This window comes from Euprymna scolopes, chromosome 40 (assembly GCF_053919585.1).
Source record: "Euprymna scolopes isolate OS-2025 chromosome 40, ASM5391958v1, whole genome shotgun sequence".
Taxonomy (NCBI): domain Eukaryota; kingdom Metazoa; phylum Mollusca; class Cephalopoda; order Sepiida; family Sepiolidae; genus Euprymna; species Euprymna scolopes.
Window position 1 is genome coordinate 8,572,970 of NC_136521.1, and position 72,089 is coordinate 8,645,058.

The 72,089-nt window shown below is 34.6% G+C and overlaps 1 protein-coding gene across 1 annotated transcript; it reads left to right on the plus strand.

Annotated features, from left to right (window-relative positions):
- Positions 1-9,354: 9,354 nt before the first annotated feature.
- LOC145265359 (uncharacterized) lies at positions 9,355-22,697 on the plus strand. Its single transcript, XM_080121143.1, has 2 exons — positions 9,355-9,679; positions 20,351-22,697. Exon 2 carries the CDS (start codon positions 20,365-20,367, stop codon positions 21,142-21,144), a length of 780 nt encoding a protein of 259 aa, XP_079977269.1. The 5' UTR covers positions 9,355-9,679; positions 20,351-20,364; the 3' UTR covers positions 21,145-22,697.
- Positions 22,698-72,089: the final 49,392 nt, after the last annotated feature.

Here is a 72,089-nt window from a genome sequence, read left to right on the forward strand (position 1 = left end):
TTTCTCCTGGAATTGCCGGGCTGAAAAAAATCATATCCATAGTTCCTCTGCCAGACCTAAAGCCACTTTGTGACTCTGGAATATCATTAGGACAAACATCCTCCAGTAACCTGTTCAATAGAAGTAGTGCAAGAACTTTTCCAGCAGCTTCCAAAAGCATAATCCCACGGTAGTGGTCACAAATATTCTTCTGTCCCTTTCCTTTAAATCCTGTGGAACAGGAGCACCTTTCCAGATTTCTCAACAAAACCAAGGAGATTCGGCACCACATATCGACCAATTGGATGCTTTTGAAGCAGACATTATGGATCTTATTAGAGGCCTGTCTTTCCATAGGAAAAAGAATCATTTTCAAAAACAGTTGGATTTTACCATTAAGAAAATCAACACCTCGGATTACCTTTACGTTAAAGCAGATAAGACGCAAAATTTCTACAAACTAACTACACATGAATATAACAAGCTTATTAAAGAAAATATTACAAAAAATTACAAAAAATCAAATATAGATATTTGCAAAAAAATTGACAAGGATAGTAAAGAAATAACTGACAGACTTAAAATTAGTAATAGAGTGGGAATTTTACAAAAAAAACAGTCATATATTTTGCTTAAAGACCATAAGATAAATTTTGAAAATAAACCTACAACTAGGTTAATTAATCCTACGAAACCCGAAATTGGTAAATTAAGTAAAAATATACTAGAAAGAGTTAACTATCAAATTAAATCAACATATAAGCTAAATCTATGGATTAACACAGCGGATACCATTAAATGGTTTTCCAATATACATAATAAAAAGAATTGTACTTTCTTACAATTCGATATTGTGAATTACTATCCCTCCATATCTAAGGAACTATTCGAAGAGGTGATGGAGTTTGCTAAACTCCTGTCTGATATAAAAGACACTGAAATTGAAATTATACGGACATGTAGAAATACTACATTAATTAGTGGAAATGATCAGTGGTTGAAAAAAGATCAAAATGACCTGTTTGACATTTCCATGGGGTCTTTGGATTCGGCTAAAATGACAGACTTAGTAGGTCTATTCATACTATACAACTTAACCAAAGACATCAATGTCATGGATATAGGCTTGTATCGTGATGATGGACTGATGATCATCAAGGAATCCAACGGCCCTAAATGTGAAAGAACCAAAAAGATTATCTTAAATGAATTCCGTAGAATTAAATTAAAAGTGGGTATTATATCAGATGTTAAAACTGTTAATTTTTTGGATGTGAACTTTGATTTAAGGAAAGGCATCTACCAACCATATAGGAAGGAAAACTCAAACCCAATTTATGTACACCCCCTATCAAATCACCCAAAATCTATCATTAGGCATATCCCCAAATCGATTAGTAAAAGAATCAGTGACAATTCTTCCAATCTTGAAACATTTAATAAACATAAATATTTCTATAACAGGGCCCTTAAGGATAGTGGATACAAAAACACCCAAATTGAGTTCATAGAACCAACACACCCAAACACAAATACAAATAGAAACCGTAAGAGAAAAATCCTGTGGTACAATCCCCATTTTAATCTGAAACTTAAAACAAATCTAGGAATGAAATTCTTAAACTTAATTAAAAAGCACTTCCCTATTAATAACATACTACATAAAATTTTCAATAAAAATACAATAAAACTTAGTTATAGCTGTAATGAAAACCTTGAAAAAATAATTAAAAAACATAATAACAAAATATTAAACAAAAATAGCACACCCATTGCTACCGAAAGTTGTAACTGTAGAATTAAATCAAAATGCCCTCTTAAAGGAAATTGTCAAATTACTTCTGTAGTGTACCAAGCAACTATTTCTACTAAGGAAAATCCGAATGAAAAAAAATATTACATAGGAATGACAAATAACAATTTTAAAGAAAGATTTACCGGTCACAAGTGCTCTTTTGAAAATAATGAGTACAAAAATAGAACTTCCTTGTCTAAATATTACAATGAACTAGTAGAGCAAGGTTACTCCCCAATAGTAAATTGGAAAATTTTAAAGAAAGCGAAAACCTGTTCATCTTTAAACTCGCCTTGCTACCTATGTCTTTATGAGAAATTAAAAATTGTCACTGATTTCTATAATTTATTAATATTCTATTAATATACTTTCTCCTCTCCTGATTTCATTCTTTACTTCTCCTATCTTATATACCTGTGTGTTTATGTGTATATGTATGTGTCTATGTATTTATTTTATGACCGTGTGTACTTAGATCTATATATTTCTATATTATTTGGTATACCCTCCCATGTTTATTCAATCCATTTGTATGTTTCTATGTGTGTATGCATCTATCTGTACCCTTGCCAAATTATTTGTATTCTTATGTATTTCTATATATATAATTTATGTAAATTATACATATTTATGTGTGAGTATATATATGTGTGTGTGCGTTGTTGTTTATTAGTATATGATTGTGTGCATATATTTGTGTATTTTTTGTATGTATGTGTATACATAAGATTATATATACATATATATATATATATATATATATGTATATATATATATATGTATATATATATATGTATATATATGCTTATTAGTATGTCGGTTGGTTCTCTGTGAGTATATACATATGTATCTTATTATTTTTAATTTGGGTACTATCTACCTGTGCGTCGCTATTTTTGAGTATTTCGTTGATTTAATTACTTCTTTTGCATGGATATATTTATAGGTAAGTGTACTTGTATCTGCGTTATTAGTAATCTGGTATTGAATGTATTATTTTGTGATTTAATATGACTTTATATCTATACTTAAATAGCTTAAACTTCCAACTTAATAGTATAGTTACACCTTTACTTATGTGCATGTATATGTGTATATATATATATATGTATATATATATATGTATGTGTGTGTATGTGTGTGTATATTTGGGTATATATATGTGTGTGTGTGTATATATATATATATATTTGTATTGTATTCTTTTTATATACATAAATATTAGTAGTTTTTTATTTATAATTATTGGACCTATTTAATTTATTTAATCCCCTCTTATGGCTAAATATGTTATATTAAAAAGATAATAAATATTAATTTTATTCTGTTTTTATTATTATTATTATTATTATTATTATTATTATTATTATTATTATTATTATTATTATTATTATTATTATTATGTTTATTGTTATTAATAATAATTTTAATATTGTTTTATCATTATTTTCTTCTTTTATTCATATATTTATCTAATAAAAACGCGAAAACTTTAAACTTATATCATTTAGCATAAAGGGCCTAATTAATGGTAGACGTATGTTTGAATTGCGTTGATTTTACTCGTGGACGTATGTAAGAGGATAAATATGCTAGCTGAATACATTCACTGCCTTTTTTGACACGTTCATTTCTGACGCTTGGATTGTATCTTCTGTTTGTATTTGTAATAATATGTTTCATTACTGAATTGTATAATTGTTCATAAATTGGTTGACACGCAGATCTTTTTCTTTTTCTTTTCTTTTTCTATATACTGTCAAATTCTTACTTTCTCTCTTTCTCTATTTAACTAGATCTCATTATTCTTTCCTTTTCCTTCTAGTTCTTATTCTCTTTATTATAACCATTTATTTCTTTTTTCTTTTCTTCTCCATATCATATATATATATATATATATATATATATATATATATATATATATATATATATATATGTATGTATGTGTATATATATATATATATATATTTTCTCTCTTCTTTTTCTCTCTATTTTGTTTTCTCTATATTTTCTTTCTCTATTTCTGTCTCTATTCCTTTTTTCTCTTCTCAATCACTCTCTCCCCATTGTAATCTTTTAACTTTATTTAAATTGCCTCTCCCTTTTTACTTTTTTATTTAATTAAAGTCCTGTGTTTTAAGTTTTTTAACTCCAACTTCTAAAGAGTTCCTACCTAAAATAAAAATCCATTATTCATTGAACTTTTGAATAGTCAAGTCGCTGCCTGATGATATCTGTTGTTTGATTGAAACAAGTGGCTATTTGTAGTAGCGGGATGTGAGCATGTTTATATAACAATAAACAAGTATATATATATATATATATATATATATATATATATATATATATATATATATATATATATATATATATATATATATATATATATGAACAAATGATTAATAAAACATGTTAAAAGACATCTTGAAAAAGAGTTAAAAACATATTTAATTTTAAAAAAGGAAACACAAGATAAGTGGATAGTCCAACTCTTTAATATTTATAATATATTTTTAGTTTACCATTTTGATTACCTTGGTAAACTTATTGTAATTTTTATTTTATATATATATATATATATATATATATATATATATATATATATATATATATATATATATATATATATAAAGGAGATTAGAACAATAGTCTAAAGAGCAGAGTGTATTTTAATGTAATAGTAAAATTACTAGTTTAATTAAAATACAGGGAAAGAAAAAGTGCTCGTTGTAATTTAGATATATAATAAGCTCGATAGGTAAATATCCTAGAGCTAATTTAATATTTAGTAATGTGATTGATAATTTAAAATTAAATTATAATTAAATAAAAATCCGTTTCATAAGAAGGAACAACAACAAAATTAATAATCATAAATAATAAATTATTGATTTTGTTGTTGTTCCTTCTTATGAAACGGATTTTTAATTTAATTATAATTTGATTTTTAAATTATCAATCACATTACTAAATATATATATACATATATATATATATATATATATATGTGTGTGTGTGTGTGTGTGTGTGTTTTATTTTTTTTATTACCGTTTTATCTGTTTGGTTACATATGTTTTGGATGTTGGACCGTGTTTACGATCTAACAGCATTGTCACACTTTACATCGTAAACACGGTCCAACATCCGAAACATATGTAACCAAACAGATAAAACGGTAATAAAAAAATAAAACACATATTTGCTCTGCAATAGTATTGAGCACTCTCTTCAGGTTTTTACTAATTACCAGTTTTACCAACTGTATATATATATATATATATATATTAAATAAAAAATAAAAATATGTTTCTATTTTATATATATACTAGCATGGGTGCCCGGCGTTGCCCGGGTGTTTGGAGGTGTATGCTGAGCAAAAAAAAGGGGTAATTTTTTAAACTTTGACCCCTATTATGACCCCTGAAAATTTATTTTTTTGGCCTCAAATCAAGTTATTAAGTTAGATCCATGTCCACGGAACCTATATCTAAAATTTCAAGGGTGTAGACCCAAAATTGTCGGAGAAGTTTGCTAGAGTTCTCAAAGCTCAAATCGTTGAACTTTGACCCCTTAATCGCCAAATTTCTGGCTAAAAACCGATCACATAGATTTTTCCAAATCTCAGTACCCTGTATAATTTCGAGTCTGTAGACTAAAAATTGACAGAGTTATTTCGTAGGGAAATGTACACACACACACACACACACACACACACACACACACACACACACACACACACACACTTTCACTTTTATAGATATGTAGATTTAAAATTTGAGTCTGACAGAATGACAAAGTGATATTGCAAACCGATATATTAAACAAACGAACTTCAAAGAGACAAATGAACACATAAGTAAAAAAAAAAAAATGTATTAGAAAACATTTCTTGATTATTCCACGTTTTTTTTACAGACCTGACGACTGAGGTTCGCTCTTAATAAAAATTGTTTTTTATAGTCTTAATTTTGACTTCCTTTTTCATAAAAAACTAAAAGAAATCAAGAAGGAAAAGAAATTTAATTTTATTCTTTTTTCATTAATTTCTTTCTGTGCAAAGCAATTCTTTCAAACTTAATCTGTTTCCAAAATGTTTTTATTTCATTCCCCTCCCCCTTCATTCATTTTCCTCCGCATCCTGGCAAGTATTAAAATAAACCATTTATAATATTTATTTATGGATTTATTTACTTATCATTTCTTTTGTATCGGTAAATGAATTCTATGCACCCACCATGTTTAAGTTTGGGAGTAAAAAATGTACGATGAACAGAAGGATAGGGAAAATAATGTATATAAATACGCAATCATAGGTCATTATAAACATCATATACATTTACAAAACTTCCAAATTGGATTGAAATAAAGAACACGATGATTTATACTGAAACTCATCTAATATTAATAATAAAAAAATAATAAAAAAAACACAAGTTGTTTGTTTAAGTATTATAAGCAATTAAATATTTCGTTGTATTATAGATTTTAAAGATTAGAATGCGTTCTTTAATTACTTATAAATTACATTTTAAAAAGTGAAGGAACACGATTTGATTTGTAGTAAAATTGAAGTTTATTTAATAAAATTAAATGAAAATTATGCATGTAAGAATATGAATATTTGAAGCAGAACACAAGCAAAACATTTGATATGAGTTAAGACAATAAACAAATATTAAAATTAAACAATTTTTTTAATCAAAATGATTTTTTTTAATCAAAATGAACCACAATATTTTTAAATACAAATGAACCACAATATTTTTTCAAAATCAAAAACAATATTTTTAATGGGTTTGTATTACTGTACACATAGATTCGAAAAAGTTGCCAAAAACAAATATATAACAAATAAATGTTATCAAAGGCAAGATAAGTTACTTTTCTACCAAACTGGATATATTTTTCGTATTTTTATTCAATGTAACATGTTTATTCAGCTCGAAAACCATACAGTGTTTACCGATGTATTGGAAAATTCAAGATGGCGTCTTAGTCCCTCTTGAACACGGTAAGTTTGGGAAAAGGTGTTATAAATAAAAAACTGAATAAAATACTGTTAAAAACTCGCTCAATATGTTACCGTGACATAGGTTGACATATATTCGGCGGGTTTTTAATAGTATTTTTTCTAGTTTTTTATTTATAACACCTTTTCCCAAACTTACCGTGTTAAAGAGGGAGTGAGGCGCCATCTTGAATTTTCCAATACATCGGTAAACACCGTATGGTTTTCGAGCTGAATAAACATGTTACATTGAATAAAAACACGAAAAATATATCCAGTTTGGTAGAAAAGTAACTTATCTTGCCTTTGATAACATGTATTTGTTATATATTTGGTTTTTGACAACTTTTTCGAATTTATGTGTACAGTAATACAAACCCGTTTTTCGAGCTGAATAAATATGCTACATTGAATAAAAACACGAAAAATATATCCAGTTTGGTGGAAAAGTAACTTATCTTGCCTTTGATAACATTTATTTGGGTAATCTCCAAAAATACCGTTAGGGCTTACAACATGGCCGCCAGAAGAGTCAACAAAAAACTGCGAATAAAATATATAAAACTCGTAATTTCTGTTTTTAAAGTGGGTTGTCAATTTTCTTTATGAAATATACTTCCAAAATAAACTATTACAGTCGTTTAAAACATAATAGAAGTATTATTTTTATTTTTTAAAAACAATGTTTACAAAATGTCTACGAACGTGCGTAGACATTTTGTAAACATTGTTTGGTTGCCATAACAACGTGACTGTAGTGAACGTGTGTGTGTGCGTGTGTGCGCGTGTGCTTGCTAGTACTACTATTAAGTTTGTCGGAGCGTTTGATTTCGTGTAGTTTAGTTTCGTATTTTTTTAATTTGTGAATAACAAGTTATTAAAAAATTAAACCCTTCCAAGATGGACAATAAATAAAGCCATAATATTTTATGGTAAAGGTAAGAGCGTAGAAACCATTGTTTTTTAGGAGATGTGATTATTGGATTAACCAATCAGAAATCGTCTGTGGCACACACATCTCTGTTTTTATAGATATATATAGAAGAAAGATATATATATATGAACGAATGATTAATAAAACATGTTAAAAGACATCTTGAAAAAAGAGTTAAAAACATATTTAATTTTAAAAAAGGAAGCATAAGATAAGTGGATAGTCCTTAATCCGCAGAGTTTCGAAGAAATACTCTCCTTCTCATCAAAGGGCAGGAATTAGCAAAATGCGGGATCGGATTTTGCATATAAAAGTATTTAATGAAACTACAAGTAAGTCACAGATCTTACTTGGTTAAAAAAAAGGGTGAGGTAAGGGGAATAGGAGGTAAAAGAAAAATGATAAAAAGATTTCACATTTTTATATATATATATATATATATATATATATATATATATATATATATATATATATATATATATATATTAAATAGAAACATACTTTTTATTTTTTATTTTCGAGATAATTTTAAGGGAAAAACTTTTTTGTAAGTTTTTTTTTTTCAAGAAAAGTTGTAAGAATTTTTAGGAAAGCTGTTGACATTTTGGTATTTTTTTAGATTAGGTCCACCTCCACAATTTTCTTTTAAATGACGACTTTTATAAGTTTTCTACTATGCTGAATACAGAAATCGCATTGAAATTTTGCAGAAATAAGTAGTTATCGAGATATGAAAAGTTGTATTATGTATTGTAATCTTTGGCGGCCATCGTTTTTACGCGCGTGCGCGTGCCATAAACAAATCTACGCGCGTAACAAAGATGGCCGCCAAAGAATATAATGCATAATACAACTTTTTATATCTCGATAACTAATTATTTCTGCAAAATTTCCAGGCGATTTTCGTATTCAGCGTGGCCGAAAACCTTTAAAAGTCGCCATTTAAAAGAAAATTGTGGAGGTGGACCTAATCTGAATATTTACCGACATTTTTCTTAAGGTTAGGGTTGGAATGAATAAGTCTTAGCTTGTTTAAAAACTATTTTGTTAATTCCAATTTATTAAAAGTCGCCTGCTTCCGATTTTGATTCGCTGGGCGTGTTTGTTATCGCTTTTTCATTGGCTGAACAACTTGATCAGCGCTCAGCTCAGCCAGCATATTCCGGCAGCTTACGTCAGCTGCCGTCAATCCCGAGCCAACAATTACTGAAATCCCATATGCAAAGTGCGAAATTGTTAATTGTTAGATTTAAATTACACGGTTAATTTTTATGACGTGCCCCAGCGTATTATTAAATACTCCAACCTCCCCATGTTAAGAGCGGATTTCAGAATAAACATCCCCCAAGCTCGAAAGCCGTTCTTAACATGGAGAGGTTGGGGGGTATTCCGAAAGCCGTTCTTAACATGGGTAGTTAGAAGTGTTTATAATACGCTGCTGGGGCACGTCATAAAAATTAACCAATTACACAATAGTTACAAAACGCCGTCCCCTCTGCATGTTAAGAATTAGTTTCTAAATAATAGCCTCATCAGCTCAGCAGTACGGTCCGTATTCTTCATCTGTATCGATTTTGTAAGTCCCCCTTAAAAAAGCAGGTATTTTTTTACAAACGGGACTGATTCTGGCTTAACACCGTCATTGTTTCTGTCACCGTTTCCGGTGTAAATGTTGTGGTCGTTTTTAGATCGTCGTACACATTATTTTATTTCTATTTTATTGTCTTCATAGAATTTTAATCTTAAGAGAAACAATTACTCCCCCCCCCAATGTTTCTAAAAACACATTTTTTAATGAAATTTATAGTTTAAACAAAAAAAAAAAAAATAAATAAGGAAGAAAGAATGGAAATATTTATTGTTCAGAAAAAACGTGTATAATTTTTTCCTTTTAAATCTTGCTTTTTTTTGTTTTTTTTTTAAATTTGTTGAGTTAATTTTGAAAAGAAAAATATTTGTAAAGGTAAGCTGTTAATATTTTATTGGCGGATCTAAACGACCCCCCCCCCCCGCCCTCACTCCACTTATAACTTTTCTACCTAACTGGATAATTTTTTAGTGTTTTTATTTAATGTAACATGCTTATTCAGCTCTAAAAACATACAGTGTTTACCGATGTATTGGAAAATTTAAAATGGCGACCGACTATCTCTTTGACACGGTAAGTTTGGGAAATGGGGGTATAAATAAAAAAACTAGAAAAAATACGGTTAAAAACTCGCTCAATATACCGTGACATAGACTGACATATATTCGGTGGGATTAGGCACCGCCAAAACTAGGGGGGCAGGTCAGTACTTTTTGACGGACCGTCTTTTTAAAAATCTACCAAAAATCAGGTAATTATCCGATCAATACGAAATTTTCAGCGATTATTAGAAGAATGAACTGTATAACAGTTACTTATTTTTCATAAACGATATTTATATATATATATATATATTGCTTACAACCCCCCCCCTTGTTTTGAAGTGGGAACAAATATGCTTAAAATAATCATCTGAAACTGAAAAAAACATATTGTGTTGTTGTAAGGGACAGAATTATAGATTAAAAAAAAAACTTGTTTGCATACCTTATTTTGACGTCTAAATATCAGAACTTCGATTGTGTTTAATTATCCCGCTTTTGAGTTTTGAAGTGTGAAATTCGGTGAATATGTTAAGTAAAATAATTAATTTAAGTTAAGCAAAACAAAAAAAAAATTTTTTTTAATATTTATACGAAAAAAGCCATTTTAAAATTTTTGATAAATAAATTAACAATTTTTTTTAGCGAGCCGAATAATGCATGACCATTATTAAACAGGGCATGCTTTGAATAATCGATACAAAAAAAAAAAAAAATTCGATAAATATTGTGACCTTTGTGTTAAAAATAGCATAATTTTTTTCGATCCTGTTTGAAAACGTTTGCCGCCTTTCGACTACGGTGGACCAAACTCGCTGAAATAATTTTTTTTTATTCTGCTTTAAATTGCCCCTCCCCCATTTTCGGGAGCCTGGCCCCCACACACATACACATTAAAAACCAAACTCATACAAATGGTCACCCATCTGGTACTGGCCAGCCTCAGCTTAATAATACATTGAAATTTTCGTCACTGAAAAATAAGTTTTTTTGGCCTGTTTGGTCTTCCATAGTTTTCTTCTTATCAAACGCAAAACGTAAACAGAGTCGATATAAACTCTAGATCGACGCTAGATATCTGGTTACCTATATGAATAAGTGGAATTATTTGAAATTCAGGTACTTATATTATAATATTTTTGCATATTCTCTTAGAAAATCATCCTAAATCTTAGTTAGACAATAAATAAATAAATTAATTATTTCAAAAACTTTTTTTTTTAAATATTTAGCACGTTTTTTGTGCAAGACAAAAAAATGTCAATTGTTAACTTTTTGGGAAAATTTAACATTTAAAATTTAATTAAAAATAGTAGAAAAAGTTTTACATTATTCTGTTTTCTATATGATAAAATTCAGGGTTTTATCTTTCTGGAAAAAAAAAAGTTACTCAGAAATAATGGATTTTAATAAATGTAATTTAGTTTTAAAAAACAACAACAACTTGATTTTGCGGCCATTTTTGGCAGTGCCTAATTTTAACAGTATTTTGTATATTTGTTAAAGACTTTTTTTTTTTTTTTTTTGCATTTTCTTTACTTTTAATTGACACCATAAGTGCCAATCTAAACAGGCACCGAAAATTACCCTTTTTGGCGGACCTATACGAGAGTGCACCCCCGAGTAGAACGTTATAACGAGAAAGTGAACCTCTTTCTTCAAAGTCATTAAATTTGTTTTTTCAGCCCATGTCATGGTAACATATATTGAGTTTCTAAAGTATTTTGTATAATGTTTTGGTTTGAACTCATTTCCCCAAACCTAATTTATTCAACAGCGAGCGCACCGCCATTTGTCTTTTTCAGATATACTGACAAAACACTGGATGTTTTTCAAGCTGGATAAACATTTTACATTAAATAAAAACACTAAAAACTTATCTTGCCTTTGGTAACATTTATTTGTTATATATTTGGGGTTTTTTTGACAACTTTTTCGGATCTATGTGTATGGCAAAACAAAACCACCTTATTATTTTAGCACAGTAACATAAGCAACACTTTGATCCCCATCTGGCATCAACTGAAATGAATGGCTCTCGTCTTCAGGAGACCTCAAGCTTCTGGGCTTGACAATTACTCCTGATCTTAAATGGAACACGTTCATAAAATCTGTTGGCAGGGCCGCTGGAAAAATGGTGGGATCTTTCTATCGATCCAGTAGATATCTCACTGCTGATGCAATTCTCTATCTATATAAGAGCCAGGTAGGTCCAAGGATGGAATACTGTTGCCACATCTGGGCAGGAGCAGCTAGAAAGAACTTGTCCTGCCTTGAGTTCAAAATAGACTTTGTAGCCTCGTAGGGGATGTCCTTTTCTCTTCCCTGCAACCTCTATCTCACAGAAGAGATGTTGCGAGCCTGTCTCAGCTGTATCGTTATTTTCATGGAAAGTGTTCGACTGAGCTTCAATCTATGGTCCCCCCCTCGCCAAACTTTCACAAGAAACACTCGTCTAGCTGTAAACACTATCAATAATTCCCCCTGCTCTTTATCTGTGCCTAAACCTAAACGTAGATTCCATGAACAAGGCTTCTTTCTTAGAACCGCACGCCTGTGGAATTGTCTTCCGTTTTCCTGCTTTCCAGCTGACTACAATATGGTTGTCTTCAAGTCTAACGTAAACAAGTTCTTGATGAGCCGTTCCATATAAGTTAACAAATTTACCGAATTTTTCATTACTAATGATTACTGTTTTCCAATTTCTACTGTACACTCTTTAATCCTTATCCTTGAGTGGTCTCTTCGCCTTGATAATGTGGTGATACATGTGTAAAAAAACTAAAAAAAATAAAAAAGTGCATAAGTACCTCAATTTTTTGGTATTATTTTAGAAAAAGTTTGAACTCAAACTAGTAGATCAAAATATATTACGTGAACAAATACAACGATGTGTTGTGGAAACTAATAAAATGCTAATTTAAAAAAAAAATAAATGTGATTTATCTTCGGTCTGTGCACATGCATAATCAACTGACTTACACCATTTACGCTGATTTTATAAAGAAAATAATCCATTGGAAAAATATTAATATCTCCGAAGCTATTAATTTGCGACTGATACGGTTTTCAGATTCTTTTTTAGCACACCAATGGAAGGATGGAATACTGCTGCCATATCTGGGCAGGAGCTGCTAAAAACAGCCTTGACAGAGTACGAAATAGACTTCGTGGCTTAGTGGGAGATGCCCTTTTCTCTACCCAGCAACCTCTCTCTCACAGAAGAGACGTTGCAAGCCTATCCTTGTTTTATCGTTATTTCCATGGCAGGTGCTCGTCTGAACTCCAATCTCTGGTCCCCCCTAGCCAATCTTTCACGAAAAACACCCGTCTAGCTGAATCCACTGTGAAAAATTTTCCCCACTCTTTATCTGTGCCTAAATCAAAATGTAGATTCCATGAACAAAGCTTCTTTCTTAGAACTGCACGCCTGTGGAACTCTGTTCCGTCTGCCTGCTTCCCACCTGACTACAACCTGGATGTCTTCAAGTCCAACGTTAACAAATTCCTAATGAACTGCCCCCTTAAGTAAACACTTCATTAAATCTCCACACTAACATACTATACTTGCAATAACCCATATCCCTGAGTGTCTTGATAAGTGGTGACCACCGTGTAAAAATTAAAAATAAACACAGAAATCTGCAAGAAAAATATATTTTTTTCTAATTCGAGTTCACGCTTTTTCTAAAATTTTACCAATTTTTTTTAGGCATTTATTAGTATAGTCATCATAAGTTACTCTTCTACCTAACTTATTTTTATGTGTGTACCCCAAATTCTGAAGAATTTCTGTTTTGTTGTTTTAAGTTAACAATGGACATTAACTACCTGATGTTGGTTTGGTTGTCCTCCCACTGCTACGCAGCTTTCAAGCCCCGGCTTTCCTTCCTTTAGCAGATCCAGCCACCTGCATGATACTCTGGTGAGGCGATCGGCGCATTTCTGACAAGACTGTACGAACATCACATCGATAGTCAATTCGCACACGAATGATTGCAGGGTCCTCAAGCGTCATCTGGATATCATCTTGTCAGCAGCCCTTGTATTCACCCGTGCCTTCCCAATCAGGGTGTCAGAAATCCACCGGTGCACGCACGCTGAATCAGTGACCAAGTGTAATGTCATGGCCTCCCACTGAAGGGCCAAGTTGACTCCCTCCTCCCCTCAACTAAGTGCTACTAAATTTATATGCCTGGCATCGTTGGTCAGTCAACACGCATCTCTAATAACATTTCTGCTTGCCTCTTGTAGCTACGGAACTCACATCTACTATGCAACTGAAAGAGTGGTCTTTGATCTTATGATTGCATCCCTTTTTTTTTTACATGGAGATCATCACTTATCAAGGCCCGAAGGCCACTCGGGGATAAGGGTTATTGTGTGTACAGTAATCAATGGGATAGTATCGTAGTAATAGTTAGTATTGGAGATTTGATAAAGTGTCTTACTTAAGGGGGCGATTAATCAGGAATTTGTTTATGTTGGACTTGAAGACATCCAAGTTGTACTCAGGTGGGAAACAGGCAAGCGGAAGAGAATTCCACAGGCGTGCCCTTCCCTTGGTTAATGCAATCGCTAGGTGCTTGACAAACCCTGAGCCATCCACACACGGGGAAAATGACAGACAAATTTCCCACACGGGAAACGCGCGCCAACAGGTCAGCACATCGGGGATTTCAAGAATATGATTTCCTCATTTTCATTGGAGGGTGCAGCTTTCTTCACAGACCTGCAAGCTATCTCTTAGTCGTACCGGATCCTTGCAGACCAAACTGAAATCTGAAAAATGCGTGACCTAATTTTTCCCAAACTGAAAATGAAGCTCAAATTTCAGACCCCATTGCACTATTTGTGCATTTCTTTCTTTTTGCAATAACCAACAAAACCAAACAAAAAAGAGATGAAAAAAAAAAAAGGGTTTTTTAAAAGTCCTGGGCACATTTTGACATTAAATATCTCGAAAACTATTAAAGATATAAAAACGCATCTGGTATATTTAAAAAGCTTGTAATCGCAATTTTTTAATGGAAAGTTCAAAGATGTTCAATGTGAGTATTATTAGTCACACGACACACATCAAGATGGTTGTCCAATTTTTGTCAAACGCGTCCTAGCATTGCCAATGTCAATAGCTGCAGCACATTCTGTTATTTGGGCCTTCAGCTCATCCACGTCTCTTGGAATGGGAGGCACATATACCAAATTCACACAAAAAAATTATTTTTGGGAAGATAATGAAGGCGGGGAGGTATTTATTTTTTTTTTTTTAGGTGGTTCTCATCAGCTGCCGGTCAAGTTGAGCCAACGTCATGGAAATCCAGATCAAAAGAAAGGCGTGCAGTTCTAAGAAAGAAGCTTTGTTCATGGAATCTACGTTTAGGTTTAGGCACAGATAAAGAGTGGGGGGAATTATTGATAGTGTTTACAGCTAGACGGGTGTTTCTTGTGAAAGTTTGGCGAGGGGGGACCATAGATTGAAGCTCAGTCGAACACTTTCCATGAAAATAACGATACATCGGAGACAAACTCGCAACATCTCTTCTGTGAGATAGAGGTTGCAAGGAAGAGAAAAGGACATCTCCTACGGGCTACAAAGTCTACTTTGAACTCTATCAAGGCAGGACAAGTCCTTTCTAGCAGCTCCTGCCCAGATGTGGCAACAGTATTCCATTCTTGGACGTACCTGGCTCTTATATAGATAGAGAATAGCATCAGCAGTGAGATATCTACCGGATCGATAGAAATATCCCACCATTTTTCCAGCGGCCTTGGCAACAGATTTGATGTACGTGTTCCATTTAAGATCAGGAGTAATGGTCAAGCCCAGAAGCTTGTCAAAACTTGAGGCCTCCTGAAGACGAGAGCCATTCATTTCAATTGATGCCAGATGTGGATCAGAATGTTGATGATGTAAAGAGAGAAGCTTGGTTTTAGATGCATTAAAAGTAACCAGCCACTCCTTACCCCATTGTACTACGTGCTCAAGATCAGAGGAGAGAGAATTGGAGAGAACTTGGTCATTTACTGTCTTAGATGTGCTACCATAGATGGTAGTGTCGTCAATATAAATGTCTACAAATGATGTAAGGATGTGATTTGGAAGATCATTAATGTAGATCAGGAAAAGATCTATGCCTCTTTGACGGTAAATATGTCTTAAGAAAGTCATTCGTCTTTTCATGATAATTTCCATCAGCGATCCTTTAGCGCTTCCACATCTAGTGCATATTTCCTCGTTAGAAATGTGATCTTTTCAAATGACCCCTAACATTTGTCTCAGAAACAAAATTACTGCAATATTAACACATTTCGTAATCTGGGGGCAAATAGTCCAACTTTTGCAAGCATATAACCCGACAGACCAAACACGTTCTAAGAATGCGTTGTCTTGAACGTGATAGTATTGGAGCATAAAACTGAGTTAAGTTTAATAAATGCTTGTTTACTGTATAGTCGAAAACTCTGTTTACCCTGAGCAATACGCGATCTTATATCACACCACGATCGTCCTGTAGATGCAATCCATGATCCAAAGTAACTGAATTTATCTGCCTGAGTAACTGACGTGACTCCATTTGTTAAATGACACATAGGTATGACTTGTTGTAAGGGGCATATCCCGAATGATACGTTTCTTTCTCTCTCTTCCACGCACCTCCGGCCCTGTCGGTGGGGCATTAGAATACGCCGACTGCCCCCCTGCAGAGGGTAAAAGTCCCTCAATGGGGGTCTTGGATATGACCTTAAACTATATCCGATGGTGAGGCCCCAGCTTGCGGGCTCTGGGGAATGTGGAGCCACCCTTTAATTGCCATTGCTCCCAGGTCCACTCTGACCCGGAATAGTAGTACCTGTTAGGGTCCCAACTATGGGTTAAATAGAAACTGACTTGCAAAAAACAAATATATTCTATTAAAAAAAATTTCTTCAAAATCACCGGATTCGGCATTAAATAACCTGAAAAGGGTTGATATGCCGTAAAACAAAAACAACCAACCAACCAATCCACGCACGTCAACGTGCCAATGTGTTTCAAAATGTTTGCCACAAAGCAACGCACGGCTACAACGTAAAGCAATGTGTCAAACCAAATTTTTCCCCAACTCCTCCAATCACACCACGATCGTCCTGTAGATGCAATCCATGATCCAAAGTAACTGAATTTATCCGCCTGAGTAACTGACGTGACTCCATTTGTTAAATGACACATAAGTATGACTTGTTGTAAGGGGCATATCCCGAATGATACGTTTCTTTCTCTCTCTTGCTACTATCGGGGACCTAAGTTGTAGGGGTACTATGTAGGGAGTTTAGCAGCAAGATGTCTGTTCACATTACACTTGAAGTTCTGCATGTCAGTACAGTTGGGGAAGCAGGAAACCGGAAGAGAATTCCAAAGTCCTGCAGTTCTCGGGAAGAAGCTATTAGAGTAAAATGCTTTCTTACATCTAGGGATCTATATTGTGTAGGGGTGGGACTTCGCTCCTTGTTGGGTTTGTCGGGGGTATTTTCATCAAATGGATATACAAGGGCTTGTAGTTCGTCAGAGCATCCACCATTAGTTGAGAAACATCCTGGGTTGAGAAACATCCTGGAAACAGCACCCAGTACCCCAGGGGAATAAACAATATCATGATAGACACAATATACAATAGAAACATTAACGGGTCGCTACGGTGTCGGCTATAACTGGCCGACCTGGGTCTCTTCTTGAGTCTTCTTTGCGTTGTTACGAGCGGTATTCCCATCGTCGGTAGTAATGGCCGTGACCGCTTTCCTGAAATGAATGCTGTTGCTGCAGATTAGAACGCTTGCATAAATAGTAAGTATTTAATAGTATTTAAGCATACTTTACGCCAGAGCAAAGCCCCCCCCATCGCTAGTATATAGTAAATATTAAATTAAATTAATAAACAAAATAGCTTTTGACTATTAAAATAATTTCAAACACTATTGGTACTGTTTAGATTAGTGTTGGGATGATTATTCGGGAATCGAAAGATCGGAACTTTTGAGGGTATTGGAATCGGAAATACGTGTGCCTATTTTCCGATGCCCAAAACTATTCTTTTTGTTTTGTTTTTTATTTAAAACTTAATTTTCCACGATGAAATGATGATGAAATAAAATTCTTTTCTTTAACACTGGAGGAGCATATAGAACTTAGGTGATTGTCGACCCACCTCTGGCGGCACTTGCAACCAGACCAAACTGCTATGGATCTGCTTTTAACAGAGTCTAATGCCTCGACTGTTTGAAAATAATACAATTATAATTAAATTCTCGTCTTCTTTCTTAATTGGAAGAGAGTGAAAGAAAGAGAGACATATATAACGTTTAATGTCTAGTTTTTCTTGGCTTCGATGACAAGTTTTTTTTTGTTTTTTTTTTACATCGGCATCACCACTTATCAAGGCCAAGAGGCCACTCGTCGAGGATAAGGGTTAAAGAGTGTACAGTAGAAATTGTACAATAAAGTAATCGTTAGTAATGAGACAAACTCGCAACATCTCTTCTGTGAGAAAGAGGTTGCAGGGAAGAGAAAAGGATATCTCCTACGAGGCTACAAAGTCTATTTTGAACTCAAGTCCTTTCTAGCAGCTCCTGCCCATATGTGGCAACAGTATTCCATCCTTGGACGTATCTGGCTCTTATATAAATAGAGAATTGCATCAGCAGTGAGATATCTACTGGATCGATTGAAGGATCTGACCATTTTTCCAGCGGCTTTGGCAACAGATTCGATGTACCTGTTCCATTTAAGATCAGGGGTAACGGTCAAGCCCAGAAGCTTGTCAAAACTTGAGGCCTCCTCAAGACGAGAGCCATTCATTTCAACTGATGCCAGACGGGGATCAGAACGTTGATGATGTAAAGAGAGAAGCTTGGTTTTAGATGCATTAAAAGTAACCAGCCACTTCTTTCCCCATTGTACCACATGCTCAAGACCAGAGGAGAGAGAATCAGAGAGAACTTGGTCGTTTACTGTCTTAGATGTGTTACCATAGATGGTAGTGTCATCAGCATAAATGTCTACGAATGATGTAAGGAGTTCTTTTGTGTTTGACCTTTTGAATATGGTATCTCAGCTTGTTCTGACTTGGTGTAATATTATAAACTAGCGGGGGTACCCGGCGTTGCCCGAGTGTTTGTTTCCTGGACGGGGGAGGGAGTTTTAAAAAATGTTATAGTAGGTAAATAGGAAGGATCAAACCCGGAGTCATGAGTAAAAGTAGGAAAATAAAGTGTGAAAAAAAACAAAAAAAAAAACACCTGCAACGTTAACAGTTCGGCCACCAAGAAAAGTCCATTCCAGTTGTTTAGGAAAAAAAAAAAAAACGACTACGGCAGGTCGGCGCGAACGTGAAAATATAATGTGAATTGTCCAGCACGCTAACCACTACGCCACAGAGCACTGCAGCTTAGTTTAGTGATTTTAAATAACTTCACATGAAAGAACTACGAAGCCAAACCGGTGTTCTCTTCTCAACTGTTCCTTGTGAACGATCCCCAAACGGTGTTAAGTGGTGGCAGGGGGAGGAGGAATTTATTAGAGAGAAAATATTTTACCACTTCCATTGATCTTAACCGATTTTGGCCGTGACTTCTCAGCAGAAAAAGTATAGAAATCTAAGATTATCGAGGAATTTGAGAAATAATAAGCCTATAACACACTTCAGATATGGTTCTGCCGTTTGTGCATATTATATTTGCATGAAATATCTTGATTTTTAATCCTATTAATGTCAAAATCAGACGGGAAAAAATGAGTTCATTTTATTTATATAGACAACTGTTACTCTTGGCTCAGGTCATACCTGATTGACAATAGTTACTGAAGCCCTCGTGTTTTTTTTTTTTCAATAATAACTCCTTTCTTTCTTGCCTCCCCATGAGCACAGTCAAGCACAAGTTAGATATAAGGTTTATTAATGCAAAAGCCTCAGCTCCCCCAAAAGGGAGCTTCTTCATTGTGCCACAGTCCCACCTCCACCCCATCATTGCTATGTTGCAATCTTGTCCGTTTTATAAATATTTTTATGGAATGCGCTCTGAACTCGTTGCACTTGTGCCTCCTTGACTTATATATTCCCGACTAACCTGTTTAGCAACAAAATCACACCCCTTCACTGTAGAGGTACCCTGATTGATGCCAGAAAGCTTTCTATTCTAATAGTTTCTTCTCTCTAACTTCTCGTTCCCTCCCTATTATCTGCTTTTCTGGTTGTACTGACTTGGTGAAATTTAAATGTAATGTAAACCAACATCTCGCTTCTTTCCCCTAAACATGGTCCCAAATAGCATTGTTTCGGGCTTCAGTCAATTTAACCTCTGACCTTTTTCAGGTGTAACTTAATTCATTTCAATCCTCTCATAATATTCTTCTTCATTCAACCAACGGCTTATGTCTTTGATAAGTTGAGAATTATTACTAAAAAATTTTTTTTTTTTTTTTTTTTTTTTTTAATACGTTTTCTATTTTGTCCTTTTTTTTCCCCAGTTCGGTCATTCACAATGAAAAGCACAACGGAAGTGAAAAGAACGTTTGATTGCAGAGTCTGTGGAATTGATTTTGCATGCAACTCTATACTCGAACGCCATATCCGATCGCACACGGGTGAGAGACCATTCCATTGCGATCTTTGCAACGCCGGATTTTCACAACGGTCCAACCTCAAGCAACATATGCTCATTCACAGCGGCGAAAAACGGTTCAGTTGCGAGCAATGCGGTCGAAGATTTACCCACAGCTCGAGCCTGAAAGAACACTTAAAAATGCACTCTGGCCAGAAACCGTTCACATGCGAAGTCTGTGCGCGGAACTTTTCCACAACCTCGAATCTTAAACAACACATGCGCTCCCATACGAAACCTTTCAGTTGTGATGTTTGCGGGCTAGGGTTCTCAAAGAAAAGCTATCTCAAACAGCATACATTAATCCACAACAGAAAAGAACCCTTCCTATGTTCGTTATGCGGTGTGAAGTTTGTCCAAAGCTCTGGTCTGAAGCAACACATGTTGGTTCACAAAGAAGAAGAATCTTCGAAGTGCGTAATATGTGGTGCCAGGTTCTCCAAGAGTACGATTCTCAAGCAACATATGTTGATACACAATGATAAGGCGTTCAGCTGTAGCGTTTGTGGGTCAAAATTTACACGTAATTCGTCCTTAATAGAACATATGAGAACACATACGGGAGAGAAACGATACGAATGCCAGATCTGTGGCGCGAAATATGCGTGGAGACTATGTCTTAAGCAACACATGCTTCGACATGCCAAAAAGGACGAGTAATCATGCAAAACCTGTGACTCATAATTCAAAACATACGGAGTTTTCCTGCACACTGTGTCGCTAACAATACAGGTGACCACGCAATAAGAGATTAGGAAGTACGTCATCTCAAAGGATCCCAAAAAATAAAGTAATAACCCGACAATGAAAGACCAGATAAGAACACAACACGAGTACGGAACTGACAAATTAAATCCAACCTTGATTGCGTTTTGAGGCCCGTGGCACAGTGGATAGAGGCGCTGAGTCGCTATGATTCCAGGTGAGCATTGTCTGAAGATATCGGTTTCAATCGTGGCTTAGTGGGGGATGCCCTTTTCTCTACCCTGCAACCTCTCTCCCACAGAAGAGACATTGCGAGCCTATCCTTGTTTTATCATTATTTCCATGGCAGGTGCTCGTCTGAACTCCAATCTCTGGTCCACCCTCGCCAATCTTTCACGAAAAACACCCGTCTAGCTGAATCCACTGTGAAAAATTTTCCCCACTCTTTATCTGTGCCTAAATCAAAATGTGGATTCCATGAACAAAGCTTCTTTCTTAGAACAGCACGCCTGTGGAACTCTGTTCCGTCTGCCTGCTTCCCACCTGACTACAACCTGGATGTCTTCAAGTCCAATGTTAACAAATTCCTAATGAACCGCCCCCTTAAGTAAACACTTCCTTAAATCTCCACACTAACGTACTGTACTTGCAATAACCCTTATCCCTGAGTGGCTTCCGGGCCTTGATAAGTGGTGACCACCGTGTAAAAAAAAAAAAAAAAAAAGAGTATATATCTGACACAGTTAATCAATCGAGAACCACATCACTCTATCTAAAAACATATAAGGTATTAACTGATATATACTCGAGAGTCAAAATAATGAAAAGAATATTCTCTTGTCATAGCCCTAATAATGACGGATAACAGGAACCAGGAGGGTGTGAGCCAGTGGGTAAAACGCCACAAGTGATTGTTTATTTTTTTCTTCCTCTTTTTATTGATCTCATTTTTTTTTTTTTTTGACACAAGAAAAAAAAAATGGCAGTTGTTAAAAAATTCTGACAGAAATGAAATGTGCTACATTTGCGGGCACCAAAAATTTGAAAATTGGGTACTCCTGCAGTATTTTACCCACCGATTTCACGATCTTAGCCGAGCGTTGATCGACATCCGTCGGAAAACGCCGGAACATGGCCAGCGGTATGATACTCTATTAGCCAATCAGGGCGCTTCAAACAAACACGCAGCAGGCGAATAATTTTCATTGAAATTACACACATAGCGTTTCATTTCAGTTATTTTATTGTTCAAAGTAAAATACACAGCCTTTCATTTCAGCTACAGTCAGTAGAAAATCTTCCAGTCGGGACTAAAGATAAACAGTAATTGTTGCCCTCCCCCACAAACATTACTGAAAAAAAACAAAAAAAAAACATTGTTGTTACTGTTTAATAACGTTTTGTTAAAAACAAACAAAAAAAAAACATTGAAGTGTTTATTACTGTTGCTTACCCCCCCCCCCCCAAAAAAAAAGCTATCGGAAAACAAAATGAACCAAAAAAAAAAATATTCAACAAAATAAATTTATTTTACTTTAAAAAAACTTACGGTAAGTGTTTGTGATTTATTTTATCCAAATTTTTTGTATTAATTTTATCCATTTTGTTGTGTGTGTAATATCTTTTCCTTGTAATGTTGTTGCTATTCACATACTTTTAGCGTTCTTGCACCGTAGCTCCGAATTCTTGGCTTTCGTCGGCGTTAACGCCGAAAGCGTATGTCAACGCTCGGCTAAGATCGTGAAATCGGTGGGTAAAATACTGCAGGAGTACCGAAAATTGTTTTGGTTTTTCGGATGCAGTGAGAAAATAAATATTTTTTACAAAGAATGTCTTGTCGATTTTTTTTGGTCCCCTGACAAAAGGAAGGTGGACCTGTAAATTCACCCTTGTCTGTTCGTCCGTCTGCACTTTTTTCAATAACTACGCCTTGGGATTTAAAAATTTTTTTCACAAACATTAAACATGATATGAGTAAAAAAGTAACAGAACGGATTTTCCGGGAAACTCCGGTTTTCCCCCTAGGGTTGCCTTTTGGGTTAAAATGGCTAAAAAAAACTGATGCCTTGGATTTTTATAAAACTTTTTGAAAAGTTGTAACTAACTGATTTCTATATAATTTTGTTTGTCTATACTTCGCAATAACTCTTGGGTATGCCCCAGGGGCTCTTTTAGGTAGATCATAGTTGATTGGTTATAGTAGTCAACTTCCTTTCTGGCTTGTCCAATCAGATACCATCTCTCTGGCAATCTGAACAAGAGATGACGTGTGTAAAGGTTAAACCATGGCAACTCTCTTTCTTTCTGCATCTTGGACTGAAGACTTCTCTACGTGGCATGGACCAATCCCCAACTACTCTCTTGGGATGCCATACAACCCACCCGGACCTTTGGGCCCGGGGTTCAATAAAATAAGAAGACAAAGTAGACATTGTTCCTATTTACTATGCCTCCCCACGGGACAGAGTTAGACACCAGGGTCGTTTTTTTACGTGGAGAAAAGGTACAAAAATAAAAAAATGTCTCAGTCGTGAAGGACTGCTCATTCACCAAAAGAGAACAAGAAATGGAAGTGCAGCATCTAAAGAACAGATACTACACTTTGATCCTGACCAAAAGGCGCTTGTCTGAGCTGCAATCTCTCGTCCCCCCTCGCCAATCTTTCACGAGAAACACCCGTCTGACTGAAACTACTATCAATAATTTTCCCTACTCTTTATCTGTGCCTAAATCCAAACGTAGATTCCATGAGCAAAGCTTCTTTCTTAGAACTGCATGCCAGTGGAACTCTCTGCCGCTTGCCTGTTTCCCACCTGACTACAACTAGGACGTCTTCATGTCCAACATAAACAAACTCCTGACAAACCGCCCCCTTAAGTAAGACACTCTATCAAAACCCCTAATACTAATGATTACTACAATACCATCTCATTGATTACTGTACAGGCAATAACCCTTATCCCTGAGTGGCCCTCGGCCCTTGATAAATGATTACCCCCTTGTAAAAAAAAATATATATATATATATATATTCTTCTCATCAGGGTACCGAAAGAATCAGCAAATTATATTTGTAGCAATGTCAGGATTGTATCGAAACCCCCAATACTAATGATTACTACAATACTATCTCATTGATTACTGTACACGCAATAACCCTTATCCTTGAGTGGCCTTCAGGCCTTGATAAGTGGTGACCCCCATGTAAAAAAAAAAAAAAAAGGCACCAAACTCTTAAATCTTTTGTGCATCTTTCTTGCGTTCATAAAAAGGTTAATTCTCTCTTTTTACTCAGCACATGCTATTGACGATGACTCCACACTGAGGCGCAATAGAATCCACCCGTGCCTGCGGGTTTGAGTAAGATGAGAAGACAAAGGTGCTTCTGCATTTATTGACCCACATTTCTCTTTATCTGGTACTTGTACAGTTTAGTCAACGCATTAAAAAATGGAAATATCGAAAAAAAGCGTATATTGCATGTATCCGTTATGAAACAAAGTTCTCCAAAAAAGAAAAATTCACTTAATTTCATCAAGTAGTTTTTTTTTTTTTACAGCGAAAAAAAAACAATTTGTTATGATACCGAGCAAAAAGTTTGATTTTTAGGAAGAAAAGCTAGAATTACAGATGTGTTGGCGCTTTACATGGAGTTATCTCCCCGTGGCGTGTTCAGCAAATTTCACAATGGCTGACTTCAACGTGCTCTCATAAGAACGTGTTTTTCCGCTGTAAAAAAAAAAAAATACTCGATCAAATACGTACAATATAACCTTTTTTTCAATATTTTCATTTTTTAATGTCTTGTCTAAACTGTACAAGTACCCTTTATCTATACTATTAATAAAATTCTAAATGTTTATTTATTTATGTGTGTGTGTGCCTATATACCAATAAAACTTTCGAACGGATGCACCAAATTGAAAAATTCTTTTTTTCCCTGAAAGGTAGGCTCTCTCTACCATGCTAGAAAGCTACTAATGCCCGAAAGTATCATGTACCTCTATAAGGCCACTATTCGCCCATGTATGGAGTATTGTTGTCATATTTGGGCTGGTGCATCTGCCACTAGTCTCTCGCTCCTAGACAAGGTCCAAAAGAGAGTCTCCAACCTGATAGGTCCTGAACTGTCATCTAAGCTTCAGCCTCTGTCCCATCGACGAAATGTTGCATCCCTCTGCCTGTTCTAGAAGTATTTTATGCTCTGATGAACTGCAAGTACTTGTGCCCCCACAATGTAAATACTCTCGACAAACCCGAGAAGCCGCTAAATCCCACCCCTACACAGTAGAGAGCCCTAGATGTATGAGAGCTTTTTACTCCGTTAGTTTCTTTCCCAGAACCGCTAGACTTTGGAATTCATTTCCGGGTCCCTGCTTCCCCAACTGTGCTGACATGCAGAAGTTTAAGTGTAACGTGAACAGACATCTTGCTGCCCAACTCCCTATATAGTATCCTAGTAGCTCATGTCTCTGATAGTAGCCCCCTACACCAAAGTGGCCCTGTCGGTGAGGCATTAGAATACGCCGACTGCCCCCCTGCAGAGGGTAAAAGTCCCTCAATGGGGGTCCTAGATATGACCTTAAACTATATCCAGTGGTGAGGCCCCAGCTTTTGGGCTTTGGGGAGTGTGGAGCCACCCTTTAATTACCATTGCTCCCAGGTCCACTCTGACCCGGAGTGGTAGTACCTGTTAGGGTCCCAACTATGGGTTAAATAGAAACCGACGTGAAAACAACAAATATATTCTATTAGAAAAATTTTTCTTCAAAATCATTGGATTTGGCATTAAATGACTCGAAAAGGGTTGATATGCCGTAAAACAAAAACAACCAATCAACCTACACCAAAGTGGCAATGGGCCTTGTTTGGGGTGAAAATATAATAAAAATAAAATTTTAAAAAAGGTGTGAGTCCCTAGATTGTCCTTATCTATATATGGTTCGTAACGAACAATTCCGAGTCACACAAAAAGCCCGAAATAAGGGTTTTCGGGACGTTTCGTGCAATTGTCAAAAAAGTTACCTGCCCATGTCAATGGAATTTAGCACTGTCTGTATATAGTCGCAGTAACATCTTTTGGCATACGGACAGGCCTTGTGGCGCAATGGATAACACGTCTGACTACGGATCAAAAGATTCCAGGTTCGAATCCTGGCAAATTCGTAATAATTTAATCATTTTATCCATTTACTCATTATCCTTACCCTTAGAGTATTTTTGTTTTTTCGGTGATTTTGTTTTGTGCATATGGGAATTTCCCATACTCCGAGTTCACAAGGTAAGTGTTGATTGTAAGACGATGTTGAGTGTACTTGATGTTGAGTGTACTCGATTTTATGTTTGACTCGGCGTTGTGTGTGCCAACGCGGCGCAGCCACTAGTAGTTAATATGAATCTGTGAAAGCTACTTACTTATAAATTGGAAGAAATAAAAAATTAATTTTAATCGCGCAGGTTAGGCTTGGGTTAGATACATTTTTGTAATTTTATTTATTGTAATTGCTAATTTTGGAATTCTTTGATATAACGAAACAACAACTATGAGGATAAGGATAACTAGGTAGAAATACCCAAAATAAATAGAGGGACATAGTTTTGAAGGCCGCTTTATCATATTTTTTTTTTTTTGTCGTTCTCAGTTCTTGCTTGTATATGAGAAATTAAAGACTAAAGTTAATTTCTAAAAGGAAAAATAAATACTATAACGATGTACGATACGGCACCATTTATAACGTTACCGATACCTCAACAACCACACCGGGTACCGGGGGTCCTTACCCGCATCGGATTCACCCGATATGGCAGGTGTCCCTTGATCGTACCTTGTCTCGTTACAAGTTGGCCTGTTGATCGTCCTTACCCACTGTGTTTTCATGGAGGGGCGCTTTTCCTCTCGATCGAATCATTTTTCTTTCCATGTGGAGGGAGTCTCCGGGTACATCAATCACTCCGCTGATCCTTGCGGCTTGCTGCAAAAATCAAGAGTCCTCACCACAACAAACAGCACTCCGGGTTATAACAGTAACAAACTATTTATTGTTTTCATTACTTCATAACAACTACTGTCTAATTTGAGGCGACTGACTATAGCAGTGAACGATGTAAGACCAGACCAGTAAAGTCACAGAGTTCCCATTAACACAGGCTAGTTCCCATCATAACATCAGACCCTGAAGGGCTCCCAAACTGGGAACGCTTGACTAGCCCAGCCGTTCGGTTTGCTGGCTACGACTCTTCTCTTTAGAATTCCTTTTTCTAAATCCAACCCTTTTTTCCCCACCTCTCCTTAAGAGAGTGGTTACAAACACCTTTCTTTCTTCCTCTTAGAGCTTATCTCTACCAAACGTCAACCCCCATTTGCACTGAGGTGTTTCTACTTATTATCAAATTAGGAGTGAAAAACTGTGTGAAAATGATGTCAGGTAGTTATAGGTTGGTAGGGGGTACTGTTTTTCTCCCAGTTGTGCCTCCGTACATTCTTACCGTGAACGTTTGTCTAATTTTTACCATTTTTTTTCATTTAATTATTTTTCTGGTCCTGCTTTTAAATTAAAATTTTTTTTATTTTTCAAGATTATATAAAAATTATATCACGCCTAAAGTTTCACATTCATTCAAGCGAGGAAAATATTAGAATCATACATATAAAAATTATGCGAAACCTGTAATTCAAAAACAAAAGTAGAAATATTTTTTGCAATTATATTTTTTTTTGTTTGAAAATATTAAATAAACAATGCTTAATTCAATGATGATATCAGTAGTTCGGGAAATTAATTTTCTTCAGAGTTATATCGAATTCATTAAAATGGGCTTCAAGGGCTTTTTTCGTAATGTTCTGGTAAAAAAACTTGCGTTTTTTTAATTGTTATAATTTACGATGCTTTATTTTCAGAAAAAAAGCAAAAGTAAATTCATTCATTTTTTTTTTTTTTACTACTGAAAACCCTAACTTCTGTAAAGGTTTTTTTTTTGTTTAAACAAAATAATACATTTCCACTAAGATTTAAGTAAAAATAATGGATTCAATATATTCCATGATCATTATTTGATAAATACTGAAAATTTCATTAAAATTGGTTAATTTCCTGATTTTTGGTGAATTTTTAAGTAAAGGGAGGGGTTGGGGTTGTATTACTATACACATAGATTTGAAAAAGTTGTCAAATAACAAATATATATAAATAAGTTACAGATTTGTATTACTATACACATAGATTCGAAAAAGTTGTCAAATAACAAATATATAACAAATAAATATTACCAAAGGCAAGATAAGTTACAGGTTTGTATTACTATACACAGAGATTGTAAAAAGTTGTCAAATAACAAATATATAACAAATAAATATTACCAAAGGCAAGATAAGTTACAGGTTTGTATTACTATACACATAGATTCGAAAAAGTTGTCAAATAACAAATATATAACAAATAAATATTACCAAAGGCAAGATAAGTTACAGGTTTGTATTACTATACACAGAGATTCGAAAAAGTTGTCAAATAACAAATATATAACAAATAAATATTACCAAAGGCAAGATAAGTTACAGATTTGTATTACTATACACAGAGATTCGAAAAAGTTGTCAAATAACAAATATATAACAAATAAATATTACCAAAGGCAAGATAAGTTACAGGTTTGTATTACTATACACATAGATTCGAAAAAGTTGTCAAATAACAAATATATAACAAATAAATATTACCAAAGGCAAGATAAGTTACAGGTTTGTATTACTATACACAGAGATTGTAAAAAGTTGTCAAATAACAAATATATAACAAATAAATATTACCAAAGGCAAGATAAGTTACAGATTTGTATTACTATACACAGAGATTCGAAAAAGTTGTCAAATAACAAATATATAACAAATAAATATTACCAAAGGCAAGATAAGTTACAGGTTTGTATTACTATACACAGAGATTGTAAAAAGTTGTCAAATAACAAATATATAACAAATAAATATTACCAAAGGCAAGATAAGTTACAGGTTTGTATTACTATACACAGAGATTCGAAAAAGTTGTCAAATAACAAATATATAACAAATAAATATTACCAAAGGCAAGATAAGTTACAGGTTTGTATTACTATACACATAGATTCGAAAAAGTTGTCAAATAACAAATATATAACAAATAAATATTACCAAAGGCAAGATAAGTTACAGGTTTGTATTACTATACGCATAGATTCGAAAAAGTTGTCAAATAACAAATATATAACAAATAAATATTACCAAAGGCAAGATAAGTTACAGGTTTGTATTACTATACACAGAGATTCAAAAAAGTTGTCAAATAACAAATATATAACAAATAAATATTACCAAAGGCAAGATAAGTTACAGGTTTGTATTACTATACACAGAGATTGTAAAAAGTTGTCAAATAACAAATATATAACAAATAAATATTACCAAAGGCAAGATAAGTTACAGGTTTGTATTACTATATGCATAGATTCGAAAAAGTTGTCAAATAACAAATATATAACAAATAAATATTACCAAAGGCAAGATAAGTTACAGGTTTGTATTACTATATGCATAGATTCGAAAAAGTTGTCACATAACAAATATATAACAAATAAATATTACCAAAGGCAAGATAAGTTACAGGTTTGTATTACTATACACAGAGATTGTAAAAAGTTGTCAAATAACAAATATATAACAAATAAATATTACCAAAGGCAAGATAAGTTACAGGTTTGTATTACTATACACAGAGATTCGAAAAAGTTGTCAAATAACAAATATATAACAAATAAATATTAATGTTCCTGAAAAAATTAATTTTTCTGTTTTTTATTGTTACAATTTACAATTCTTTATTTTCATAAAAAACCCAAAAAATAAATTGTTTTTTTTTAACTACTGAAAATCATAAATTTTAGTAAAGGTGTCTGTTGTTTAAACAAAATAATGCATTTCAACTAATATTTAAATAATAATAATGGGTTCATTGTATTCTGTAATCATTATTTGATAAATACTGAAAATTTAATTAAAATTGTTTAATTTCTTGATTTTTTTTTTGTGAATTTTTAAGTAAAGGGAGGGGTCAAAATGTTTATACATTTTGAACATCGACATTCATTTTGTACGTACCTATAGATAAGTTTTCAAAAAAATGAATATGCAAATTATAATGTATCGTCTCAAAGGATTCCAAAAAATAAAAATATAAATAAAAATAAAATAGAAATAGAAATGAAAATAAAAATATAAATATAAATAAAAATAAAAAAATATAAATAAAAATAAAATACAAATATAAATAAAAATAAAAAATATAAATAAAAATATTAATAAAAATAAAAATAAAAAATATAAATGAAAATAAAAAATATAAATAAAAAACATAAATAAAAATATAAATAAAAATATAAATAAAAATAAAATATAAATATAAATGAAAATAAAAAATATAAATAAAAATATAAATAAAAATAAAAAATATAAATAAAAATAAAAACATAAATAAATAAAAACATAAATAAAAATAAAAAATATAAATAAAATAAAAAATATAAATAAAAAATAAAAATAAAAAATATAAATAAAATATAAATTAAAAAAATATATATAAATAATATAAATAAAAATAAAAACTTAAATAAAAATATAAATAAAAATAAAAACATAAATAAAAAATATAAATAAAAATATAAATGAAAATAAAAACAAATAAAAATATAAATAAAATAAATAAAAATATAAATGAAAAAATACATATAAATAATATAAATAAAAATAAAAAATATAAATAAAAATAAAAGCATAAATGAAAACTTAAATATAAATAAAAATAAAAGCATAAATGAAAAAAAAATATTAATAAAAATATAAATAAAAACAAATAAAAATATAAATAAAATAAAAAATATAAATAAAAATAAAAAATATAAATAAAAATAAAAACTTAAATTAAAATATAAATGAACATAAAAACATAAATAAAAATAAAAACTTAAATTAAAATATAAATGAACATAAAAACATAAATAAAAATAAAAAATATTAATAAAAATATAAATAAAAATAAAAATTTAAATTAAAATATAAATGAACATAAAAACATAAATAAAAATAAAAAATATAAATAAAAATAAAAACATAAATGAAAAAAAAAAATGAAAGAAAAAAATAACATTCCGTACAGACCTGGCAGCGGAAGACCAGATAAGAACAAAAAATTGAATTTATAAAATCATAAAATCCAACCTTGATCGCCCTCCAAGACCTGTGCCACAGTGGATAGAGACGTTGAGCCTCTACGGCTCTACGTGAGCATGGTCTGAAGACAGCGGTTTAAATCCTACCCAAAGCAGGCCAGAGGATTAGTTGGCCAATACATGGTGAGACAACAACAACTAGTCTGGATCAGGAACGAGAACTTAGATGTTAGGGTGGTCTAGAGTCCTCGTCTTGGTCTGAGCTGATTGGCTTGACGTCAGGAACTGGAGGCTAGACGTTAGGATGGTTTAGCGTCTTGACCTGGTCTGGATCGGTCAGGAACCGGGGATCTAGACACTGGAGCGGTCTAGGAATGGCGTCCAGGACTGGAACAGAGGAGCAGCAGACTGCAAAGCAGAACCAGGCTGCACCAGACAAAGGCTGAGTGCTGCAGGCAAGAGGTGCAGGGAGTTGAAGGCTGCAGGCAGAAGGTGCAGGAAGCTGAAGGATGCAGGCTCGTTGGAAGTTGCAGGAGGCCGAGGCTGCAGGCTCGCTGGAAGTTGGGTACCAAATGTAGTGGCGATGCATATGGACTGTCTGAGGGACGGATGGTGTTGTCCACCAACATCTCTTTGAAAGCCTTCTTGGCATATGCCAACTTGTGTGGAGAGTGTCGTCGTGGCCGTGCGAATGCTGGTTATCCAGTGGGTTTTATGTGGTGCTGGGTCTGATGTTCTCCTGCGTCGGTACACTTAATAGGCTGAGTGATGTACCGGCGCAGGATTTCCGCATAGTGTGGGTCGTGTTGTGTTGCTACGCTAATCCCGGTTGTGTTCCAACTTGATGGGATCTCTGTAACCTTGAGAGATGTGGTGTTGTCGGATAGGGTCCTCGTCTTCAGTCAAGTTGTAGTGTGCCAGGAAGTCAGCACCGAACAAGGGGTTCTTGACATTCGCTGAACGACCACTTGAAGTCACGCCTGAGGTTAATGTTTAGTGTTAATTCTTGGTTCCCATAGGTTTCTATAATGGAACCGTTTGCTGCCCAAAGTTGAAATAGGGTGGGTCTTAGGGTTGACTTGTTGGTGGGTGGTATAACGCTGATGGCTGCACCGGTGTTAACTAAGAATCTTAGGCCATTGTTATGGTCCCACACATAAAAAAAATGACTGTGCATGTGTGTACCAGCAGGGGTCGTCGCCGCTGCCTGCTGGTTTACTTGTGTCCCTGTGTCCTTTGGTGTGTGCAGGGAGGGTGACACTTGCGGGCTTGGTCCCCGAAACAGTGGTACCTACCAGCATTCATTAGGGTTATAGCTCCGTCTCTGACTCGAACTGAGGGTACGGCTTCTATAACGTGTGTGGGGCTGGGCTTCAACCACACCCATGGGCGTCTGGTCTTCGTCGCCTCTGGAGTAAGGCGAGTTTCAGTTCTTGGAGTTCGACTCTCATTGGAGCCATCTCCTCTTCAAAGTGCCGTGCAAGATTTTGTGGGCTGTTGTCACCTTGGTGGTCTCTTCGGTGGGTCCTTTCAACTTGATGGACTCTTTCATGGGTGTCGTCCACTTGGTCCACTCGTTCGTGGCTGTTATCCACTTGGTGGACTCTTTCGTGGCCCCAGGAATAAACCTTGTCTGCTGAATCGGCCAACACTTCCAGGGGAGTTTCTATAGGTACCAGAGCCAGGACTTGTGTGATGTTTGAGGGCAACTGATTCATCCATAGGCCTCAGAGGATAGGCTCGGCCATGGTGTTGTTTCTGAGGTGACTCTTCATAAGCCGCAAGAGCTGGGATGGAGTTCTGTCACCCAGAGACGCATGAGAGAATAGGTCTCTGATGAGGTCTTCATCTGAGCGGCCTGTCCGCTTGAGGATGGCATCTTTGAGGTGGGTGTACGGGAGATGTTCGGGTGTGTTCATTAGGATGTCCTCCACTTCTTCCACGACGGTTGCAGGTAGAGCCTGTACCACTGAGGCATATTTGGTGTCCTGGCGTGTGATTCTCCTGGATGCGAAAATCGCCTCAAGTTGAATAAACCAACTCCTGGTGTACACTGGATTACATGGCAGTAGTTGGATGAAGCGAGCTGATAAGTTGATTTCAGGTTCTTCGGTGCCTTCCACCTTCTTCTCCGCCAGCCATTTGCCCGTGTCGAATATCACGTCAGGGTCACCACTTGTAGCGGGAACGTTTTTTCTGCCCGTGTCTACCTTGTTAGTTGTTGGGTCGATTGTCTCCGGACAAACGGTCCCGCAACACTGTAAAAACGAAACTACTTGATCAAATTAAATTAAAAAAATTTTTTCCGGAGGACTTCGTTCCATAACGTATATGTACAATATAACCTTTTTTGATATTATTATTTTTTAATGTCTTGATTAAACTGTATAAGTACAGTATTATTTTTTATTCAAGAAAAGGTACTTGTTTAGTTAATGAAGACATTAAAAAATGAAAATATTGAACAAAAAAATTATATTACGTTTCTGTATTTTTGAGATGAGGATTCAGCGCTTTAAACTGAGTTATCTCTCTGTGGCGTGTTAAAAAAATTCCAAGATGGCTGACTTCAACACGCTCTCATAAAAACGTGTTTTTCCGCTGTAAAAAAAAAAAAAAACTACTTGATCAAATTAAGTGAATATTTTTTTCGGAGATCTTCAGTTCATAACGGATACGTACAATATAACCTTTTTCCGATATTTTCATTTTTTTTAATCTCTTGATTAAACTGTACAAGTATCAAAAATACTGTTTGATCAAATTACGTGATTTTTTTTTGGAATATTTCATTTTCCTTCCTTTGCTAGTACTTACAGGTTTTTCGGCACTTGTACAGTTTAGTCAAGACATTAAAAAATTAAAATATCGAAAAAAAAGTTATATTGTACGTATCTGTTATGAAATTAAGTTCTAAAAAAAAAAAAAAAAAATCACTTAATTTCATCAAGTAGTTTTTTTTTTTTTACAGCGAAAAAACAATTTGTTATGATACTGAGCAAAAGGTTCAATTTTTAGCAAGAAAAGCTAGAACTGAAGATGGGGAGGGAGTATCGGCGCTTTACATTGAGTTATCTTCCCGTGGCATGTTCGGCAAATTTCACAATGGCTGACTTCAACGCGCTCTCATAAAAACGTGTTTTTCCGCTGTAAAAAAAAAAACTACCTGAAATAAAAAAAATTTTTTTCGGAGATCTTCAGTCCAAAACGGATACGTACAGTATAACCTTTTTTCGATATTTTCATTCTTTTTTTTTTTTTTTTTTTTTTTTTGATTAAACTGTACATTAATACCAAAAATATCAAATTACGTGATTTTTCTGGAATATTTCATCTTCCTTCCTTACGTATACATTTTCCTGTATTTTTTAAAACTTTTAATTGCCGCCCTAAGTGCCAATCTGAATAAGCACCGTAATTTATTTGCCATTGTTGTATTTTCATCTGTGTACGACTCTTTATATTACGAAACTCGTGGTTTGTGTCTCATCTTAATTGTAAGAAGACAAGCCAATCCATCGATCGATCCCTGTAACATTATGGTCTTTTTTTACAGACGGGACTAATTCTGGTCTTACACCGTTTTTCATGTTTTTTGTTCGATATCCATTCTTATTCTTTCGTATCGACGCACATTTAAAAAAAAAAAAAAATATTTTAATGAAATTTAACTTTTAAAGAAAATATTAATGCCCGCCCTGGAAAATCTATTTAAATTGTGATTTCTTTTTTTAATCCCTTTTAATTTTATTTTGGAAAAAAAAAAAAAAGGTAAGCTGTTAATATTTATTTAATTTTGTTTTATTTTTAAAATTTGAATCGAGTAAAAAAAAATATATATAGGGACCTTTGTAATATTTCAGTTATGGTTAAGATTTGCATTTCCTTGTTTACAAAAGTGGTACGTCTACAGTTTAAATCCCGTTTTTTCCGTGAGTCTCGCTCGGCAACGCCCGGCAAACGACGAAAACTGCCGGGTTTTACCGAGCGAACGGCAGTTCATATATATATATATATATATAAATTCAATTAATTGATCAAGTATTTTTTTTTCTTACAGCGAAAAAAAACAATTTTTATGATACCGAGCCAAAGGGTCGATTTTTAGGAAGAAACCCTAGTAATAAAGATGGGGAGGGAGTCTCGGCGCACTACCATTGAGTTATCTCCCCGTGGCGTGTTAAAAATTTCCATAATGGCTGACTTCAACGTGCTCTCATAAAAATGTGTTTTTCTGCTGTAAAAAGAAACTATTCGATCAAATTAAATAAAATTTTTGGTGCTAATGCAGAGAAAACCGTATTTCCACGTTTAATTAAAGTTTTATGATATGTTTTTTTTATTCAATTGTAAGGTTGAAGTACAGAATAGATACAAAACACCCTCCCCTCCCCATGTTAAGAATGGCTTTTTAAATAATAACGCTATTATTTCAGCACGGATCACTCTCTGCATGAGTACCCAATTTTTTTTTTCAGAGATCTTCAGTCCAGAACGGATGCGTACAATATAACCTTTTTTCGATATTTTTATTTTTTAATGTCTTGATTAAACCGTACAAGTACCAGAAAATTAAATAAATAAAATAAACGGTATTATTTTAGAAAAAGCGTGACATCGAACTAGTAGAAAAATATTTTTTTCTTGTAGATTTCGGTATGCTTGAAAAGAATATGATGACCGTTTCCATTGCAAATTAATCGTTTGCGTGGTATCAATCCTTGAACCTGGGACTATATTCTGCTATTTCACTGCCTTCGTTTATGCTATGTGCGGTAGAATTTTCTTCCATGACTTGTCACATCGCGGAGGAATCTTAAGCGGACATTTTAAATATCAGGAAAGTTTTTTAGAAATGTTGTTTATTTTTTTTTCGTGTGTGTGCTACGTAGTTTTTAGAGCGGTTTACAAAAACATGTTTTTCGTTTTTTTTTGTTTTTTTTGGGGGGGGTGTTCAATTATAGAACTTGTATAACTTAACAGATGCTTCTGCAGTTTAATTAACCGTGTTTCCGTAAGTAATGCGCCATACTGTTTAATATGTCACAAAAATTCTGTTTACAGTGGCGGAGCGGTGTTGGGCGGTCTGTTATACACGTTCTATTAAAAAACAAAAACAAAAACAAACGTTCTTGTTATCTCAATGAATTCTAATTAAAAATGGGATCACTTGTTGAATATTTCAGTGATTTTTGCTTGATATTAACAAAAAAAAAATGTTAAATAAAATTAATATTTGGTTAAATTCATGTTCAACACCTCAATTTAGTAGCATTTGTCTTGAATTGGAAGGCATGTTTGATTTCAGAAGAGTTTCCAATGGGTAGTTATTCTATATGAGTCCTAAAGATAGAGAATTTTTAGTGGCAGCTGTTCTATACACGTTCTGGAGTTTATAATTTTGTAGCCAAAGAGCAAAACATTCTGCTTGAACAGACCTAGCCCTGTGCAAAGGTCAGAATTTCCCAACGTCCCTTTATATATACGACAGGGTAGGTTAGACTCCTCTGCACGATCACATGTTTCTGCTACCGTGATCGGTGATCACCTGACCAGTTCAAATAAATGTTCGAGTGAGTACACACCGGCGTGGTTCTCTATTTTGCACAGGGCTAGGTCTGTTCAACATCTCGGATTCTTAGAGGCACTTACAATAAACTGTTGCAGACCTGTTCTTTGCAAACAGATGGACCACAAGGCGCCACCAGGTTAATTTCTACGCTGTGTGTGTTTTTTTTTTGTTTTTTTTTTCCCCTCATAGAAATTACTTCATGCCAACATTACTTCATTGAAGACAGTCAGCGAAAAGTACTTCAAGTTTCTTCACCATTCCCCCTTTTCTTTTTCTTTCTCCCCCTTTTAGTCGATCTTCCTTTTCAATTTATTTTTCTTACTTTTAGTCGGTCCTGTTTCTTTTTACATCATAGTCGATCTTTTTTTATAAGGTTTAAAAAAAAAAAAAAAATGCCCCACTTCGCTTTTAAAATATAGATTTATGTAAAATATATTTTTCTAAGTGCAAAGTATTAAAAAATGGAAGTACCCTATCAATGTGAACAACATTTTTTTCAAAACTTGAAACAAACTAAGTACAATTTGACAACAACCTTGACTGATAGCCATTTTTATATCTTGTTCTTTGCATAGACCTGACTGAAACTAAATATTGAAACGTTCTCAGTAAATAAACCCTTTAATTTGTTAGTTGTTGATGATAGCTTTATACTGCTGCGATGTATAAATAAACTAGCCTGGATGTTTGAAGGTGTGTGTTGAGCAAAAAAAAAAACCCCCAAAAAAGTGATAGCTGCAGGCAGGCTCAAACCTATGACAAAAAGATGGAAAAGAAAATGAAGGAAAATCTGACGTCTTATAGTTATTCCATGATGCAAACGGAAGTTCGGAACGTTAAAATTAGGCAAAGTCAATCTAACCAATACGATGACTTGCAAAAATGGCTTGCAAATCAACAACCTTTCCTTGTAGAAAACTGCCTATCTGAGAGTGAAGGAATTAATATTTTGGGCCAATTTTTTTATATTTGTTGTCCGAGACATTGAGCTTCAAAATGACACGTCTCATGAAAATCCGTCGCTTCTGACGAAAGTTTTAGGCCGATATCCATACATACATACATACATACATACATGATGATTTCAACGTCTTGTCAGACGAGTGCCACTCCCTCAGACACTTAATGTCCATGAGCCCAAAAATGACTTTTTTTTTTTTTTTTTAGTCCTACTGGTGAAATCACATGCTCAAGCAGGCATGATACTGAAGACGGTCATTGAGATCAATTATTACATGCTTCCCGCATTTAAAGCCTCTATGCGTCACAACTTTGTCATCGCCACAGGACCATTTTTATACACAAATGCCTAAGGGAGTATCTATACAGATGATATTACAGAGTCTTAGCTTTGTACGACAGCTAAGTCTCTCTCTCAGTTCAAAATGTTGAGATCCAGCAACAAGCAAGAGCAAGATAGCCAGCAACAAGTAAAACTGCAAACCAGCTTAATGCGGGTACTGGTCTCATACATACATACATACATACATACGTACATTTAAACAGACAGCTGAGATTTATATTATAGATTATTCTAACAATGTTTTTTAGTTAAAAAAGACAGCTGGGTCCGCAAATATCTATTTATTTAGCTTGCATGATTAAAAACTAAATTTTTAAACTTTTTACTTATTTATTTATTATTTTTTCCTTGGGAGTCACCACTTATCAAGGCCCGAAAACCACTCGAGGATAAGGGTTAATGAATGTTATAATCATAAGTTGTGTAATTTGCATAGAATTTGTTTACATTGGATTTGGAGGCTTCCATGTTGTATTCAACCGGGAAGCAGGCCAGCGGAATAGTGTTTTACAAGTGGGCAGTTCTGAAGAAAGGAGCTTTGTTCATGGAATCTGCATTTAGATTTTAGGGGTAGGACTAGTATCTTCAATTGATAACAGTATGTTCCGAGCCCGCCGCTTTATTCTTACTTTAGATTTTTTTTTGTGCCCATGTCGTGTGTCCACAGCTGAATGATCTTGGAGATTTATAACTTGCTCTGATGTCCAGTCGTTCACTTGGATTTTTTGTTTGTTTTTTACACAGGAATCACCACTTATGAAGGCCTGGGGGCCACTCGAGGATAAGGGCTAATTGGGTATACATTAGTCAATGTGATTATAGCATAGTAAACATCAGTAGTAGGAATTTTGTAAATTAAATTACTTAGGGGAACGCTTCATCAAAAATTTGTTTACATTGGACTTGAAGACAATCAGATTGTAGTCAGGAGTTCCACAGGCATGCAGCTCTAAGAAAGAAGCTTTTTTCATGGAATTTACATTTAGGTTTAGGCTCAGATAAAGAGTGTGGGGAATTATTGATAGTGGTTTTGCCTAGACGAGTGTTTTTCGTGAAAGTTTGGCACTGGGAGACCATAGATTGAAGCTCAGACGAGCATTTGCCATGAAAATAATGATAAAACAGAGACAAGCTCGCAACATCTCTTCTGTGGGAAAAAGGTTGCAGGGAAGAGAAAAGGGCATCATTTACTAAGCTACAAAGTCTATTTTGAACTCTGTCAAGGCAGGATAAGCTGCTTCTAGTAGCTCCTGCCCAAATATGGCAACAGTACTCCATCTTTGACCATACCTGGCTTGTATATAGGTAGGGTTTTACTGGTTAATCACATTTGTTATAGTGTTGGGCTGATTAATTGGAACTGGCAATCAAAAAAATCAGAACTTTTCGGGGTGTAGGAATCAGAAAAATTTCTGCCTATTTTCTGATACTAGAAATGTTTCTTTTAATTGTCCGTTTTTATTTAATTTTGTTTGAAGCAGAATCTTCCACTGTTGGTAATGATAGAATAAGATATATTTATTGATTTTTAACAACTGATTAAAATTAAAAACTATTTATTTCCTCCAATTTATAAAAAGTTGTCTGCTTTTCATTGGCTAATTGCATTTCTTGTCACCTTTTGATTGGTTGATCACAAAATGTTTAGCTTTGAGGAAATCGCTTCTGTTTTTTTTTTGTTTTTTTTTACATAGGCATCACCACATTATCAAGGCCCAGAGGCCACTCAAGGATAAGGGTTAAAGAGTGTACAGTAGAAATTGGACAATATAGTAATCATTAATAATGAAAATTTGGTAAATTTGATAACTTATATGGAACGGCTCATCAAGAACTTATTTGCTTTAGACTTGAACACAACCATATTGTAGTCAGCCGGAAAGCAGGAAAATTCATTAGGAAAATATTATGGAAACCAAAGCCAATCATAGAATTTTCGGATTCATATGATACTAGCCTGGGTGCCCAGCGTTGCCCGTGTGTTTGGAGGTGTGTGTTGAGCAAAAAAGAAAAAAAGAATTGTAGTAGGCAAGCAGGCTCGAACCCATGACCCAAAATCAGAAAAGAAAGTGGTGTGTGTAAGAGTGTTGGTTGAGCAAAAAGACAAAAAGAAAATTATGAGCGCAAAAAAAAAGGAGTTGTAAGCGGGCTTGCACCCCTAACGCGCCAGAGGAAAACGAAGTGAAAAAAACAAACTGTCTTACTGATGTGTGGTTGTGACATCATGGGCGGTCGAAATAACGCCTTTTATGCAACATCGTGAACGTGAGGGTTGAATGACTTGCAAAAAATATTAGCAAAAAAAAAAGCGAACCTCTCTGTAGAAAACTGCCCAGTTGAGGGTGAAGGAATTAATGTTTTTAGCCAATTTTTCAATATTTGTTGTCCGAAGGGTCGAGCTTCAAAATGATACTAATCTTGTGAAAATCTATCGCCTCTATCGAAAGTTATAGGCATACATACATACACACATACATACATACACACATACATACATACATACATTTAAACAGACATGTGAGATTTATATTATAGATAATGATTATGGTTCAACACACAGTTTTCTTATTCGCCAAAACCCGTGAGAAACAAACCTCTGCTCAGTCGCTCCAGATTTACTGGGTTAGTTATATGACTCCTTGTTTTCTATATTTCACTGGTTGCATGCAGACATAACAGAGGTCTTGCTTCCAAAGCATCTTTTGCGTTGAAAGCAATTGAAATAGTGATTTCTGTGAGCAATGGCGGCTGCAAATTCAGAGGTATACCACAGCTGTCAGTTTGCTATCTGTTTTTCTTCCAATTTATTAAAAGTCGTCTGCTTGGCTTTTTGTTGGCTAATCGTGTTTGTTGTCGCTTTCTGATTGACTGAGCTCAAAAAGTTTAGCTTTTATGGGTTAGAGTTTAGGGTTAGGGTTAGGGTTATCGGTAACAGTATGTTTCGAGCCACAGCACATTCTCTCTTCAGATTTTTTAAGTGGGCATATCGTGTGTCCACAGGTAAATGATCTTGAGGATTTATGACTTGCTTTGATCTGTAATAATTTCTCCAGCATATGTTGTTTCATTGTTGCGTATTCCATTCTTTCTGATTGAATTAAAAACTAATTTTGTTTTCCAATTTATTAAAAGGCATCTGCTTAATCGCATTTGTTGTCACTTTCTGGTTGGCTGATCAACCGAGCGCTGATCAACTTGATTAGCGCTCGGCATATTCCATCAGTTAGCGTCAGTTTCTGTTTGAGCCCTAAGCAGACATTTATGAAAATCCAGTTTGTCAAATTAGAAAAATAATTAAAATTTGTTTTTTGTTCAGTTTAAGCTGTCAGAAATTTTTTGTTTTGAGTTTCAGTCATCATAAATGTTTTTTTTTAGTTTCGGCATTCATAATATTTTTTTTGTCAGTTTTAGTATTTATAATTTTTTTTTTGTCAGTTTTAGTATTTATAATTTTTTTTTTGTCAGTTTTAGTATTTATAATTTTTTTTTTGTCAGTTTTAGTATTTATAATTTTTTTTTTGTCAGTTTTAGTATTTATAATTTTTTTTTTATTTTTAGCTTCAGCCATCATAATTTTTTTTTTTAGTTTCAGCGTTCATTATTCTTTTTTTCAGTTTTAGCTATCATGAATCTTTTAATTTCAGCGTTCATAATTTTTTTTTTCAGTTTCAGCCGTCATAAATTTTCTTTTAGTTTCAGCCATCATAATTTTTTTATTCCAGTTTCAACCATCATAATTTTTTTTTTCAGTTTCAGCCGTCATGATGCAGAACACGACTGAAGAGAAAACTTTCGATTGTCGAGTGTGTGGAATCGAATTTGCCTCCAACTCAAGACTCGAACGTCATATCCGATCACACACAGGAGAAAAACCTTTTCATTGCCAAATTTGCGGATCTGGATTCTCACAAAGTTCAAACCTCAAGCAACACATGCTGATCCACAGTGGAGAAAAACCATTCCGCTGCGAAGTCTGTGGCGGCCGATTCACATATTGCTCGAGTTTAAAAGAACACGTCAAAATGCACACGGGCGAGAAGCCCTTCAGCTGCGAATTCTGCACACGTCGGTTTACAACGAGCTCGAATCTGACTCAGCACATGCGAGCCCATACTGGAGAAAGACCCTTCCGATGCGACATCTGCGGGGTCAAGTTTTCGAAGAACACATACCTCAAACAGCATTTGCTAGCTCACAACGGCAACGAGACGTTTCAGTGTTCGTTATGTGGTATAAAGTTTGTGCATGTGTCAGGCTTAAAGCAACACATGTTAGATCACGGTGAGGACAAATATTTAGAGTGCGCAACTTGTGGCGCTAGATTCTCAAAGAGTACTGTTCTTAAACAACATATGTCAGTCCATAGTGCAAAGGCGTTCAGCTGCAGCGTCTGCGGGTCGAAATTTGCACGGAATTCATATCTCAAGCAGCATATGCGGACACATACTGGAGAGAAACCATATCAGTGTGAGATTTGTGGCGCGAAATATACGTGGAGTTTATGCCTTAAGCAACATATGCTTCGACATGTCGAAAAAAATGAGTAGCCCTGCAGAGCATTTAAATACAACGTGGGCTCGAGACAATACCAACCACAGCTCCGAACAAACGAGTAGCGTTGGAAAGCTTGCCATTTCCCCAAAATACATGACCCATTCAGACAAGCAGCAAACCAGAAGCTTATGAACATCTAAATATAGTGTGGGTTCAAGACAATGGCCAACCACTTCAAACCAGACACTCATGAACGTCAAAATAAAACGTGGGCTCAAGGCAATGACCAACCACTTCTCTGAATAAACGAAAAGCTCTGCAAAGCTTGCTATTCCCAAAACAACATTAAACAAGCAGAAACTAGAAACCCATGAACGTCTAAATATGATGTGGGTTCAATGCAATAGCCAACCACTGTTCAGAACAAATGAGTAGCCTGCCGTTTCCTAAAAATCATTACCCATTCAGAAGCAGCAAACCAGAAGCTTGTGAACGTCTCAATATAATATGGGTTCAAAACAATTTTCAACAACTGCTCCAAATGTTATATGTGACAAAAAAAATGGATCTTCAAAATGTGTAATCTGTTCTGCTAGATTCACTGTGAAAAGATTTTTAGCTGTTGAACAACTTTACTCATTCAAACAAGCAACAAACTAGAAACTCATGAATGTCTAAACAAAATGTGGGTTCAGTGCAATAGCCAACCACTTCTCTGAACAAATGAGTAGCATTGGAAAGCTTGCCATTTCCCAAAAAATACATTACCCATTCAGACAAGCAATAAACCAGAAGCTCATGAACATCTAAATACAGTGTGGGTTCAAGACAATGGCCAACCACTGCTCTGAATAAACGAGATGTCCTGCAAAGCTTGCTATTCTCCAAACAACTTTACTCATTCAAACAAGCAGCAAACGAGAGACTCATTGTGGTGAGGACAACATGGAAGGCGAATGATATAAAAGGAAAGAGAATTGTTTAAACCATGCAAAGCAATGAACGATGTTAATAATGTGACATTCACCCTGGGTGGAAAATGTTTAGAGTGGGGTTATGGAATGATACACGAAAGTTCTAGTTTAAGCATCTGTTTCTCAGGTGGTAGGGGTGGACACGTTGTTGCTTATGAATAAGTTCTGATGGGTTTTTATCAGGTGCTATATCGGCGGATGAAATTTTCCGGGATTCTTCAGGTATACAAGGTTCTAACGAGGTATTTGGTTGTAGAGGTTCAGCTTCCTGTGAGATAGTATCGTGTGTGGCAGTGTATCTTGCGGTTTTGGGACAAGATGTCGCAGCAACACTGTTTTCTCTCTTCTACTTGGGAGTCTAACATGGGCATATTGAGGGTTGCATTCCAGCAACTCGACTTCGTTGACAAATGGCTTGTACTTAGATAACCGTAGATTACGTTTCATCAGAACCGAACCTAAGCCAACTGGGAAGAAAGATGCCAGATGTTGATTTAAATTGAACTGGAATATCCTCTCGTGAGGTGTAGCATTAATAGCAGTACACAGTAAGAAACGGATGGAGTGTAAGGCATCTTGTTGAACTGTTTCCCAATGAGAAATTGGCAACTTTTTCAACCTCAGTGATATTGTTTTCTATAGGGCCACGTTCAGTCGTTCCACCTGGCCATTTCCCTGTGGGTTGTAGGCAGTTGTGTGGCTTGTTGCTACTCCCTTCTTATGCAGAAAGTCTGTTAGTTTCGTTGAAAGGAATGATGGGGCTCTATCAGAGTGAATGAGTGAAGGCATGCCAAACAGTGAAAATAGTCAACAAAAACAATTTATAATTGTTTGTGAGGTCATATCTCGACAAGGAAAGGCAAAGGGGAAGTGCGAATATTCGTCGATGATTGTTAATAGATATTTATTTTGACCGTTAGATGGCAATGGGCTCTTAAATTCAACCCTTAAGCGTTTAAATGGTTGAGTCACCTTGATGAGCTTGAAATTGGTGGGATGGAAAAATCTCGGTTTTAATTCTGCACAGACAAGCAGCAAACCAGAAGCTCATGAACATCTAAATACAATATGGGCTCAAAATGATGTTCAACCATTGCTTCAAATGTTAAATGTGACAAAAAAAAAATGGATCTTCAAAATGTATAATCTGTTGTGCTAGATTCTCAAACAGTATCGTTGTTGAACGATGCATGTCAGTACACAGTAAAAAAATGTTTAGCTATGGTGTTCCTATTTACAATGCCTCCCCACGGGACGGAATTAGACACTAGGGTTGTTTTTTAACATGGAAAAAAAGGAACAAAATTAAAAATTGTCTCAGTCGTGAAGGATTTCTCCTCCACTGAAAGAGAACAAGAAATTGAAGTGCAGCATCTGATCTTTGACACGAAATTTGCATTCCAATGGCAAACATACCTGGAGTCTATGTCTTTAGCAACACATGCTTCGATATTTCTGAATTTTTGAGATGAGGATTGATTATTCATATTATTTGGAATCTTCGGACAACTGTTCTCATCTTGATTGTCATTTTCACAACGTTTTGGCTGATGCAGCCTACGACCTTCTTCAGGTGTATCTTGTAACGTTTCTTTTGAACTTGAGAACTTGGATGGAATTTTTACTGGAACCTTTTATTTATTTCATGGGGTAATATGTTCTTGTTTCATCGGTCATGACTGCATAGAGCTCCTAGGTAATTCACAATTGTTTTATCGTTATTTCCATGGCAGGTGCTCGTCTGAACTCCAATCTCTGGTCCTCCCACGCCAATCTTTCACGAAAAACACCCGTCTAGCTGAATCCAGTGTGAAAAATTTCCCCCACTCTATATCTGTGTCTAAATCAAAACGTGGATTCCATGAACAAAGCTTCTTTCTTAGAACTGCATGCCTGTGGAACTCTGTTTCGTCTGCCTGCTTCCCTCCGGACTACAACTTGGATGTGTTCAAGCCCAATGTTAACAAATTCCTAATGAACCGCCCCCTTAATTAAACACTTCATCAAATCTCCACACTAATGTAATGTACTTACAATAACCCTTATCCCTGAGTGGTTTCCGGGCCTTGATAAAAAAAAAATTAGGACGTCTATCCAATTATGGCTGATGGGACAAGAACATGCTACTCCCATGAAGTAAATAAAGGATTCCATTTGACATTCTGTCCAAATTCCCGAGTTTAACAAAAACATTCCAGAGTTTGACAAAATACACTAGAACGGCAGAGGTTACATCAATTCAAATTTGAAAATGACACTCAGGATGAGAACAGTAGTCCACCAAAGATTCAAAATAATACGAATGCTTCAGCATGAATGACCCTGCAAAACCTACCATTCCAAATTTTTTGAAGGCCAGAATGCTCTGTCTCTGGGGTGCTGGTTTTTCAAATCACATTTTTTTTTACCCTTGTGTCACATCATTATACACAAAACCTGTGATTCTTAAAAATATTACCGACTAGTGGAGGGGAGGGGCGCCCAGCTTTGTTCGGACATAAAATATGTTTAAATATGATATTTTAATTTGTCCAGATTTTGTATATATTATTACAAGAGTCGTGATTTAAAAAGTTTAAAAAAAAAAAAGTATTCGGGTGCCATCAGCTAGAATTGAAACCATAGCATTCAAAGCTGGTGACGACGTTACCACCGTTGTACGAACGTGACACGCATACAAACTGATTAAAAATTAAAAATAAACTAAGATGAATGTACAATATGCGTAGCAATTTTTTAAAAAATTTTGTCCCATGTTTAACTCTTTAAAAAGTATTTTAACCAGCTCGAGACGCATACAAGAACGGCCCATAAAAAATCCAATAATTTGAGGCTCTTAGCGCCACTCTGCGACTTTTAGTTTCGAAAGAGATAGAGTTGGAAAATATGGAGACAGACAGACAGATATAATAGACTTTATATATTAGATTTAGACAAGCAACAAACCAAAACCTCTTGAAAATCTCAATACAGCATGAGTTCAAGGCAACTACTGCTCGAAATGCGAATTGTGATAAAAAGTGAATTTCAAATTCTCTGATGCAATCACACCTTTTGATTTTACATCACACCATTCCACCATAAAGAAGAAGAATCTGTGATTTTCAAACATTCTGCCCGAGTGAAGTTGCATTCCAGGGAAGATGAACATGTAAATACGAGGGCAAGAGATCGCTGGCGAGGAAAAAAAACTTTTAAAAAGCACATGTGCGTGCAAAAGGACTCTTGCAAGATAATGAAGTGCTTTGTTTTGGAAGAACCACAAATAAATGTATTTCATTTGCACTTAAAAAATGTGCCAAGTCCGATTCTTATTTCATTCTTTTTTATTTGTTTGTTCGAATAAGTTAATATGCGTGATCACCCAACCCTTCCTATGTTCATTATGTGGTATGAAGCTCATCCCCAGCTCTCGTCTGAAATAACACGTGTTGGCTCATAAAGAAGAGTCATCTTTAATTCTCCAACAACATATGTTAGTGTTACGTATATTCTGTGGTCATTTTATTTTTTTTTTACATAGGCATAACCACTTATCAAGGCCAGAGACCACTCGAGGATAAGGGTTAAAAGTGTACAGTAGCCAATTGGACAATATAGTAATCGTTAGTAATGGAAATTCGGTGAATTTGTTAACTTATGTGGAACGGCTCATCAAGAACTTGTTTACGTTGGACTAGAAGACAACCATATTGCAGCCAGCTGGAAAGCAGGAAAACGGAAAACAGTTCCACAGGCGTGCAGTTCTAAGAAAGAAGCAGGAAAACAGACGACAATTCCATAAGCGTGCAGTTCCAAGAAAGAAAGATTGTTGTTGTTAAAAATGCAGTAAAAATCACAACACAGTAGATCTACAAAAAATATATTTTATTTCACACCAACAAATTAGCTTTTGATGATAAATTATTACCCTGTGTTTTGATGTTTCTGAAAGGTGCATGGTTAGGCAGTTGTCGGGCGGTGAAGAACATGGTGATGTAGTCTAGCTTTCTCTGACCAACTGACTGCTTTTTTCTCTGACGATTTTATTTATAAAAGCATTCTTTTCCTATTGGAATGTTTAATGTGTATTGTTTCAACCTTTGACCGATATCCTCTTACATATTTCTGGGTCAAATTATGCATTCTGTTAGACAATGGTGGGAAATCCCAAATTTCTCATATTGTGCATCCCTAAAGACCTTCTCTATGGCGAGCTTGCCTCAGGCTCAAGAAAGAGGGGGCGACCCCATCTTCGCTACAGGGATGTCTGCAAGCATGACATGAAGGCTCTCTCGGTGGACAGGAATACATGGGAAGCCTCTGCAGCTGACAGAACTGCCTGGAGGAAAATGATACACCAGGGGATTATCATTGAAAACACTGCAAAGAGAGCTAGGAGAAGAGCGAGTGTACAGGCGGAACAGCCGGACGAAGCGGCAAATTGCATAACAACCTTCGTATGTCAAGGCTGTGGCAGACTATGCAAATCAAGAATTGGTCTCTACAGTCACACAAAAGGATGCATACAGGTAACATCTTAATACGGCGCTGATCCATAGTCGTTTTGACTGACGGATGCCACATACACACACACACATACACACACACACACATATATATATATATATATATATATATATATAGTTCATTACCGCAGAGTCCTGATTTTGAATCTCGCTAGATTCAGCCACTCTGATGAGTCATAGATGACAAAACATGTGTCAGTGGATAATTATATTTTAAAAACAATATGTATGCTGCTTCCCATGTTGGGGTACCAAGTTGGTTAAAGGGAAAATTACTTTCATAAATAATTGAATTCATTCAAAACGTATAGCAAAAAACAAATAAAATCTAAATATATATATATATATATATATATATAGAGAGAGAGGGAGAGGGAAAGAATGAAGGATAAAAAAGAAAAAAATTAATAACAAAAAACAAAAGTATCAATAAAAATAAGAAAATTGGAAAACGAAGACATTGATTTGAAAAAAAAAACAAAAAAAATAAAAATAAAAAACAAGAGTAATAAAAAATAACAAAAAAAACAAAAGAAATAGAAATAACAAACAAAAAATATAAAAAAATAAATAAAAAAATAACAAAAAAAACAAAAGAAATAAAAAATAACAAAAAAAAACAAAAGAAATAAAAAAAATAAATAAAAATACCCCCCCCCCCCAAAAAAAAACTGATATCTACTGACTTTTTGAACTTAAACCAATGATCACTACTTAATTTTCATTTAACAAAAACATGAGTTTTCGATCTTTATTGAAAAAAACGTTGCCATATTTCTTTACGAACTGATAACAAGAGAAGCAACTCAGTTATGCTAAAAACGAGACAAAACAAATAATTTATTAAAAACAAACAATTTATTGAAAACAAACAATTTAATAAAAACAAACAATTTATTAAAAACAAACAATTTATTAAAAACATGCTGTTTACGTCCCTTTAGTTTATTTAGCCGAACATGTTATTTTCTCTAATTTTCATCGAAAAATGTTTGCTGTAATAATTTTTTCTACCCCATCGTTTTTCATAAATTTTGGATATATTAATTACTGTGACATGACAGTTTAATTACCTTGAAATTCAATATTAAACGTCAACATTCCCAATGCATTTCTACCATAAATATTTTATCTGTAAAATGCCTAATTAGTCTCGATACATATTTTATAGCGTTCTATTTTCCAAACGTAAACCACGATCATAATAATTATTGTTCGGGTTACTTTGTGCTGTCCCAGCAGTATTCTATATAACACTTACAGGAGGGACAAAGTGAAGATTGCCAACATCCATAAGTGAAATCGATGCTATGGAATTGTTTGCATCTGAATGCGGCACACTCAGGTGATTAGTGTCCGTCGTTTCTACTTCACTATGCCCCCCCCCAAACTGAACTCATATAAATCAGCTGTAAAATATCTAATTCGACTCAAGATGTTTTTTGTTTTTGTAATATATTTTGAGTGAGTCCGATTATTTACGAAAATTAATTTTTACCTAAATGCGATTGGGGAATAATTTTCCCTTTACGAACTTGGTACTCCCGCATGGGGAGCGGCGTATATATTCTTTTTAAAATATAATCATCCACTGACACATGTTTCGTCGTCTACGATTCATCAAAGTGGCTGAATCTAGTGAGATTCGAAATCGGGACCTCATGGTAAGAAGCCTAAACTCTTACCACTTGTCCACGTCGCTGACTGTTCGGATATATCGCAAGTTACGTAGATGTTTTTTGTTTATGTTTTGCGATACGTTTTGAATGAATTCAATTATTTACGAAAGTGCATTTTTACCTGAATGTGAGTTGGGTCATATTTTCTAATATTCTATTTTCCATCAACAACGATCACAACCCTGAGTGGCTTCCGGGCCTTGATAAGTGGTGACCACTGTAAAAAAAAAATGTTACTTGGCACTGCTCCAGCAGTTCTCTATATAACAGTACTATGTGCTTCAAATCAGAAAAGAGTGAGTCAGAAAGATCTTGGCCATGTCTCTTGTAATTTTTGTAAAGTTTACAAGGTTGCAGGTCTAGTGTAAAAGTCAGTACAAGGAGTTTATCAAGGAGCAGGGCTCCTTAAGGATGTTATGAAAAGGGTCAGACCCCAGTAAGTAAGAAAGCAAAACTAGATAGGTTTGAAAATGATATTAGGAAAAGGCTAGAATCGAACCCACTATGCAAGTGTTAAACGATAATAGATATTGAGATCCTAGGAATGCAGAACGGTTGTCATTTTTCTCACAAATAACTAAACATAAGTCGATTGTTCGATCTTTTAGAAATAACCGGATATTAAATATGTCAGTTAAAAGAATGGACAATACGAGTTTTAGAAATAATTAAGAAAATGGATTAAAGGAGATATAATTAAATTTAGAAATTTCGTTTCTTTATAAGAGGTGTGTAGATACATGTGCAAAGGGCACGAGTAAATTGAAACGTGATAAAGTCACATTGGTTAAACACACCTCTGACGTCATAAAGAAAGACGATTCTCAATATATTGAGAGAGGGTTCAAAATTAGAGATGATCAGAATCACAGTCACAGACAGCCAGAGAGAGTCGGTCAGATTGGAAGCTGATGCTCATTTGGAAGCAAGAGGGGGGGGGAAGACGAGACGATGTAGTCAAAAAGGCTTGAATCCATGACAGTCATTAATCATCCAGCTGGCACGAATAAAGAATCATCTATATTTGTAAACTTATCTCGTCGTCGTTGAAAGGTAAATGTATTATTGTCTATCATCTTATAAACAAACTTTGTATAATTCCCTCAAAGTATTATGTGTCCCCTCTGTCATCATAGTAGGCAAGTGTTGAAAGACAATAGATATTGAAATCCTAGGAATGCAAATAACTAAATATTATTGATGTTGATTGCCCATTCTTTTAGAAATAATTGGATATTAAATATGTCAGTTAAAAGAATGGACAATAACAAAGTTGAAAACGTTATGCAACAAATAGGTTAAAGGATACAATTTAATTTACAGATTTTTGTTTTATATACATGTGCAAAGGGCATGGGTAAATTGAAACGTGATAAAGTCAAACAAAGGAGATTCTCAATATATTGAGGACAGGGTTTGAAGTTAAAGAGAATCACAGTCAGAGTGACAGAGTCAGAGACGAGAATTGGACAGTGACTTAGTGAAGCTGAGGCGAAAGCGGGCAAGAGGAGATCATGTAGCTATACAAGCTTGAATTCCTGAGTCATCAATCAGCCAGGTAATCAATAAAGAATCACCATCTCTATTTTGTAACTGTTGTCTTCATGTCGTCATGACAAGTGAAAGGTAAATGTGTTTTGTATTATCATCTTGTAACCGAACTTTGTATAACCACTAATTGTCTGCCTCCTCCATCATAAGTAATGATTCTCCCCCTCAGATGCAAAAGAACTGTATTACACATTCCTTCAATAATGAATTAGTATCCCTCTAAGCTCTGTTTAAAATGTCTTTCTCAGATATAAATGTCAATATATCCATACTCCAATTTCTTTCTGATATTATTTCAATTAGTGAATCTATTTTGCCCTTAAAAAATCAGAAGAAATAGCATTAAATTTAATTGATTGTTGCTATTTTAGCTGATGAGTTAAGGGCAAAATGGATTCACTAATTGGTATAATAATTAAGTGAATGATTTTGTACTATGAAACAGATACTTTTAAGAAGTGTATCAATGGAATTAAAGGAATAAATTGTAAGCTGGTCAACATCATGAACTTTTGAATTTAGACTTTTCTCATTCATTCACAGATATATATATATATATATATATACATATATATATATATATAAATATATATATATATATATATATATATATATATATATATAATAGCAAATAGTTTATAAAACATGTTAAAAAACACTTTGAAAAAGAGTTAAAAACATATTTAATTTGAAAAGGAAACACTTGAAAGTGGATAGTCCTTAATCCGCGGAGTTTCGAAGAAATACTTTCCTTCTCACCAGAGGGTAGGAATTAGCAAAATGCTGGATCGGATTTTGCTTGCAAAAGTATTTGATGAAACAACAAGTAAGCCAAAGATCTTACTTGATAAAAAAAAGTGAAGAAAAAGGTGATTAGAGGTGAATTGATAGTCTGGTAAATAATTCAATGATGGTAAAATCCAAAAATGTAAATCCAAGAAAGTTAAATTTCCATTGGATGGTGATTGAATAAAATAGAATATATATATATATATATATATATATATATATATATATATATATATATATATATATACTAGCAAAAGTACCCATTGTTGACTGGGTTCAAAAACAGCCTACAGAAAATGGTCTCTGATTTATGAAAGTGTGATAGGTTATGAAAAGGAAGGGTTATAAAGAGATAGCTTCGAATTTGGGGGTATCAAAACCAAAGCAAAATATGATGAAAGTAAAAATAAAATAGATAAACGCCATAATTTATTATACCATACCTGTTCACACTGAAACACTTATCACAATATTCTGTGGATCTATATTAAAAAAACCTTGTTTATCTTTGTGACATATTTCCATTTTATGGAGGTCAGGTGCGAACGAACACCCCATAATTTTATTATACCATATTTCTTCAAACTGAAACATAATTATCAAAGTATACTTACGCAGATAGATATGAAAAGTCTTTATTAAAGTATGTCCCTATTTCCATTCTATGGAGGCCAGGTGTGAATGCTGCTCCCACAATTTTATTATACAATCCCTATTTAAGTTCAAACATACTTATCAAAGTATTCTTATGTACATCTATATCAAAAACACTTGTAAACGTTTTTTTTTTTAATTTTTTATTTCCATACTTTGTGGACCAAGCACATACGCAGACCCCACAATTTTAATGAAACATCATTCTGCCAGATCAAACATACCCATTCCTGTGTCTCGATGCATCTATCATTATATGTGATCAGTTTTCTATAATAGTCAACCATATAGGAGCCTATTCGTGACCAGACACACACACAGACATACACACACACACAGACACTCAGATTTATATTATATATATATATATATATATATATACATACATATATATATATATATATATATATATATATATATATATATATATATAATATAAAGCCACGTTTCGAAGATTAGAGTCATGCTGAATTTACAAGACATGGCAGAGTGGGTCAGTTACCTAAACCATGTAAGTTGCTCAAAATAGTGTTTTTATAAGGTTTTTAAGGTAAACATCTGATGAGTGCGTGACTAAGTATGCAGCAACAACATAATTTTGCAAACTTGTTAGCCGTAATATGAAACAATATTATAATGGATAGCTTTTGAAAAGTAATAAATAGCCAACTGAGAAAACTTGATATTTGGAACTTGGAGAATTATTATATTACACGATATATGCTCTGGAATAAAAAAGACATTAGTTGAGTTTTGAAGTTTTTCCAAACTTACAAAATTTATATAAAAAAATCATCATTATGTCAGATCAAGCATACCCATTCCTGTGTCTCGATAGATCTATCATTATATGTGATTAGTTTTCTATAATAGTCAACCATATAGGAGCCTATTCGTGACCAGACACACACACAGACGTTCAGCTTTATATTAAAGATATATATCAAATTTTAGTTTTAAATGTCTTTCTTAGAATATAAATGTCATTATCATCTCTGTATTATGAGTCCCAAAGAAGAGAGCCATTTATTCTAACTGAGGGGACAGGAGCATCCGAGTGTTGGTGATGAAAAGAGAGAACCTTGGTTTTGTTGACGCTAAAAGAAACAAGCTATTTTTTGCCCCCATCGCACTATATGGCATAATGATAAGCTCCCTTTTTGGGGAGCTGGGGTTTCCCACATTAATGAATCTTGTACCAGACTTGTTCTTGTGAGGAGGCAAACACAATCAGACAGGTGCATACTTCTAAAATTCATGCCTGCCAACTTTGGAGATAGAGAGGCGGCAGGTGTACAGGTTAAAAGGTCAAACCGGTTGCTGTCATCAGAATTTGTTTTTTTGAAACTCCGCGGATTAAGGATGCCCTAGCACACCAGTTTTGGAATATTATATTGTAAAAACTATTTGTAAATTTCTAGTTACAGCTCTGTTCTTACTTTTATTTATCATAAGCTCTACTATCTTCAGCGACTGTATTGAGCTTTTTAATTTGGTTGGGATTAAGATATAAATTACAATAATTATATCTGTCCTTGGAGTTTGCTTTTTCCAAACTTTCTGTCTATACACAAACAAACACACGCACGCGCGTGTTTGTTTGTGTGTGTATATATTGTAAAAACTTTTTCCTTGATTAGTAAACTCTTTTCAAAAGCTTTCTGTCTATACACAAACAAACACACGCACGCGCGTGTTTGTTTGTGTGAGTATATATTGTAAAAACTTTTTCCTTGATTAGTAAACTCTTTTCCAAAGCTTTCTGTCTATACACAAACAAACACACGCACGCGCGTGTTTGTTTGTGTGTATATATATATATATATATATATATATATATAAATATATTTCAGTATGTTTGTTTTTCTCTCTCCTCTCTCTCCTTGTTTTCTGTTCTTTTCTTTTTAGCACTCTCTTTCTCTCTCTTACAAAGAGAGAAGAATTGTATTGAACAGAGTTTTGACGTGTATGTTGCCGAGTACAGACATATAGCAACCAACAACGGACCTACAATCAACGGGTCTACAATCACTAGGCTTAACATGCTTCAAAATAAATATTTTTATAAGAAAAATGTCTTTATATTAATTTATTTATTCTAGACTATTATTCTCATCTTTATTAGTTGCTGTTTCACGACGTTTCGGCCAACTATTCCTTTGGCCTTCGTCAGGAGGTAACTGCGACGGATAGGAACTTCGAATCTCCAAACTGCATTCTCAGCAATCACTGCCATCCGGAGTTGTTGTCGTCTCACCACGTTTTGGCCAAGTAACCCTCTGGCTGGCTTTTGAGTAGGATTAAAACCGCTATATTCAGACAATTCTCATCTGGAACCGTAGAAATTAAACATCTCTATCAACTGCGCCACGGGACCTGAAGGGCGATCACGGTTGGATTTTTTGATCTTATAAATCCACGTTTATTTTTATCTGATCTTCCATGGTCGGGTCCGTACCAATTGGTATATATATTATTTTAATTGGAATTCATTATTGAGATGGGTATTATCTATTTTAATTTATTTATTGCGGACTATTATTCTCATCTTTATTAGTTGTCGTTTCACGACGTTTCGGCCAACTATTTCTCTGACCTTCATCGTGAAACAACAACTAATAAAGATGAGAATAATAGTCCGCAATAAATAAATTAATATAAATAATACCCATCTCAATAATGAATTCCAATTAAAATAATATATATCTACAATATAAAGCTGAACGTCTGCTTGTGTGTCTGGTCACGAATAGGCTGCTATATGGTTGACTATTATAGAAAACTGATCACATATAATGATAGAAGATGTATCGAGACACAGGAATGGGTATACTTGATCTGGCATAATGATTATTCATTAAAATTGTTGGGTCTGCGTACGTGCCTGGTCCACAAAGTAGGGAAATAAAAAATTAAAAAATTAAAAAAAAAACGTTTACAAGTGTTTTTGATATACAGTGATGATCATATTTATTGGCACGGTAAAATAAAAGTTAAATTTTGTCTAATAAATTCTAAAAAGGGATTAAATTAAAGAAAATAACAAAGTATATTATGTATTTTTAACTGGCCTTTCCGATGCAGCAATCGGATTTTAGAAAAAATAAATAACAAAGGAACAACAAACATAATTGCAAAAAACCCTTGTTCAAAATTATTGGCACGGCTTTGTTTTTCTTTTAGTATCAGTATAATATCAATCAATTTCCGGTTTACGTGCTTTCTGAACTTTTTTATAGCCATATTATGCTTGTTTAACGCTAATTCAGTGAATAATTTTTTCAGATAATTTTTAGATAGCGATTTATTTAAACTATTATAAGTGACTAAATTATAATTTTCAATCGCCATGGTTAAAACTAAGGAACACAGCGAAGACGTCAGGAAGCTTGTTGTAGCATGCCATACCAATGGGGAGGGCTATGATAAGATTTCAAAGAAGCTAAACCTTCCCAAATCCACTGTTAGAGCCATAATAAACAAGTTCAAATCGCAAGGCCACGTTATGAGTTTAGAGGGTAGAGGGAGAAAAAGGATTCTTTCACCAAGAGATGAACGGAAAATTGTTCGACAAGTAAAACAAAACCCAAGGATCTCTGTTGGGGAGATTGTTGATGAACAGAGCACCTCTGGAGTGAATGTATCTCGACATACAGTTGGTAGAGTTTTGAAGAGAGCTGGTTTAAAAGCATGTCGTCCGAGAAAGACTCCCTTATTGAAGCCTATGCACCTGAAAGCAAGGCTAGCCTTTGCAAAACGTTATATTGATAAAGATGTTGCATTCTGGAAATGTGTTCTATGGACTGACGAAACGAAAATAGAGTTATTTGGCCATAATAAAGTGTCTTATATTTACAGAAAATCTGGCGAAGCTTTCCTGCCTAAGAACACCATACCCACAGTGAAGCACGGTGGAGGCAGTTTGATGTTTTGGGGATCCTTTGCTGCCTCTGGACCAGGGCGACTTGTTAAGGTCACAGGTAGCATAAAAAAGGAAGATTATGTTAAAATATTGGATGAAAACCTGAAAGACTCTGCTAAAGAGCTCTCACTTGGTCGTCGTTGGTGGTTCATGCAAGATAATGACCCAAAGCATTCGGCTAAACTGACTAAGAAATGGCTTGAGGACAATCATATTAATGTTTTGGAGTGGCCATCACAAAGCCCAGACCTTAATCCAATTGAAAATTTATGGAGAACATTAAAATTGAGGGTAATGCAAAGGAAGCCTAAGAATCTTATTCAATTGGAGGATTATTGTCAGGAAGAGTGGGCTAAAATTACTACTGAAGAGTGCAACAACTTGGTTGTAAACTATGAAAAGCGACTGAGGAAGGTAATCAAGGCCAAAGGCTATACAATTGATTATTAAATAAATCGTGCCAATAATTTTGAACAAGGGTTTTTTGCAATTATGTTTGTTGTTCCTTTGTTATTTATTTTTTCTAAAATCCGATTGCTGCATAGGAAAGGCCAGTTAAAAATACATAATATACTTTGTTATTTTCTTTAATTTAATCCCTTTTTTAGAATTTATTAGACAAAATTTAACTTTTATTTTACCGTGCCAATAAATATGATCATCACTGTAGATGTACATAATACTGTTGTGATAAGTATGTTTTAACTTAAATAGGGATGGTATAATAAAATTGTGGGGTCTGCATTCGCGCCTGGCCTCCGTAGAATTGAAATATATCACAAAGATAAACAAGGTTTTTTTAATTAGTCCATTAAAATTGTGGGGTCTGCGTTTAAAATAAAACGTTTACAAGTGTTTTTGATATAGATGTACATAATAATGCTTTGATAAGTATGTTTTAACTTAAATAGGGATGGTATAATAAAATTGTGGGGTCTGCATTCGCGCCTGGCCTCCATAGAATGGAAATATATCACAAAGATTAACAAGGTTTTTTTAATTAGTCCATTAAAATTGTGGGGTCTGCGTTTAAAATAAAACGTTTACAAGTGTTTTTGATATAGATGTACATAAGAATGCTTTGATAAGTATGTTTTAACTTAAATAGGGATGGTATAATTAAATTGTGGGGTCTGCGTTCGCGCCTGGTCTCCATAGAATGGAAATAGGCACATACTTTAATAAAGACTTTTCATATCTATCTGCATAAGTATGTTTTGATAATTATATCTCAGTTTGAAGAAATATAGTATAATAAAATTATGGGGTGTTCGTTCGCACCTGACCTCTATAGAATGGAAATATGTCACAGAATATTGTGATAAGTGTTCCAGTGTGGTATAATAAATTATGGGGTTTATCTATTTTATTTTTACTTTCATCATATTTTTCTTATTTTCGTATAATAACATTGTGGGGTCTGGCTGCCATAGAAATAAAAAATATAATAAATAAAAATGTCTTTGTTCGCTGTTTTAAGTTTCCTTCTTCAACTCTTCCTCCTCCTCCCCTTCTTCTTATCAAAACATAGATTTACATGCCTTGCTTACTTCGTCAGTTAGATAGGGAAATGTATAAATTGATAGATATATAGATTGGTAGCTAGCTAGCTAGCTAGACAGATGGATATCTATCAATCTATGTATCTATCTATCTATCGAACAAAAAAGGCTAGAGAGAAGAAAGACATATATTGTGTTTATATTTAAACACACACACACATATAGTAACTTATATATATATATATATATATATATACACTAGCATTTCAGCCTGGTGTTGCCTGGGTGTTTGAGCAAAATAAAAAAAATACGGTCTATTTTTTTAAATTTTGACCCCTATTATGACCCCTTAACATTTATTGTTTTGGGCTCAAATCAAGTTATTAAGTTAGATCCATATCCAAGGAACCTATATCTAAAATTTCACGTGTTTATATCCAAAATTGTCGGAGGAGTTTGGTAGAATTCTCAAAGGTCAAATCGTTGAACTTTGACCCCTTAACAACCAAATTTGTGGCCGAAAACGGATTACAAAGATTTTCCCAAATCTCAGTACCCTGTATGTCAAATTTCGAATCAGTAGACTGAAAATTAACAGAGTTATTGCGTAGGGAAATGTACACAGACACACAGACACGTTCACTTTTATAGATATATTAGCATTTCCGCCTGGGTGTTTGGAGTTGTATGTTGAGCAAAAAAAAAAAAAAAAAAAAAAAACAGGTCAATTTTTTAAAAACTTTGACAACTATTATGACCCCTTAACATTTATTGTTTTGGGCTCAAATCAAGTTATTAAGTTAGATCCATGTCCAAGAAACGTATATCTAAAATTTCAAGTATTTAGACTGAAAATTGTCGGAGGAGTTTGGTAGCGTTCTCCAAGGTCAAATCGTTGAAATTTGACCCCTTAATTGCCAAATTTCTGGCCGAAAACGGATTACAAGACTTAAAATTACAGAGTTATTGCATAGGAAAATATAGACACACACACACACACACACACACACATACACACACACACACACACACACAGGCACGTTCATTTTATGGATGGGTGCCCAGCGTTGCCCGGGTATTTGGATGTGTATGTTGAGCAAAAAAAAAAAAAAAAAAAAAGTGGTAGTAGGAAGGCAGGCTCGAACCCGTACTGCAAAGGTGAAGAAGAATGGGGGAAAAAACCTGACGTCTCTGCTGTTACGACCACCTCCAAACCAGAAGTGACATTTTTTTTAATTTAGGCTAGAAAATTGAAAGGAGAGGATGACTTTTTTTTTTTTATTATTACATTTTCACCCCAAACAAGGCAAATTGCCACTTTGGTGTAGGGGGCTACTATCAGGGGAAACAACTACTGGGGTACTATGTAGGGATTTGGGCAGCAAGGTGTCGGTTCACGTTACACTTGAACTTCTGCACGTCAGTACTGTTGGGGAAGCAGGGACCTGGAATGGAATTCCAGAGTCTTGCGGTTCTGGGGAAGAAACTATTGGAGTAAAAAAGATATCGACCCCCCCCCCCCCGCCCCTGTAGAAAAGTGCCCAGTTCAAGGGAAAGATATAAATGTATTTAGCCGCTTTTTCAATATTTGTCGTCTGAAAGGTCGAACTTCAAAACGATACTGATCTTGGTAAAATCTGTCGAAAGTGTTGGGCAGACATGCAAACATACATGCATACATACATACATACATACATACATACATACATACATTTATATATTGGTAATCAAAAATTTTCGACCCAAACCGATGAAAAAGCTTGCCTTATCTCTGAAGACCCTTTATGTAAAATTTCAAATGTTTAAACCAGAAATTGTCTGAGTAATTTGGTTAACATTTATTGTTTTGGGCTCAAATCAACTTATTAAATTAGAGCCATGTCCAAGAAACCTATGCCTAAAATTTCACGTGTTTAGACCCAAAATTGTCTGAGGACTTTGGTAGAGTTCTCAAAGGTCAAATCGTTGAACTTTGACCCCTTAACAACCAAATTTCCGGCCGAAAACCAATCACAAAATTTTCCCAAATCTCAGTACCCTATATATCAAATTTTGAGTCTGTAGACTTAAAATTGACAGAGTTATTGCGTAGGGAAATGTACACAGACAGACACACACTTTCACTTTTATAGATATACTAGCATGGTGCCTGGCGTTGCCCGGGTATTTGAATGTGTATGTTAAAAAAAAAAAGTCGGTCAATTTTTTTTAATTTGATCCCTATTATGACCCTTTAACATTTATTTTGGGGGCTCAAATCAGGTTATTAAGTTAGATCCATGTCCAAGGAACCTTATCTAAAATTTCAAATGTTTAGACCCAAAATTGTCGGAGGAGTTTGGTAGAGTTCTCAAAGATCAAATCATTGAACTTTGACCCCTTAATCGCCAAATTTATGGCCCAAAACGGATCACATCGATGTTCCCAAATCTCAGTACCCTGTATATCAAATTTCAAGTCAGTAGACTAAAAATTGACAGAGTTATTGCGTAGGGAAATGTACACACACACACAGACAGACACGCTCACTTTTATAGATATACTAGCAGGGGTGCCCGGCGTTGCCTGGGTATTTGGAGATGTATGTTGAGCAAAAAAAAAAGTGGTCAATTTTTTTAACTTTGACCTCTATTATGACCCCTTAAAATTTATTGTTTTGGGATCAAATTATTTTATTATGTTAGATCCATGTCGAACGAACCTATATCTAAAATTTCAAGTGTTTAGACCGAAAATTGTTGGAAGAGTTTGGTAGAATTCTCAAAGGTCAAATCGTTGAACTTTGACCCCTTAATCGCCAAATTGCTGGCCGAAAACCGAACAAATCGATGTTCCCAAATCTGGAGTCTGTAGACTTAAATTGACAGAGTTATTTCGTAGGGAAATGTACACACACAGACACACAGATACACACACAGACAGAGAGACATTTTCACATTTATAGATATATAGATAGATAGATTTAAACATATACAGGGTGGCCCGAAAAAACGGGCCCCAACTCAAATATAGGCACCATTTCTTAGTGTTTTATCCGAATTAAATGAAACTTTGGTCATAACTAGTTTATTATATTCAAAACATCACATCTAAACACTAGGGTCTTTGGTCTTTTTTTCTCCGTTCTACAGCATATGTTCTAGATGGCCTCTATCTAGCGCCGTGCATTTCTTGAGGCGCAGCACGAAGTTGTCCATGACGTTCTTACAGACCAAATTGGTAATGGCTCTCATCTCCTCCATGATGGCTTCCTTGAGTTCCGTGATGGTTCTGGGTTTCCCTGCGTAGACTCTGTCCTTAAGATAGCCCCAAAGAAAAAAATCTGGGGGGCTTAGGTCCGGGCTATGGGGTGCCCACTCAAAATCAGTCTTGAGATTGATCACTCGACCTCCGAAGTTCTCTTTCAGCCAATCTTGGGACAGGTTTGAGGTGTGAGAACTTGCTCTGTCCTGCTGGAACTAGAACTTGCTCATGAGTGCCAGGTAGATGGTCTGGAGCTTACTCTTAAAGGTTTTGAGGACCTCCACATACCGCTCCTTGGTGACTGTCACTGCTGCGCCAGATTCTTCGATGAAGATTGATCCGATGATGCCTCTGACCGAGATTGCAGCACACACTGTGCACTTAGGAGAGTGCAGGGGCTTGGTGGATACTTCATTGGGTCTGGAGGACCCCCAGAAGACATTTGTCTTGGAGTTCGCCTTTCCATCAAGATGGAAGTGGGCTTCGTCTGAGGTCCAAAGGAGGTTAAGGAAACTTGGTGTTTCCTCGATCTTCTCGAGCATCTTGACTGCCATAGCCCTTCTCTGCTTCTTGTCTGAGACTGTAAGGGTATGCAGCGTCTGTATTCTGTATGGGTAAGCCCTGATATCGTTCACCAGCACTCTCCTGCAAGTCTCACGGAACATACAGAGGGACTGACTTCGCTTACACACGGACTTTGCTGGAGAGACTCTCTCACTCTTTCAACCAGCTCGGCTGTTCGCTTCTTGGAACATCCCGAGTGGCTTGGACGGTTCTCTCTGGCAGCGTTGAGATTCTCCACGGTCCCATACTTCTTGAAGTGGTCCACCCAGTTCTGAATTCTGCTTTTGGATGGAACTTTTTCACATTCGAACTGACGCATGAAACTGTCCTGGGTTTTCTTAAACGAGCCTGTCTTGTAGTAAAATTTAACACAGTGTATTCTTTGTCCCAGCTCCCACTGGGGTCTTGGTGTACTCACGGTCGTTGATTCTGGCATGTCCTGTAAAATAAGGGCAATCAGTGAATAAATAATGGAGATATCACATAAAGTGTACACGGGGGCCGTTTTTTTTTTGGATATATATATTTACACACACAGGTATATATGTATATATTTAAACATATATATTTATATTAAACATGTATGGTTATATATTCCATAAATATGTTTGACGATGGAACTGCTATTTAAACCGGAAGTGTGACCAACCGACGCACAAGAAGGAAAATAAAACTTTAAATAAAAACAAGTAAAGCATGATGGTCCTCCGTGAGTGCACAGTGAACGACGCATAAAAGAAAAAATGACTAAGTGCAGCATTGCCCTCCCCCCCCCACCATTTAGCTCCAAAAATCCCCAGGGGAGGTTAAATTCTGGTGAAAATGAATAAACGGTGAGGTTTTAGGATTTAACATATGTAAATTTGAGTTCTGCTCCATGCAAAAAAAGATATGACTACGTCCATCATTTGCCCCCCCCCAACCCAAAGTCCCCAAGGCCTTAATATATTAAAATTTGAGTTCAGCACCATGCAAAACTGCTAAATAGAAATACAAAGAAAATCTTGGACAAATATAGTAAAATAGTCCCAAAAATGGAGGGTTTTTATTAGTACTAAATGAACCCTGGGGCACACCCAAGAGTTATCGCAAAGTATAGACAAACAAAATTATATAGAAATCATTAGTTACAACTTTTCAGAAAGTTTTATAAAAATCCAAGGCATAAATTTTTTTTTTAATCAGCACAAAAGTGTAAATTTCAGCCATTTTAACCTGAAAGGCACCCCTAGGGGGGGGGGCAACTGCAGTTTTCCCGGAAAATCCTTTCTGTTACATTTTTACTCATATCATGTTTAATGTTTGTGCAAAAATTGCAAGGCGCAGTTATTGAGAAAAGTGCGGACAGACGAACGGATGAACAGATGAACGGACGAACGGATGAACAGACGAACGGACAAGGGTGAATTTACAGGTCCACCCTCCTTTTGTCGGGGGACCAAAAATGAATAGGTGCACTGATAACTAGATAAACAGATAGATATACCGACAACTTACTCATCTGATCAAATAACTATATATAACAACCTTTCCGAAAGCCCACTGACGTTTTAAACAAGACAGTAGTCCGTGTTTAGTTGTTGGTTTTTTAATAGAGTAAATTTTTTATTTTTTAAGTCGGTTTCTATTTAACCCATAGTTGGGACCCTAACAGGTACTACCAGTTTGGGTCAGAGTGGACCTGGGAGCAATGGCAATTAAAGAGTGGCTTCACAGTCCCCAAAGCCTGAAAGCTGGGGCCTCACCATCGGATATAGTTTAAGGTTATATCCAGGACCGTGTTTGGTTGTATGTAAAAGAGTGAATCCACTACAATTTCTACTGAGAAGTGTTTTCAGCCAATCAACATCCAGATGCGACAGAAACTATGGCGTCAAGTAAAGTAGAAAAAAAAATAAAGAAAACAAGGAATATTTTCCTGAAAGCTTTGACGAGGAAATATTTACTAGATAATAAATGTCTAGCAAGGAAAGGGGAAGGCATTATTTTTTTTTTTTTTTTGTTTTTTTTGGGGGGAAAGTGACTGACAAAGATGATCAAAGCATGTAAACACGGGGGAAATCCTGCACGAAAATATCACGTGGACCCAAAAAAAGCCGAAGTTAGGAAAGGAAAGAATAAAAGAACTGATATTAGAAATCAAAAGAAAAACATTCTTAAGACGTGTCCATTTTATTTGTGTATTTAACGATGGAACTATATATATATATATATATATATATATATATATATATATATATATATATATATATATATATATATATATATATATATATATATATATATATATATATATATATATATATATATATATATATATATATATATATATATATATATATATATATATATATATATATATATATATATATATATATATATATATATATATATATATATATATATATATATATATATATATATATATATATATATATATATATATATATATATATATATATATATATATATATATATATATATATATATATATATATATATATATATATATATATATATATATATATATATATATATATATATATATATATATATATATATATATATATATATATATATATATACACACTAGCATTTTAGCCCGGCGTTGACCGGGTGTTTGGATGTGTCTGTTGAGAAAAAAAAAAGTGGTAGTAGGAAGGCAGGCTAAAACCCGTACCGCGAAGGAGGAAAAGAACAGGGGGGGGGGGGAAACTGACGTCTTTGCTATTACGACCACCGCCAAATCAGAAGTGACTTATTTTTAAGTTAAGGCTAGACAATCGAAAGGAGAGGAAGACTTTAAAAAATATCGGCGACAAAAAGCGACCCCCCCCTGTAGAAAAGTGCCCAGTTGAAGGTGAAGATATTAATGTTTTTAGCCAATTTTCCGATATTTGTCGTCTGAAAGGTCGAACTTCAAAACAATACTGATCTTGGTAGAATCCGTCGCCTCTGCCGAAACTTTTAGGCAGACATGCAAACATACATACATACATTTATATATTGGTAACTAAAAATTTTCAACCCAAACCGATTAAAAAGCTTCCCCTATCTCTGAATACCCTTTATGTAAAATTTAAAATGTTTAAACAAGAAATTGTCTAAGTAATTTGGTAGAGCAGAGGTCAAATTTTTTAAAGGTTTTACCCCTATTATGACCCCTTAACATTTATTGTTTGGGGCTCAAATCAAGTTATTAAGTTAGATCCATGTCCAAAAATTTCAATTGTTTATACCAAAAATTGTCGGAAGAGTTTGATAGAGTTCTCAAAAGTCAAATCGTTGAATTTGACCACTTAACAGCCAAATTTCTGCATAAAAACCGATCACAAAGATTTTCCCAATCTCAGTACCCTCTATATCAAATTTTGAGCCTGTAGACTTAAAATTGACAGTGTTATTATTGTTATTATTCAAAACTGAAGTATTGTCATTACCCACCTTTCTCCCTATTATCTCCTACCCCCAACCCCCCCTCCTTTTTCTTTCCCTTTTTTTCTCGTATTCCTTCTAAAAACAATTCTTCCTAATACTAACCAACCATTTCTGTAAGGTCTGACGAGGCAGTTAGATCGTAAACACGGTCCAACATCCGAAATATATGTAGCCAAACAGATAAAACGGTAATAAAAAAGTAAAAAACATATTTGCCCTGCAATAGTATTGAGCACTCTCTTCAGGTTTTTACTAATTACCAGTTTTACCAAATATATATATATATATATATATATATATATATATATATATATAATATAATATAAAGTCACGTTTCGAAGATTATAGTCATGCTGAATTTACAAGAAACGGAAGAGTGCATCGGTTACCTAAACCATGTAAGTTGCCCAAAATAGTGTTTTTATAAGTTTTTAAGGTAAACATCTGATTAGTGCGTGACTAAATATGCAGCAACAACATAATTTTGCAAACTTGTTAGCCGTAATATGAAACAATATTATAATGGATAGCTTTTGAAAAGTAATAAATAGCTAACTGAGAAAACTTGATATTTGGAACTTGGAGAATTATTATATTACACGATATATGCTCTGGAATAAAAAAGACATTAGTTGAGTTTTGAAGTTTTTCAAAACTTACAAAATTTATATAAAAAAGATCTTTTTCATTATAAAATTTTTTATTTAAGCGAAAGATTTTTAATCCATTACGATTCGTTTTATACAAACAATCAAGTAAATGATTAGCCTATAAATTTAGTTGTTAAAATTAAATTCTGAAAATCAAAATATAGACACATATATTCGGGTTAAGAATTTATTTGACAAAAGGAATAGATAGAAGGGGGTATATTAATTTCCTTAGTCCATGGATTTTCAATAATGGCTCATATCATCAGAGGAAATGAAATGCGGTTAGCAAAATGTTTAGCTGTGAAAAGGCACGTATTTTGCTTTTCAGCACAAATATTGAAAATAGTTTTGTGGGTGGTGAATGGTAGTTATATGAAAAAAATTATTAGAAAAGGGAATTTCATACAACCTGGGCAGTCCATTATCGGAAGGAGTATAATGTCCTCCGGGGTTTTATTTCCAAGTAGACAGAATATTGGTCCAGGGGAGAAGGTAGTAATCCCATATAACAAAGATGCGTGGTTGCTCCTTATTGATATTCAGAAAGGTATACGGGGCGGCCGTATTCGTTAGTGTGTTGAATGCATTTTGGTATATGTTATCCAGATTCTTTTTTGGTGTTGCTACAGTATATCAGATATTGGATGGATATACCAATCCATTGCATATATTCCTATGAGTGATGGAATTATGTATGCAGGTTTATGGTGCAATGGACCTCGAAAATCAAGGGTCTTGGTAGCAAAATATTCTGAGAGATGATTATTAGAAACACCATAGATAAGCTTAACCATGCCATGATAACCAACACACCAGAAGTCTAAGACTCGAGTTTCGCCGTCATTTGGGCTCATCAGACGAACACATCCAAACTTGGGATTTGAAATCTGAATCTCTTGCATGCGAGGCGAGTACGTTGCCACTTGAGCCATCGCGTCACACACAGAATAGTTTATTAGTTAACACAGTCTATCGGTATTTTCATGTTAGATGCTCGACTGAGCTCAAATGCATGCGTCTCCTCCTTCAGCAAATCGTTCCCTGTCATTACACCCTCCGCTTGAGATGGTAGGCTGTATCTGAAATAAGATACGTCTCTTCCATATATGTGTTTAACGATGGAACTGATATTTAAACCGGAAGTGTGACCAACCGACGGACAAGAAGGAAAATAAAACTTCAAATGTTTTCGCCTTTTTTTCTTCCTGTCGTCAGACATTGTTTTCGATGATCGTCGTTATTTTTGCAGTTTTTTTTTTTCAATAATCATCAGAAGGAAATCTGTTGCAAAATTCATAACAACGTCTGGATCACGTGCAAGGCATGTTTTGGCGGGAGATTAAATGGGAAAAAGCAAAGCATAGAAAATTATATTGCATAAGACTTTGTGTTTTTGTTGTCTCCGGATTAAGCGATGGAGTTTTCGTCGTTTACCATTCTTTTTTATTTAGCGTTTCATTCTTCATTTTTTTTTTTGTCTTGTTCATTTTTTTTCTTCTCATTCATATCCCTTATTTTATTGTTGCTGTTGTTCCTCTTATTATTCTACCATTTTCTTTCTTTCTTCTTATTTTTCTTCTTCTTCCTCTTGTTTTTCTTTTTTTCCACGATCTCCTTTCTTCTTATCATTATTATCCCCTTCTTCTTCTTCTTCTTCTTCTTCTTTTTCTCCTTCTCTTTTGTCTCTTCTCCTGCTTCTTTTCTTTGCTTCTTCACTTTCTTTTTCCTCACCTCTTTCTTCTTCTTCTTCTTCTTCTTCTTCTTCTTCTTCTTCTTCTTCTTCTTCTTCTTCTTTCTCACTCTTCTCCTCTTTCTGACCCTTTTTAATTTGCTTCTTCTTCTTCTTCTTCTTCTTCTTCTTCCTCCGGCTCCTTCTCAGTCTTCTTTTTCTCCTTCTCTTTTGTCTCTTTTCCTGCTTCTTTTCTTTGCTTCTTCACTTTCTTTTTCCTCTCCTCTTTCTTCTTCTTCTTCTTCTTCTTCTTCTTCTTCTTCTTCTTCTTCTTCTTCTTTCATCCCTCTCCTATCTCTTCTCCCTTTTCTTCATTTTCTTCTTCTTTCTGCCCCTTCTCCCTTCTCTCTTTCGTCTTCCACTGTTTCGTTGGCAGGTCACGTGAGTCAACCTATCTAAACCCAAATGTTTTCGGCTCGAGCCCCTTTTTTCATTTTCGTTAATCTGCTTGACTGCATTACAACAAAAGCTCTCCAGAACAGTCACATGCAAAACGCTTTCTTCTCACTACGGAAACAACCAGTATTGTCAGAGCTGACTGCACACTTGATATGATAGTGGTCACTCTGACTGGCATCTAGCTACTAGTTTTCAAAGCTGACTGGCATCAACCTACTAGTTTTCAAAGCTGACTGGCGTCTAGCTACTAGTTTTCGGAGGCAACTGGCATCAGCCTACTAGTTTTCAAAGCTGTCTGGCATGTAGCTACTACATATCAGAGCTCACTGGCGTCAAGCTACTTGTTTTCAAAGCTGACTGGTATCTAGCTTTTTTTTCTTTTTTTTTTACAAGGTGGTCACCACTTATCAAGGCCATAAGCCACTCAGGGATAAGGGTTATTGTAAGTACAGTACCGTTAGTGTGGATATTTAAAGTGTCTACTTAAGGGGTGGTTCATCAGGAATTTGTTTATGTTGGACTTGAAGACATCCAAGTTGTAGTCAGGAGGGAAGCAGGCAGACGGAACAGAGTTCCACAGGCGTGTAGTTCTAAAAAAGAAGCTTTATTCATGGAATCTACGTTTTGATGTAGGCATAGATAGTGGGGAAAGTTTTTGACAGTGGATTCAGCTAGATGGGTGTTTTTTGTAAAATATTGGCGAGGGGGGACCAGAGATTGGAGTTCAGACGAGCACCTGCCATGGAAATAACGATAAAATAAAGATAGGCTTGCAACGTCTCTCTACTAGTTTTCAGAGCCCACTGGCATCTAGCTACGAGCTTTTAGAGCTCACTGGCATCCAGCTACTAGATTTCAGAGCCCAATGGCATCTAGCTACTAGTTTTCTAAGCTCACTGGCATCCAGCTACTAGTTTTCAGAACCCACTGTCATTCAGCTACTAGTTTTCAGAACTCTCTTGTGTCCTGCTACTAGGTACCAGAGTCCACTAGCGTCTAGCAACTAGCTTTTAGAGCCCACTGGCATCCAGCTAATAGTTTTCAAAGCCAACTGACATCTAGCCACTAGTTTTCAAAGCTCACTGGGATCTAGGTGTTAGAACCCACTGACATCTAGCCACTAGTTTTCAGAGCCCACTAGTGTCCAGCTACTAGTTTTCAAAGCTCACTGGCATCCAGCTAATAGTTTTCAAAGCCAACTGACATCTAGTCACTAGTTTTCAGAGCCCACTGGTGTCCAGCTACTAGTTTTCAGAGCTCACTGGCGTCCATCTAATAGTTTTCAAAGCCCACTGGCATCCAGCTACTAGTTTTCAGAGCTCACTGGCGTCCAGCTAATAGTTTTCAAAGCCAACTGGCATCCAGCTACTAGTTTTCAGAGCTCACTGGTGTCCAGCTAATAGTTTTTAAAGCCAACTGGCATCTAGCTACTAGTTTTCAGAGCTCACTGGCATCCAGCTAATAGTTTTTAAAGCCAACTGGCATCTAGCTACTAGTTTTCAGAGCTCACTGGCGTCCAGCTACTAATTTTCAAAACTCACTAGCGCCTAGCCACTAGTTTTCAGAGCCCACTGGCTTCAATCTACTAGTTTGCAAAGCTCACAATATATGATCTCTTAAACTTCAAATTTAGCATTCGGATTTTTGCAAAATAATACACAAAATTTATATTAAACAAATATCAGTGCCTGTCATTCTTCCTTGCTATTGCCCTGATATTTTTGTAATATTGTTAGTTATACCGGCGATTGACACCCTTACCCCTCTTGGCCGTCTCTAACAACCCCCCCCCACACACATACACACACAGAATAAAATAATAGCTCTGTATGGATCAACTTTATTAATTATCATGAATTAAAAATTAAAATGTGAAAAAACTCGCTGCCCGGTTTCGAATCTCACTCAACAAAGCTTAAATCGAAGTTACTAATGATTCAGAAAAAAATATATGAGATGAAATAATGGCGAGGGACAGGACTTACACACACAAAGTACCATATATATATATATATATATATATATATATATATATATATATATATATATATATATATAATATAAAGCTGAATGCCTCTGTGTGTGTGTGTGTATGTGTGTGTGTGTGTGTGTGTTTGGTAACGAATAGGCTCCTATATGGTTGACTATTTTAAAAAACTGATTACATATAATGATAGAAGATGTATTGAGACACAGAAATGGGTATGTTTTATCTGGAAGAACGGTAGTTCATTAAAATTGTGGGGTCTGCGTTCGCGCCTGGTCCACAAAGTATGGAAATAAAAAATTTAAAAATAAAAAAAAACGTTTACAAGTGTTTTTGATATAGATGTACATAATAATACTTTGATAAGTATGTTTTAACTTAAATAGGGATGGTATGATAAAATTGTGGGATCTGCGTTCGCGCCTGGCCGCCATAGAAGTGAAATAGGCACAAACTTTAATAAACACTTTTCATATCTATCTGCGAAAGTATACTTTGATAATTATGTTTCAGTTTGAAGAAATATGGTATAATAAAATTATGGGGTGTTCATTCGCGCCTGACCTCCATAGAATGGAAATATGTCACAAAGTTTAACAAGTTTTTTTTTTAATATAGATCCACAGAATATTGTGATAAGTGTTTCAGTATGAACAGGTAGGGTATAATAAATTATTTTATTTTTACTTTTATAATATTTTGCTTTGATTTTGATATCCCCAAATTCGAAGCTATCTCTTTACAACCCTTCCTTTTCATAACCTATCATACTTTCATAAATCAGAGTCCATTTTCTGTAGGCTGTTTTTGAACCCAGTCAACGACAGGTACTTTTGCTAGTATATATATATATATATATATATATATATATATATATATATATATATATATATATATATATATATATATATATATATATATATATATATTTATGTATATATATATTTATGTATATATATATTTATATATATATACATATATTATATATATATACTTATATATATATATATATATATATATATATATATATTACACACACAAAGTACCATATATATACATTTATATATATATAAATATATATATAAATATATATATAAATATTTATATATATATTTATATATATATATTTATATATATATTTATATATATATATAAATATATATATATTTATGTATATATTTATATATATATATATATATTTATATATATAAATATATATATATTTATGTATATATTTATATATATATATATATTTACATATATATTTATATATATAAATATATATATATATTTATATATATATTTATATATATATATTTATATATATATTTATATATATATATTTATATATATATTTATATATATATTTATATATATATATATATATATATGTGGATTTTTTTTTTTTTTTTTAACAATCAATTTTAATACCTTTTAAATGGTATTATATTGATTATTGTACCAATATTAACCTCGGTTTAGCTCGATGAGAATTCAGAGCAATATAATTTATACAATCAGAAAAAAAAGGTGTTGTTTTTTCTGATTGTATAAATTATATATATATATATTTATATAACGCAATCATCAGTGTAGGAGGCGACAATTCCTGCCAGTCAAGAGATTCGAACCCAACCACGAAGCCACAAGATTTGCTACGCCTTTACCTCCGACCCACCGAACAATTGCCACGAGAATGAAGGGATACCTAATACCTAATAAAGCACAATTTGGGCGCAGACA

Excerpts from the sequence above, each read along its gene's own strand:
- LOC145265359 (XM_080121143.1), top strand. The coding sequence starts at position 20,365 with ATGAAAAGCACAACGGAAGTGAAAAGAACGTTTGATTGCAGAGTCTGT.